Source organism: Primulina eburnea, unplaced genomic scaffold, assembly GCF_022965805.1.
Source record: "Primulina eburnea isolate SZY01 unplaced genomic scaffold, ASM2296580v1 ctg128_ERROPOS700000, whole genome shotgun sequence".
NCBI lineage: Eukaryota > Viridiplantae > Streptophyta > Magnoliopsida > Lamiales > Gesneriaceae > Primulina > Primulina eburnea.
Window position 1 is genome coordinate 4,757 of NW_027330813.1, and position 72,089 is coordinate 76,845.

The 72,089-nt window shown below is 37.6% G+C and overlaps 1 protein-coding gene across 1 annotated transcript; it reads right to left on the reverse strand.

The window, feature by feature from the left end:
* Positions 1–38,585: 38,585 nt before the first annotated feature.
* Positions 38,586–38,984, reverse strand: LOC140820639 (uncharacterized). The gene has a single exon (XM_073180938.1). It carries the CDS (start codon positions 38,982–38,984, stop codon positions 38,586–38,588), a length of 399 nt encoding a protein of 132 aa, XP_073037039.1.
* Between the last annotated feature and the right edge of the window lie 33,105 nt (positions 38,985–72,089).

Below are 72,089 nucleotides of genomic sequence, written 5' to 3' on the forward strand. Positions count from 1 at the left end.
CTAGTGCTAAAATCAAGCACTACAGCTCTCAGCATATCTTCCAGTGTCTGGATAGTCCGCTCTGACTGTCCGTCGGTCTGTGGATGATATGCGGTACTCAGATGTAACTTTGTACCTAGAGCCTGTTGCAAAATCTGCCAGAAGTGTGAAGTAAACTTAGGATCACGATCTGATACAATCGACATCGGCACTCCGTGCAATCTAACTACTTCTCTGACATAAATATCGGCCATCTGATCATGCCTATATGTCATCTTGTATGGAATAAAGCACGCGGATTTGGTTAATCTGTCAATCACAACCTAAATCGCATCACAACCTCGGGAGGAACGCGGTAATTGTGTCACAAAATCCATGGAAATGTGATCTCATTTCCATTCGGGAATCGACAAACTCTGTAACAATCCTCTTGGTTTCTTTCTTTCAGCCTTAACCTGTTGGCAATTCATGCACTTGGATACAAATTCAGTAACATCAGATTTCATCTGTTTCCACCAATATTGTGCCTTCAAATCATTATACATTTTTCTGTCACCAGGATGAATGCTAAAACAACTGTTGTGCGCTTCCGCCAGTTTCTGCTGTCTCAAATCTGAAACATTCGGCACAACAATACGATTATTCACATACAAAACACTATCACAAACCTGATATTCCGATTTATGTCCAGCTCTGACCATAGCAATCGAATTCTGTAGATTCTAATCAATTTTCTTAGCCGCTTTAATTTTCAAAATCAGCTCTGGTTCGACTTGAATATCAAACAATCTCAGAGGCTGACAATCTGTTTCAAAGGCTAATCCAGACAAACAACAATCTTCTATCAAATTTGAAACACCTATCGTCGATAAGGACAAAGAACATACCTTTCGACTCAGTGCATCAGCCACTGCATTAGACTTTCCTGGATAATACTTGATTTCACAAACGAAATCTTTCAGCAAATCAAGCCATCTTCGTTGTCTCATATTCAACTCGGATTGCGAAAACAGATATTTCAAACTTTTATGATCAGAATAGATTTCAAATTTCTTACCATACAGGTAATGTCGTCATATCTTCAATGCAAAGACTATGGCTGCTAATTCAAGATCATGAATTGGATAACGAGATTCATGGGGCTTCAGCTATCCTGAGGCATAGGCAATCACATGTCCCCGCTGCATCAAAACATAACCCAATTCTCGGTGAGATGCATCGCAATATACAACAAAATCACCAGTACCTGAAGGAATAGTCAGTATCGGTGCACTGGTTAATCTCTTCTTTAATTCAAGAAAGCTGGTCTCACATTCTTCAAACCAAACAAATGGAGCATTTTTCTGAGTCAGCTGCGTGATAGGTTTAGCATTCTTCTATATTGAATATATATCCCACGATAATTATTAACACTATAAATTTATATGAAATAGAAAATGCTACTTCACCAAGAAATCAACCTAAAATAGCTGCAAACAGCGAAGTTGACTATTTTCCGCAGAGGATTTTCTAATATACGTACCATTGGTAAAATGAAATGACTTACGAGTAAATCAGTACTAGAGATAAACACGTACGCTATATAATAAAATAAATTAGAACAATTAAAGTTGATTATGTTCAAATGATATAATTTTTCATACAAAAGTTATCAAAATGATAAATTTTTATTCAACATATCTAAAACGATAGTCTAGAAATAGTTCAGCATTTATACCTCAGACATTAATACAAGAATTTGTATCAACGAAAATTTTGTCATATATGTGAGTTTCACGATTTTCAAGTCAATTTGTGTCTAGGCTTTCCAAATACTGACACTTATTTTTTTAGAACGGAAAATATGATTTTTAAAGGCTGGAAAAAATCTTAAATTTTTGTATCTTTAGCTAGAATCTAATTTGCATATATCATGTATATTTTTAGTATTAAAAAATGGATTAAGAGTAATGGGATAATTTTCAAAATTGAATTATCAAAACAAAGCAACTAAGAGAAATAATTAATAACTAATGTTGACCAAAACTTTATAAAAATAATGAAATAAAAAGATTTGAATTAGATATAATTTCATATAGGGCATTATAATTTCACAAACTAGATGGAGTAATAACAGTAATTGTACGTGTACTTGTTGTTTTTTATGCACGTGTACGAGCACAGTCACATAGTTTCTGATAATTGAAAAATTATATTGAAATCCACAAAGCACATTAGTAAGTACATAACTTATCAAAATAAGGGTATTTCTATAAAAATTAATTAAGATTTCACCAAATTGATTGCAAATTAGTTAGTAATATAATATAGGGGAAATAAGATGGAATAACTTTAATCAAATCTTACTTTTAAAAAATAATTTTCTCAAATATATTTGAGTGTATTCAAATACCCATGAGTCGTTTTTTTTTTAAAATAATGTTTGACCAAATTATCAAGTAAATGTGGTAGATCTTTGATTAAAAAACAATATAAGCACATCAGATAATGTAGAAGAAAAAAATCTTTTTCACATAAGCTCATGATGATAAGCATATCAAATATTTGTCCATTAATACAGAAAATATTTACATATAAGTTTTAAAATGGGTTAAAATTTTATTTTGTCCATATTGTTTGTCTTTTGTCCCAATTTATTCCCTAATATTTTTAATGCACCAAAAATGTCCATAATCTTTTAAAATATTGCCCAATTTCGTCCATCAAGCTAAAAAAATATTTAGGGAATTTCAAAATTGACCTTGGTTATAAAATCATATAATGGGCCATGAAAATGGTATTAGAGCCTATGTTTTTTTGTTTTTTTAATTTCATATATGCAATATTATTATGATTAACTTTCTTTGATGAGGAGGAGATTTTCTCTTAAATTATGGACCCGAATACAAATTCGAGATTTTTTATTTTTAGGATTTATTCAAATATTTTGAAATACTTAAAACAAGAAGACCTAACTAAATTTAGTTACCAAAAGAAATTGAAACAAATTAAGTTACTAAGATATTTATGATTCAAAGTCATAAATTCATAGAAATTGTTTCACATTCATCTTAGATCTCAAGAGATCTTAGATAAATACACAAATGGTACAAAATTTGTTTCAAACAAGGATCACGAGCCTAGAATAAAAACCTAGTTCTAGTAAGAGGTTTACGGGGGGAAGGCTAGCGCCACCTTTTGATACTGATTCCTTATTACATCAAAAGGCAAAGGCCAAAGTATTACAGAAACCTTTGATCGACGATGAGAAAATGATCCATCTTATCAAAGTTGTCTCAGGAAATTAATTAAACTGATGACAACTATACAATTTATTGGTCTCGATTATATTCAAGGATCTTCATATCCTTCACAAATCTTAAGGTCATAAATCTAAAAATGAATACAATTGGGTATGAGAGATCCTCAGTTTCTGGTAACATTCCTCAAAGATCAACAAGGGAAGAAAGAGTGGTAACTTATGACTCAAATATAAAAGAAAACCACACCTATTTCCATGTTGGAGGAGAATTACACCCAGCAGGAACAAGGAAAAGAAGAAATCAAATTTTCCTTTATCCAAACACCCTATGGAAAGACCGTTTTAGAACTAATATATCCTTAATAAGCTTATACTTAACCTAGATGTGTTGGAACTAATACATCTTCGGTTAAAGATAATTCAATTCTGGTTAGAAACTGAACATCTTCTCCATTCTTGAACTTAGTCATCCATTTTGATCATTTGGAAGAAAAAAAAAAGGTATTGTAATGGATTATAAAAACTGGAGTAATACTTTATTTGGTGACTAGGAACATCCCAACCATGTATAATAATATATTTTTGATAAGGTATTTTAGGATTATTTCCTTCAACTCGAGTAGCGGTAACTTGATGTACCATTGTAGTGTTATAACAACGTTGATCCAAAACAACATTCTTGCAAATATGTAACATGATGTCCTCGACAGAAGAATATTGTTTAATCCAACATAATAACTTTGCATATGGAATGTTATAAATATATCTATTAATGCTGCAACAATTAACTCGTCTACGATCAGTATTAGTTATAACATCATCCTATTGAGCAATCTATTGTCATTATCTCAAAAATACAGTTGAAAATGAGTTGGACATTGATCCCTAAGTACGATATATAGGCGGCTAACTCGAAAGGTATATATCCTACGAATTGAGGATGCAAGTTCTCTATTAAACCTAACATCGAAAGATGTAAAAGAAAAAAATATTATTATATAATTGAATCTTTCGATGAAACTCAATCGCCATTGGAGAAATGCAATATGTGAACGGAGCTATCAAACTTGACTGTATAACTGGATCAATCAATCTAATTTTACCAAAATCACAACAAAATGAAAGAGGTTCAAATTCGAACTTCTTCACACTATGAAAATGACACAAATATAGAGGGGCTAACAAATGGCAGTCGCGGTCGCATTCAACAATTGAAACATAGAAAGTAAAATAAAACCACAAATCAGGTACTACAAAACTACATTTCCTTAGAACGACAATTAAAAAAATAACAAGAAGGAATGATAAAAAAAAAAAAAAATTATGCTAATAATATCTCACAACAGGGCATGCAAGCTACACGAAACGCTCTAGACCCTTGACCTGCAAAAATTGCAGAAATACTCGATTCAATTCCCAATGTTTATCTTTTTTGATTTGGTTCTAAATGTTTTGACGTTCCAGTTTTAGTCCTAAACATTTTCACATTTTGACCGAGTTGGTTCTTTTATCAATTTAAAGATTAAAAATGACAATAAACATGACATGTGACAGTCAGATCTCTAAAATTTCCAAAACCCAAATCAAATGCACTAATTTTCAGTTCATTTCTAGCAAGGACGAATATTTTCTTTCTTGCTATCATAACACTCGAAATTTGGCTCAACCTTGATAATGAAATCAAGTATGCCGCACACAACTAATATCTAGCAAGTAACTCCGGCTTCCTCACTCGCACGATAACCACATTTTCTTCTTCTTGGATTCCGACATTTGTGTAGAACTTTAGATTTAGGGTTTTGTTTTAAAAAAATCGATTTTCTATATATGTATTATTATTTGGTTGAATTTTGCATTCTTGTTCGTTGATTATGTTCGTTTTTTTTTTACCTTACCTTTGAGATTTTCTTAGAATTAGGGTTTCGATTATGTAGAATTTTTTAAAATTTCTATTTTTATGAAAAAAAATTGAGTAGTAAATGAAATAAAGGTAAGATGATATTGATAAAGGTTTTTTTAGAGGTGTCCGGATTGAAACTTTTACGACAATGCCTAAATTGACCTCGAAATATGAAGATCGAGTACTTTGGGTCTATTGCAACATAGTCCCTGTATCTGAATATGGACTAATGAATTATGTTAGCAAGTTTATTTATGTTTTTACAAGTTTATTATTATACACGCACCAGTATTTTTCGCACATGTCGTAATTCTTATTTTTTTTTACAATCGAAACAAAAATTTAAAAGATTATTAGTAAAAAAATCATGTATATTAGTAAGATATAAAATAAAATTATAACTAATTGCGTTTTTAGCTATATTTTTTCGAAATATAATTACATGCATTGACATCATATCTAAGTAAAACAATATTTATTTTTAGCATACTGATAAAATATTAAATCATAGTTGATATCACATGTTCGATTTACATAGCTTAACCACAATTAGAAATGATAATTGATTTTGGATTTTTAAGAATATCTATAACAGTAACATGGATAAGAATATGATACTTTACTATCTAAAAAACAAGTTATAACACGAAGAGTCACATTTGATGCAATAGCAAACACTTGGTCATATCCCAAAAACTAATTTCGATGTTTAAAACATATATACATATAATAACTGCAAAAAGAATTCCAATTATTCATAGATATAGCATATAGCTAGATAATGATTAGATCAATCTTCTTAGGATGACGTATTTTGCCGGAAATGCTTTCCAAAATTTTTAAAACTAATAAAATATTTTTGCAATCTTTATCCAAATTTTAGAATTTTTAAATGATAATTTCCTTACATAAACAAATCATTATAAGGAAGCCTTAAATTTAAAATAAAAAAAAATCACCACAAAAAATAATATATGAGAAAAGTTATTAGTAGTAATAATATATAAGCACCTTATACTAACCTAATGTGGTCATGATATTATTTTGAGTTTTCTGAAAATATTCTGTCTTCTATTATTTTTGAATTTTGAAAAAAATTAGCATAATCAGTTTCGTGTATAAAACAAATTATTAAGAAAGTTAGATTTAAATTTTTTTTATCGAATTTATATATAGAGTATTGGTTCTCTTTCACCAACAGACACGGAAACCACCCCTTCACTTTCATCGTCTCCTCCTTGCTTCTCAATTCTCCCCTTCACTGCCATAACTCTAACTTTTGAATCCGCAGACGACGAAAAACCGATAATTCTCTCTTTAAGTTTTGATTTTAGGTGGATTTAAACTAGTCTAAGTTTACAGATTCTCTAAACACTTCGGTTTTGTTTTGCTAATTTTGTTTCGGTCGGTTGATTCATCTTTAGGTTAGGCGTGGCGCACCGTATTTATCTTATCTCCCGTCGGAGTTCTTCCATTCAATATCTTTGTTGTACAGACGGGAATCGAGGTTTGTTTTATCTCCCAAAACTCGTTTGGTGATATTTCTTTTAATTTTATAAAGGGATTTTTGACTTGGATATTTACAGTTCCTTTTCTTTTCTTTGGGTTGTTCAGAGTGAGAATGGGGAGGTGGACAAGATTAGCCAGTTATCGGACGATGTTCTTGTGGCCATAATCTCTCGATTGACATGGCGAAGCTATCACCACTAGCATCCTATCTACTCATTGGCACCACCTCTATACTTACATCACTCGGCTCTCGTCAGCACTCGACATCACTCTGAACAATCAAAAGACAAATATTTTGACAATTACAGGAAAAAGAATTCCCCAACCACATGAAGGAGACTTATGATTTCTTGGCTTCAAACAAAGACTCTCGTTTTTTGGAAAAATTAAAATTTCATTCACCCTATCTGAAGGGAGGCAATATTAAGACGTGGCTGCCATTGTTGTTGGAAAAGTTAGTTGAAAGCATCGACATACGCATAATTTATCAAAACAAAGCTGTGCCTGGCTATTACACTTTTTCCCGTAGGACTTTGATTAAGAGCAAAGGTGGCGACTTAGGGTTGTTCCTGGGCCTCAAGTCACTCAGAAAATTGTCTTTATGCTCTCTTCACGTAGATGATCGAGATGTTGGGTTTTTCATTTTGAATTGTACTTTTCTCGAACACTTGTCCATCGTGGATTCTCAATGGTTGAAAAATGTGTCGTTGGTTGGACATTCAAAGTTGAAGAGCTTGGAAGTTTCTTCCTCGGAATCCAAGTGTATGCAACCATGCCGCAAACTCCATCTGCATGCGTGTGTTTACAAACACAGAAGTAGGAGATAACAGAAGCTGTTGGCATCGATGGATCTCAACATCAATTGTCTGCATCTGTTCTATGCCATTAGAGATCTCAGCTTGGAGGGGGAAGATGCATTTAACTGGGAACATGGTTTGGAAAACATTTAAAAAATTTAGGCTCGTCGGACGAGCTACGCTACAGCGAACCAGTTGTCTCGCGCACATATCAACATCCAAATAACATCCAGTACTCAAACTAAACTATAATACCAACTCTTGTTTTAAAAAACGATGATTAGCAAAACATCTCAAGAGATTACCGAAGATCCATATTAATGGACCAGAAAAAAAATACAAGCTAATTATTGACAGAATTCATTCGATTAATTTCTACAAATATACATAGCAGATTTAAAACCTCCTAATCGCAAGAAATTTTGCGTTGTGATCCTGAATGAATTGATTGTAAGAAGCATCTGATACTTTCGTGGAGTCACGCAGAGTTCCCCGCAATCCAAGGGCAGGCAACCTTGCCGCAAACTCCATCTGCCTACTTGTGTTTACAAACACAGAAGTAGGAGCTAATAGAAGTTGTTGGAATCGAATCTCAGCAGCATTTGTCTGCCTTTGTTCTATGCCATCAGAGATCTCAGCTTGGAGGGGGAAGATGCTTTTAACTGGGATCATGATTCGGAAAACAGTGAAAAAAGTTTGGTTCGCTGGACGAGCTACGCTCTGGTGAACTAGTCTGCCCGCGTATACATCAACATCCAAATAACATCCAGTACTCAAACTAAACTATAATACCAACTCTTTTTTTTTTTAACCAACGATGATTAGCAAAACATCTCAAGCGATTACAGAAGATCGATATTCATGGACCAGAAAAAAAATACAAGCTAATTATTGACAGAATTCATTCGATTAATTTCTACAAATATACATAGCAGATTTAAAGACTCCTAATCGCAAGGAATTTTACGCCATGTGTCACGCCCCGAGCCCAGGCCCGAGCCTGCGTGACTGCACAATGGGCCCCTATAGCAACTATTTCGCATTCGTCCTCGCTTTACGAAAACGATTAACCCAAGTTGCTATAGAATTCCATTATAAGATGTTATAAACTAATTTTAAATATTTCATTTTTAAGATGAGGGACATCACAATCACCTCTCCTTCAGAACGCGACGTCCTCGTCGCGGCCTGACCCCTTGATCCACCAGCGCCGAGAATCTAGAAATGGCTCCTACAGGTTCAAGAGGTGGCTCCCGTCATGTAGCAATTTGCCCCGCAGGTTCAAGAGGTGGCTCCCATGCACGTAGCACTTTGCCCCGTATAGCACTTATTTCCCGGTGTTCCATGCCGGTGACCGTCTCTGATACCATTGTCACGCCCCGAGACCGGGATGAGTCGACACCGGCGTTATTCAACAATTACATAATTGCTAAACAACAAGCCTCGTAGTACAGTATAAACCAAAACTAGTTTGTATCATAAATGCCATAAATGAGAATCGTCTTTACCATAGTAACTCTGAAAACGATACAAATATGCGGAAGCGTTTATAACTTGAATTAAAAACTCCCAATACCATCTTCTTAATTAAAATTCTTCATGCGTCAACTATCAGCCCCAAAACTGGTGTCCGATTCTTCTTTCTTTATTTTTTCTTCTGATTTTTTTGGGGAAGATAGAGTAAGGGGTGAGTGATATAGTCGTCACTCAGCAAGTGGAGGCCGTTCGAGCACAATATAAATTTATTTACAAAATTTTCGAAAATGACACATAAAAATATCATGTTTTTACATAATATATCATCATATTCATATCATAACAGCACTGTGATTTTTTCACATTTTATGGTTTACTGATATCAGTCCATAATTTTTAATCCTCTAAGGGGACGAGGCCAAAAAACGGTTCTATCCCACCGCGAAGGGCCATATGTTGGGATTCCCACCCATTTTCAGTGTATCCTCACAGTGTCAACACGTAAACGTACCAAAATCCATCAAAAACGTAGAAACAGGATGACGGTGCTCGACCGAATTTTTCGAAAACGCTAAAACACATATCCAAAATTAAGGATTTAAAACAAGCCCACTTACCTTAGACTTGGAGAAAACATGAAGAATTCAAGAAACATAGAAGAATCATGCAACAGACACTTTGAAAACGCAGCAGCACATCTACCGAAAAATCAGCCGCCTTGTAAAATTCCTTGCGTCTTATTACATCATTGGATCAGTCTCAAACTTGTCCAGTACGTGCACAAGTACGTAAAATAAATTATGAACGGTGGAGATCGGGTTTGGAAGTAATTTTAACTTGCTTATAGACAAAAAAACCGTAGGTATGCTGTTTCTTGCATAAAATCTGAGCAGTTTTCTTACGAAAGCTATAAACGAAAAACTAACCGTTAGATTTGGCCGAAATTTAGATATGCTATTCAAAACATATGGAAGCATATTCTGAACGGTGAAGATCGAAGTCCGAGTAAACGACAGAGAGAAACAAATTTCTGAACTTTGGACAGACTTTTGATGACTCGTGCAGAATTTTGGAGAGCAAAATTTCGAAAATATAGATAGAAAACTCAAAAATTGAGGTGTGAAATTTGAATGGGAGGTCCTCCTATTTATAGAGGAGTGATAAAAATCTTACTATAATTCGATTGATATTATTTCCAAATTTTGGAGATGCTCTTTCCATAAATTTCGTGATAACGAAATCGATAATTTTATTTTTGAAATGAAATCAGTCAATTTTTCGATCCACATTAGTGTAACTAGAATTGTCACGACCCCTGCAACTATGAATGTTTTTAGCCCTGCATTGCACGATGAATGTGAAGAAGTAGGCCATTATCTCGGCAATAATGAGCCAAGCTAGTATTTGCAGTGAATCCTCCTGTTAAGTAGTCATGCATTATGATAGGAACTCCCAATTCTCTAGCAAACTAACTTGAAATCCAATACTAAAAGATAAAAAAAAAAGCGACCCTTTCTTAAGTCCAAGCGATCTTTAATCCTTCCATAATTATTGATATGTTTCCTTGTTGAGAAAATATTTCCTTCCAAATTTGGATATCCAGCCTTATTTATCGTGTATCTTACACTGGATTTTGAATTCCATGTATTATTTATATTTTTGAATTTATTATAACTCGAAAATAAATTCTTATACATGTCTATATTTAATTAATTACGTGCTAAAAAATTTGGGTTCTCACATCCCTCCCTCCTTATTAGAAGTTTCGTCCTCGTAACTTGAGTCGGCTTGACTTTCGAAAAGGTAGGGATATTGCTTGCGCATTTTCTCTTCAAACTCCCAAGTTGTTTTCTCGTTCTATATGTTTTGACCATTGTACCTTGACGTAAGGAATTATATGTTGTCTCAATAATTGGTCCTTGGTGTCCACAATATGAATATAAGCATCTTCAGCTCTTCTCCCATGTTACCTTTGATCATGAGCAGTTCAATTCACATAACATGGCTTGGGTTCGGAATGTATTTCCTTAGTTTGTACTTGTGAAATACATTGTGGATTCTACACATATCTGGTGGCAATACTATTCTGTAAGCCAATGTGACAATCTCTCCAAAATTTCAAATAGTCATACGTACCGAGATTTCACTTTTTCAGCTTTACTGAATTTAATTATTCTTTCATTGGTGAGACCTTTATATAAGCTTTTTCACACAATTTGAATTCCATTGGTATCCTTTTAAGATCAGACTAACTCTTTTGCTGGTCTTATGCAGCCTTGAGTCTGTCTTTGATGATGGCCACTTTTCCATTGTCTCTTGGATTAGTTCTAGCCCAGTTATGACTGTCTCCTCTATTTCTTCCCTGCACATTGATGAATGACACTTTACTTGTTGGCATATTTTTCACTTAGATATAAACTTGATGACATCTCTTTTCATTATGTTTCACTAGAAACTTACTTTCAAATCTCTATACATCTTTGTACTACCTGGGTGGATCGAGAATATTGACTTATGTATCTCTTACATCACTTCTTATCGAAGATTGTTGATGTCTGGCACATTTATCGTCCTCTCATCCCGAGGATTTTGTCTGGGTCCACTTGAAAATCTGACGAATTTATTTCCTTGTCTTGTTTTTTGAACTTCTCTAATGTCTTGTCTCGACTCTGATTTAACTTGACTGCTTCTCGAAGGCATGGTTGCACGGAGAGTGATGTTATGTTATCTTATCCATGTTTGAATCAAAGCATCGACTACCTTATTTGCCATGCTGGCGTGGTAGCTTATTGTCAAGTTACTGTCCTTGGGTAACTCTATCCACCGTCTTTGTCTCATTTTTAATTCATTTTGAATGAACAAATATTTGAGACTTGGTGACCAGTGAGTGAATATTTCACACTTCGCATCTTATAGATAGTGTCTCCAAATTTTCAAAGCAAAGATCACTGCTGCAAACTCGAGATCGTGAGTATGGTAGTTTTGCTCATGCGTCTTCAGTTGACTCCTCTGTCTTGCATGAGTACACCTCTGAAATCTTCCAATGCTAACTTCTACTTTAATGTTTGAAAGCTCTTTTCACATCTTTCTCTTCAGTTGAATTCATAGTTATTTTGTGTGAGTCTCGTCACTGATACGACTGCTGAAGAGAAGCCCTCGACGAATTTCCGCTAATAGCCTGGTAATCCAAAGAAGCTTCTAATTTCGGTTGCATTTTTTTGTCTCGGCTAATCTAGATTTGCCGCTAATTTCTTTAGGTCCACTGATTCTCCTGATTTCGATCTTACTTGACTTTATTCTGAATGTTGACATTAGTGTGTCTTCTGCTCTGACCTTTAGCCGATGATAGCATGTTCTTAGGTCAAGCTTGGAGAAGACTGTAGCTCATTTACGTTGATCGAAAAGACCGTCTATTAACGGAAGATGACACTTATTCTTGATTGTGATATAGAGTTTTCTGTTTTCTATACACAATTTCATACTTTCATAATTATTCTTTACAAATAAGACTGGAGCTCCCGAATGAGATGCACTTGACATAATATGCTTTTTGTCTAACAACTCTTAGAATTGTTCTTTTAGCTCCTTGAGTTCATCTGGGGCCATTCGGTACAGTGCATTGGAGATTGGTGCATCATCAAATACCGAATTTATCTCGAAATCTACTTCACAGTCCGAGACCATTCCAAGAAGCCTTTTTGGAAAAACGTCCGAAAATTTTCATATTACTAGAATATCTTTCAACTTCAGCTCATCTGTTTCTTGCACTTTGTTTATGGTTTTCCAAGTTTGGGAAACAGAAAAAAAGTATTTATGTTCCTTGGCTTTGCCATGGCACCTGATTTCTTCTTGGTTCGGGGTTCAGAGTTTGACATTCTTGCTCTGGCAATCTACTATTACACGGTTTTTAGATAACCAATTCATCCCTAGGATGGCGTCGAAATCTACCGAAGTGAGTTGAATCAAGTCGCTACTAAACATATGCAAATTGATACTAATTTAATCTTATCTTGAAATTATCCCGATTACTAACTCAAAAATTAAAACCCTTATAGAATATTGAAACTTAACTCAATATAGATCTAAAACTTATTTACTTAAATCCCAAAAATTATAATCTCGTCATTACCTCAAATAGTTTTCTTTTACTAAATCTTACTTCATTAAGACCATGAGTCTATCACGCTCTAACACAAAGGAGTTCATTGAATGTCATTTTCTTGAATAATTCTTAGTACCATAAAAGTCAAAAATTATTGTACTATACTTTCCTTGATACCCATCAATACCTCATAAATTATTTTATTTACATAAGGTCGTAGCCTACTTGTTATCCCAAAATAAAATAAATTCCTTAACCTGATGATATTGTCTCACAAGATATTCCAAGGTCCTACATATTTAAAGTTAGCGTTTAACATTCTTAATAACCCAAACATATTGCTCACACAATTTAATATCGAAACAAAATCAACTTCTATAGTGCAATACCCAAAACTTATGATATAATTCTTATATAAACTTTTATCATATTAGTTTTTATAAATAACTTATTATCCTCGAGTCAAATTTTTTTCCTTCTTAAATCAGAAGTTTAAGTCAACTTATCTCTGATAGGTATATTCCAAATAAAATACAAATACTAGTTGTCCCCATAATAAAATTCCGTAAAAAAATCCTCTAACAAGCCAAAAAAAACGCGTTGAACGAGATTTTTCGAGAAAGTTTCCAAAGTAGAAAGTTTGGACATTGACCCATGGATAGAAAGAATACGTCGAGAGGATTCTAGAACAGTCGATGGAATTAAATACTGAGTTTCCTACGAAAAGTTATGAGTTCTACGAAACTTTCCTAAATTAGCAAAAACGCGATTTCGGAAGTCTAAACGAAGGATTTTCACGTTTTCGGACTATGTCTCTCAACGAATTGTGAATATTACTCATTTGGCCGTTTCGGAGGGTACTGCATCGTCGCTTTTCCATAATCCGAACGATTTTTTTCTTCCCAACTAGATTATGAACCTGACGTCTCTGATACCATTCTGTCACGCCCCGAACCCAGGCCCGCTCCTGCATGACTAACAATGGGCCCCTATAGCAACTATTTCGCATTCGTCCTTGCTTTACGAAAATGATTAACCCAAATTGCTATATAAGTCCATTGTAAGCCATTACAAACTCATTTTAAACATTTCATTTTTAAGATGTGGGACATCACAATCACCCCTCCTTCAGAACGCGACGTCCTCGTCGCAGCCTGACCCCTCGATCCACCAGCGCCGAGAATCTAGAAGTGGCTCCTACAGGTTCAAGAGGTGACTCCCGTCATGTAGCACTTTGACCCGCAGGTTCTAGAGGTGGCTCCCATGCACGTAGCACTTTGCCCCGTATAGCACTTATTTCCCGGTGTTCCATGCCCGTGACCGGCTCTGATACAATTGTCACGCCCCGAGACCGGGGTGAGTCGACACCGTCGTTATTCAACAATGACATAATTGCTCAACAACAAGCCTCGTAGTACGGTATAAACCAAAACCAGTTTATATCATAAATGCCACAAAATGAAATCGTCTTTACAATAGTAACTCTGAAAACGACACAAATCTGCGGAAGCGTTTATAACTTGAATTAAAAACTCACAATATCATCTTCTTAATTAAAAGTCTTCATGCGTCAACTATCAAAACCAAAACCAGTGTCCGATTCTTCTTTCTTCATTTCTTCTTCTGATTTTTCTGTGGAGGATAGAGCAAGGGGTGGGTGATATGGTCGTCACTCAGCTAGTGGAGGCCGTTCGAGCACAATATAAATTTATTTACAAAATTTTCGAAAATGACACATAAACATATCATGCTTTTCAATAATATATCATCATATTCATATCATAACAGCACTGCAATTTTTTCAATTTCTATGGTTTATTGATATCAGTCCCTAATTTTTAATCCTCTAAGGGGACGAGGCCATAAAATGGTTCTATCCTACCGCGAAGGGCCATATGTTCGGATTCCCACCCATTTTCAGTGTATCCTCACAGTGCCAACAAGTAAACGTACCAAAACCGATCAAAAACGTAGAAACAGAATGACGGTGCTCGACCGAATTTTTTCGAAAACAAGAAAACACATAACCGAAATTAAGGATTTAAAACAAGCCCACTTACCTTAGACTGGAAGAAAACATGAAGAATTCGGGAAACATAGAAGAATCATGCAACTGACACTTCGAAAATGCAGAAGCACGTCTACCGAAAAATCAGCCGCCTTGTAAAATTCCTTGCGTCTTATTGCACCATTGGATCGGGCTCGAACTTGGCCAGTACGTTCACAATTACTAAAATAAATTATGAACGGTGGAGATCGGGTTTGGAAATTATTTTAACATGCTTATGGACAAAAAACTGTAGGTATGCTGTTTCTCGCCTAAAATGTGAGCAGTTTTCTTACGAAAGCCATAAACGAAAAACTAACCGTTGGATTTTGCCGAAATTTGGATATGTTAATCAAAATATATGGAAGCATATTCTGAAAAGTGGAGATCGGATTCCGAGAATCCTATCGAGGGAATTGAATTTCTGAACTTTGGATAGAATTTTGATGACTCGTGCAGAATTTTGGAGAGCAAAAAATCGAAAATATAAAGAGAAAACTCAAAAATCGAGGTGTGAAATTTGAATGGGAGGTTCTCTTATTTATAGAGGGGTGGTAAAATCTTATCATAATTCGATTGATTTTTTTTTTCAAAAATTTTGAGATAATCCTTCCATAAATTTCGAGATAATCCTTCCATAATTATTGATATGCTTCCTTGTTGAGAAAATATACCTTGTATGTAATATTTTCTTCCAACTTTGGATATCCAGCCTTATTTATCATGTATCTTACACTAGATTTTGAATTCCATATATTATTTCTATTTTTGAATTTATTATAACTCGAAAATAAATTCTTATATATGTCTATATGCCAAAAATTTGGTTTCTCACACCGTGATCTTGAATGAATTGATTGTAAGAATTATCTGATACTTTTGTGAAGTCACGCAGAGTTCCTCGCAATCAAAATGCCGGCAACCTTGTCGCAAACTCCATTTGCTTGAGCGTGTTTACAAACACAGAAGTATGAGCTAACAGAAGCTCTTGGAATCGATGGATCTCAGTAGCATTTTTTCTGCATCTGTTCTATGCCATCAGAGATCTCAACTTGGAGGGGGAAGATACGTTTAACTGGGATAACGGTTTGGAAAACAGTGAAGAAAGTTTGGCTCGCCGGACGAGCTACGCTCCGGCGAACCAGTCTGCTCAAGCACACATCAACATTTGAATAACATACAGTACTCAAACTAAACTATAATACCAACTCTTGTTTTAACCAACGATGATTAGCAAAATATTTCAAGCGATTACAGAAAATCGAAGATCATAGACCAGGAAAAAAAATACAAGTTAATTATTTATAGAATTCTTTCGATAAATTTCTACAAGTATCTATAGAAGATTTAAAACCTCCTAATCGCAAGGAATTTTGCACCGTGATCCTGAATGAATTGATTGTAAGAAGCATCTGATACTTTCGTGGAGACACACAGAGTTCCTCGGAATCCAAGTGCAGGCAACCTTGCCGCAAACTTCATCTGTTTGCATGTGTTTACAAACACAGAAGTAGGAGCTAATAGAAGTTGTTGGAATCGAATCTCAGCAGCATTTGTCTGCATCTGTTATATGCCATAAGATATCTCAGCTTGGAGGGGGAAAATGCGTTTAACTGGGATCATGGTTTGGAAAACAGTGAAGAAACTTTGGCTCGCCGGACGAGCTACGCTCCGGCGAACCAGTCTGCTCATGCACACATAAAAATCCAAATAACATCCACTACTCTAACTAAGCTATAATACCAAAACTTGTTTTAACCAACGATGATTAGCAAAACATCTCAATCGATTACAGAAGATCGATATTCGTAGACCAGGAAAAAAAAGATAATTATTGTCAAAATTTATTCGATTAATTTCTACAAGTATACATAGCAGATTTAAAACCTCCTAATCACAAGGAATTTTTCACCGTGATCCTGAATGAATTGATTGTACGAAGCATTTGATGCTTTCGTGGAGTCACACAAAGTTCCTCGGAATCCAAATGCAGGCAACCTTGTCGCAAACTCCATCTGCCTGCGCGTGTTTACAAACATAGAAGTAGATGCTAACAGAAGCTCTTGGAATCGATGGATCTCTGCAGCATTTTTCTGCATCTGTTCTATACCATCAGAGAACTCAACTTGGAAGGGGAAGGTACGTTTAACTGGGATCATGGTTTGGAAAATAGTGAAGAAAATTTGGCTCGCCGAACGAGCTACGCGCCGGCGAACCAGTATGTTCGCGCACACATCAAAATCCAAATAACATCCACTTCAAAAACTAAACTATAATACCAACTCTTGTTTTAACCAACGATGATTAGCAAAACCTCTCAAGCGATTACAGAAGATCGATCTTCATGGACCAGAAAAAAATACAAGCTAATTATTGACAGAATTCATTCAATTAATTTCTACAAGTATAAATAGCATATTTAAAACCTCCTAATCGCAAGGAATTTTGTGCCATGTGTCACACCCTGAGCCCGGGCCCGAGCCTGCGTGACTGCACAATGGGCCCATATATCAACTATTTCGTATTCGTCCCCGTTTTACGAAAATGATTAACCCAAGTTGCTATAGAAGTTCATTGTAAGCTGTTAGAAACTCATTTTAAACATTTCATTTTTAAGATGAGGGACATCACAATCACCCCTCCTTCAGAACACGACGTCTTCGTCGCGGCCTGACCCCTCGATCCACCAGTGCCGAGAATCTAGAAGTGGATCCTACAGGTTCAAGAGGTGGCTCCCGTCATGTAGCACTTTGCCCCGCAGGTTCAAGAGGTGGCTCCCATGCACGTAGCACTTTGCCCTGTATAGCACTTATTTCCCGGTGTTCCATGCCCGTGACCGGCTCTGATACAATTGTCACGCCCCGAGACCGGGGTGAGTCGACACCGGCGTTATTCAACAATCACATAATTGCTCAACAACAAGCCTCGTAGTACGGTATAACCAAAACCAGTTTATATCATAAATGCCACAAAATGAAATCGTCTTTACAATAGTAACTCTGAAAACGATACAAATCTGCGGAAGCGTTTATAACTTGAATTAAAAACTCACAATATCATCTTCTTAATTAAAATTCTTCATGCGTCAACTATCAGCCCCAAAACCAGTGTCCGATTCTTCTTTCTTCATTTCTTCTTCTGATTTTTCTTGGGAGGACAGAGCAAGGGGTGAGTGATATGGTCGTCACTCAGAAAGTGGAGGCCGTTCGAGCACAATATAAATTTATTTACAAAATTTTCCAAAATGACACATAAACATATCATGCTTTTCAATAATATATCATCATATTCATATCATAACAGTACTGCGATTTTTCCACTTTCTATGGTTTATTGATATCAGTCCCTAATTTTTAATCCTCTAAGGGGACGAGGCCATAAAATGGTTCTATCCTACCGCGAAGGGCCATATGTTCGGATTCCCACCCATTTTCAGTGTATCCTCACAGTGCCAACAAGTAAACGTACCAAAATCGATCAAAAACGTAAAAACAGAATGACGGTGCTCGACCGAATTTTTTCGAAAACAAGAAAACACATAACCGAAATTAAGGATTTAAAACAAGCCCACTTACCTTAGACTGGAAGAAAACATGAAGAATTCGGGAAACATAGAAGAATCATGTAACTGACACTTCGAAAACGCAGAAGCACGTCTACCGAAAAATCAGCCGCCTTGTAAAATTCCTTGCGTCTTATTGCACCATTGGATCGGGCTCAAACTTGGCCAGTACGTTCACAATTACGTAAAATAAATTATGAAAGGTGGAGATCGGGTTTGGAAGTTATTTTAACATGCTTGTAGACAAAAAGCCGTAGGTATGCTGTTTCTCGTCTAAAATGTGAGCAGTTTTCTTACGAATGCAATAAACGAAAAACTAACCGTTGGATTTTGCCGAAATTAGAAGATCGGATTCCGAGTACCCCACCGAGGGAATTGAATTTCTGAACTTTGGACAGAATTTAATCAAAAAAATGGTAAATTCTCTCGCGAATCCTCTTGAAAGAGAGGGGTGCCTTCGGGAACGCGGACACAGGCACTGGGCAGGCGTCAGCCCCCATACATGGTCTTGAGAATTATTAGTACCAATCGGAGTATCTTGATTTATATTAATATCGACCGCGGGCAGAATTTTGGAGAGCAAAATTTCGAAAATATAGAGAGAGAACTCGAAAATTGAGGTGTGAAATTTGAATGGGAGGTTCTCCTATTTATAGAGGGGTGGTAAAAATCTTATCATAATTCGATTGATATTCTTTCTCAAATTTGGAGATGCTACCCTTCCATAATTATTGATATGCTTCCTTGTTGAGAAAATATACCTTTTATGTAATATTTTCTTCCAAATTTGGATATCCAGCCTTATTTATCGTGTATCTTACACTAGATTTTGAATTCCATGTATTATTTATATTTTTGAATTTATTATAACTCGAAAATAAATTCTTATATATGTCTATATTTAATTAATTATGTGCTCAAAAATTTGGATTCTCACACCGTGATCCTGAATGAATTGATTGTAAGAAATATCTGATACTTTCGTGGAGTCACGCAGAGTTCCTCGGAATCCAAATGCAGGTAACCTTGTCGCAAACTCCGTCTACTTGAGCGTGTTTACAAACACAGAAGTACGAGCTAACAGAAGCTCTTGGAATCGATGGATCTCAACAGCATTTTTCTGCATCTGTTCTATGCCATAAGAGATCTCAACTTGGAGGGGGAAGATACGTTTAACTGAGATAATGGTTTGGATAACAGTGAAGAAAGTTTGGCTTGCCGGACGAGCTACGCTCCGGCGAACCAGTCTGTTCAAGCACACTTCAACATCTAAATAACATACAGTACTTAAACTAAACTATTATACCAACTCTTGTTTTAACCAACGATGATTAGCAAAACATTTCAAGCGATTACTGAAGATCGATATTCCTGGACCAGGAAAAAATATACAAGCTAATTATTTATATAATTCTTTCGATAAATTTCTACAAGTATCCATAGCAGATTTAAAACCTCCTAATCGCAAGGAATTTTTCGCCGTGATCATGAAATGAATTGATTGTAAGAAGCATCTGATACTTTCGTGGAGACACACACAGTGTTCCTCGGAATCCAAGTGCAGGCAACCTTGCCTCAAACTCCATCTGCCTGCATGTGTTTACAAACACAGAGGTAGGAGCTAATATAAGTTTTTGGAATCGAATCTCAGCAGCATTTGTCTTATGCCATCAGAGATCTCAGCTTGGAGGGGAAAGATGCGTTTAACTGGGATCATGGTTTGGAAAACAGTGAAGAAACTTTGGCTCGCCGGACGAGCTACGCTCCGGCGAACCAGTCTGCTCGCGCACACATAAACATCCAAATAACATACAGTACTCAAACTAAGCTATAATCCCAAATCTTTTTTAACCAACGATGATTAGCAAAACATCTCAAATGATTACAGAAGATCGATATTCATGGACCAGAAAAAAAATACAAGCTAAATATTGTCAGAATTCATTCGATTAATTTCTACAATTATACATAGTAGATTTAAAACCTCCTAATCGCAAGGAATTATTCTTCGTGATCCTGAATGAATTGATCATACGAAGAATGTGATGCTTTCGTGTAGTCACGCAGAGTTCCTCGGAATCCAAATGCAGGCAACCTTGTCGCAAACTCCATCTGCCTGGGCGTGTTTAAAAACATAGAAGTAGATGCTAAGAGAATCTATTGGAATCGATGGATCTCAGCAGCATTTTTCTGCATCTGTTCTATGCCATCAGAGATCTCAACTTGGAAGGGGAAGATACGTTTAACTGGGATCATGGTTTGAAAAACAATGAATAAAATTTGGCTCGTCGGACAAGCTACGCGCCGACGAACCAGTCCGCTCGCGCACACATAAACATCCAAATAACATATAGTTCTCAAACTAAGCTATAATACCAAATCTTGTTTTAACCAACGACGATTAGCAAACCATCTCAAGCGATTACAGAAGATCGATATTAATGGACCAGAAAAAAAATACAAGCTAAATATTGTCAGAATTCATTCAATTAATTTCTACAAGTATACATAGCAGATTTAAAACCTCCTAATCGCAAGGAATTTTTCGCCGTGATCCTGAATGAATTGATTGTACTAAGCATGTGATGCTTTCGTGTAGTCACGCAGAGTTCCACGGAATCCAAATGCAGGCAACTTTGTCGCAAACTCCATCTGCTTGCGCGTGTTTACAAACACAGAAGTAGGAGCTAACAGAAGCTGTTGGAATTGATGGATCTCCGCAGCATTTGTCTTATGCCATCAGAGATCTCAGCTTGGAGGGGGAAGATGCGTTTAACTAGGATCATGGTTTGGAAAACAGTGAAGAAAGTTTGGCTCGCCGGACGAGCTACGCTCCGACGAACCAGTCTGCTCGCGCACACATGAACATCCAAATAACATACAATACTCAAACTAAGCTATAATACCAAATCTTTTTTAACCAACGATGATTAGCAAAACATCTCAAGCGATTACAGAAGATCGATATTCATGGACCAGAAAAAAAATACAAGCTAAATATTTTCAGAATTCATTCGATTAATTTCTACAATTATACATAGTAGATTTAAAACCTCCTAATCGCAAGGAATTTTTCGTCGTGTTCTTGAATGAATTGATTGTACGAAGAATGTGATGCTTTCGTGTAGTCACGCAGAGTTCTTCGGAATCCAAATTAAGGCAACCTTGTCGCTAACTCCATCTACTTGGGCATGTTTACAAACACAGAAGTAGATGCTAACAGAAGCTATTGGAATCGATTGATCTCAGCAGCATTTTTCTGCATCTGTTCTATACCATCAGAGATCTCAACTTGGAGGGGGAAGGTACGTTTAACTGGGATCATGGTTTGGAAAACAATGAATAAAATTTGGCTCGCCAGACGAGCTACGCGCCGGCGAACCAGTCTGCTCGCGCACACATAAACATCCAAATAACATACAGTACTCAAACTAAGCTATAATACCAAATCTTGTTTTAACCAACGAAGATTAGCAAAACATCTCAAGCGATTACAGAAGATCGATATTCATGGACCAAAAAAAAATACAAGCTAAATATTGTCAGAATTCATTCGATTAATTTCTACAAGTATACATAGCAGATTTAAAACCTCCGAATCGCAAGGAATTTTTCGCCATGATCCTGAATAAATTGATTGTACTAAGCATGTGATGCTTTCGTGTGGTCACGCAGAGTTCTTCGGAATCCAAATGCAGGCAACTTTGTCGCAAACTCCATCTGCTTGCGTGTGTTTACAAACACAGAAGTAGGAGCTAACAGAAGCAGTTGGAATTGTTGGATTTCAGCAGCATTTGTCTTATGCCATCAGAGATCTCAGCTTGGAGGGGGAAGATGCGTTTAACTGGGATCATGGTTTGGAAAACAGTGAAGAAAGTTTGGCTCGCCGGACGAGCTACGCTCCAGCGAACGAGTCTGCTCGCGCACACATAAACATCCAAATAACATACGATACTCAAACTAAGCTATAATAATTTTTTTTTACCAACGATGATTAGCAAAACATCTCAAGCGATTACAGAAGATCGATATTCATGGGCCAGAAAAAAAATACAAGCTAAATATTGTCAGAATTCATTCGATTAATTTCTACAATTATACATAACAGATTTAAAACCTCCTAATCGCAAGGAATTTTTCGCCGTGATACTGAATGAATTGATTGTACGAAGAATGTGATGCTTTCGTGTAGTCACGCAGAGTTCCTCGGAATCCAAATGCAGGCAACCTTGTCGCAAACTTCATCTGCCTGGGCGTGTTTACAAACACAGAAGTAGATGCTAACAGAAGCTATTGGAATCGATGGATCTCAACAGCATTTTTTTGCATCTGTTCTATGCCATCAGAGATCTCAACTTGGAGGGTGAAGATACGTGTAACTGGGATCATGGTTTGGAAAACAGTGAATAAATTTGGCTCTCCGGACGAGCTATGCGTCGGCGAACCAATCTGCTCGCGCACACATAAATATCCAAATAACATACAGTACTCAAACTAAGCTATAATACCAAATCATGTTTTAACCAACGACGATTAGCAAAACATCTCAAGCGATTACAGAAGATTGATATTCATGGATAAGAAAAAAATACAAGCTAAATATTGTAAGAATTCATTCGATTAATTTCTACAAGTATACATAGCAGATTTAAAACCTCCTAATCACAAGGAATTTTTTGCCGTGATCCTGAATGAATTGATTGTACGAAGCATGTGATGCTTTCGTGTAGTCACACAGAGTTCCTCGAAATCCAAATACAGGCAACTTTGTCGCAAACTTCATCTGCTTGCGCGTGTTTACAAACACAGAAGTAGGAGCTAACAGAAGCTGTTGGAATTGATGGAACTCAGCAGCATTTTTCTGCATCTGTTCTATGCCATCAGAGATCTCAACTTGGAGGGGGAAGATGCGTTTAAATGGGACCATGGTTCGGAAAACAAGGAAGAAAGTTTGGCTAGCCGGATAAGCTACGCTCCGGCGAAATAGTCTGCTCGCGCACACATCAACAACCAAATAACATCCAGTACTCAAACTAAACTATAATATAAACTCTTGTTTTAACCAAGATGATTAGCAAAACCTTTCAAGCGATTACAGAAGATCGATATTCATGAACCAGAAAAAAACAACCTAATTATTTATAGAATTCATTCGATAAATTTCTACAAGTATACATAGCAGATTTAAAACCTCCTAATCGCAAGGAATTTTGCGCCATGATCCAGAATGAATTGATTGTAAGAAGAATCTGATACTTTTGTGGAGACACGCAGAGTTCCTCGTAATCCAAGTGCAGGCAACCTTGCCGCAAACTCCTTGTGCCTGCATGTGTTTACAAACACAGAAGTAGGAGCTAAGATGGATCTCACCAGCATTTGTCTGCATCTGTTCTATGCCATTAGAGATCTCATCTTGGAGGGTGAAGATGAGTTTAACTGGGATCATGGTTTGGAAAACAGTGAAGAAAGTTTGGCTCGTCGGACGAGCTACGCTCTGGCGAACTAGTTTTCTCGCGCACACATCAACATCCAAATAACATCCAGTACTCAAACTAAACTATAATACAAACTCTTGTTTTAACCAATGATGATTAGAAATCAAGCGATTACAGAAGATCGATATTCATTGACCAGAAAAAAACAACCTAATTATTTATAGAATTCATTCGATAAATTTTCTACAAGCATACATAGCAGATTTAAAACCTCCTAATCGCAAGGAATTTTGCGCCGTGATCCTGAATGAATTGATTGTAAGAAGCATCTGATACTTTCATGGAGACACGCAGAGTTCCCCGGAATCCAAGGGCAGGCAACCTTGCCGCAAACTCCATGTGCCTGCATGTGTTTACAAACAAAGCACTAGGAGCTAATAGAAGCTGTTGGAATCGATCGATCTCAGCAGCATTTGTCTGCATCTGTTCAATGCCATTAGAGATCTCATCTTGGAGGAGGAAGATGCATTTAACTGGGATCATGGTTTGGAAAACAGTGAATAAAATTTGGCTCACCGGACGAGCTACGCGCCGGCGAACTAGTCTGCTCGCGCACACATAAACATCCAAATAACATACAGTACTCAAACTAAGCTATAATACCAAATCTTGTTTTAACCAACGATGATTAGCAAAACATCTCAAGCGATTACAGAAGATCGATATTCATTGACCAGAAAAAAATACGAGTTAAATGTTGTCAGAATTCATTCGATTAATTTCTACAAGTATACATAGCAGATTTAAAACATCCTAATCGCAAGGAATTTTTCGTCGTGATCCTGAATGAATTGATTGTACGAAGCATCTGATGCTTTCTTGTAGTCACGTAGAGTTCCTCGGAATCCAAATGCAGGAAACCTTGTCGCAAACTCCATCTGCTTGCGCGTGTTTACAAACACAGAAGTAGGAGCTAACAGAAGCTGTTGGAATTGATGGATCTCAGCAGCATTTCTCTGCATCTGTTCTATGCCATCAGAGATCTCAACTTGGAGGGGGAAGATGCGTTTAAATGGGATCATGGTTTGGAAAACAGTGAAGAAAGTTTGGCTCGCCGGATGAGCTACGCTCCGGCGAACTAGTCTGCTCGCGCACACATCAACATCCAAATAACATCCAGTACTCAAACTAAACTATAATACAAATTCTTGTTTTAACCAAGATGATTAGCAAAACCTTTCAAGCGATTACAGATGATCGATATTCATGGACCAGAAAAAAACAACCTAATTATTTATAGAATTCATTCGATTAATTTCTACAATTATACATAGTAGATTTAAAACCTCCTAATCGCAAGGAATTTTGCGCCGTGATCCTAAATGAATTGATTGTAAGAAGAATCTGATACTTTTGTGGAGACACGCAGAGTTCCTCGGAATCCAAGTGCAGGCAACCTTGCCGCAAACTCCTTGTGCCTGCATGTGTTTACAGACACAGAAGTAGGAGCTAACAGAAGCTGTTGGAATCGATGGATCTCACCAACATTTGTCTGCATCTGTTCTATGCCATTAGAGATCTCATCTTGGAGGGGGAAGATTAGTTTAACTGGGATCATGGTTTGGAAAACAGTGAAGAAAGTTTGGCTAAACGGACGAACTACGCTCCGACGAACTAGTCTGCTCGCGCACCCATCAACATCAAAATAACATCCAGTACTCAAACTAAACTATAATACAAACTCTTGTTTTAACCAATGATGATTAGCAAAACATTTCAAGCGATTACAGAAGATCGATATTCATGGACCAGAAAAAAAAACAACCTAATTATTTATAGAATTTATTCGATAAATTTCTACAAGTATACATAGCAGATTTAAAACCTCCTAGTCGCAAGGAATTATGCTCCGTGATCCTGAATGAATTGATTGTAATAAGCATCTGATACTTTCTTGGAGACACACAGAGTTCCTCGGAATCCAAGGGCAGGCAACCTTGCCGCAAACTCCATCTGCCTGCGTGTGTTTACAAACACAGAACTAGGAGCTAACAGAAGATGTTGGAATCGATGGATCTCAGCAGCATTTGTCTGCATCTGTTCTATGCCATTAGAGATCTCAACTTGGAGGGGGAAGATGCATTTAACTGGGAACATAGTTTGGAAAAAAGTGAAAAAAATTTTGCTCGCCGGACGAGCTATGCCTCGGTGACCCAGTCTGCTCGTGCACACATCAACATCCAAATAACATCCAGTACTAACTATAATATAAACACTTGTTTTAACAAATGATGATTAGCAAAACATTTCAAGCGATTACAGAAGATCCATATTTGTGGACCAGAAAAAAATACAAGCTAATTATTTACAGAACTCATTCGATTAATTTCTACAAGTATACATAGCAGATTTAAAACCTCTTAATCGCAAGGAATTTTGCACCGTGATATTGAATGAATTAATTTTAAGAAGCAGCTGATAATTTCATGGAGACACGTAGAGTTCCCCGGAATCCAAGGGCAGGCAACCTTGCCGCAAACTCCATCTGCCTGCGTGTGTTTGCAAACACAGAACTAGGAGCTAACAGAAGCTGTTGGAATCGATGGATCTCAGCATCATTTGTCTGCATCTGTTCTAAGCCATCAGAGATCTCAGATTGGAGGGGGAAGATGCGTTTAACTGGGGTCATGGTTTGGAAAACAATTAAGAAAGTTTGTCTCTCGGTGGAGCTACGCTGCCCACACACCAGGGACTTAGATCAGATGTAACGCCCCAGATGCGACTGTCCTCACTGTACCAAGACGAGTCTTTCCAGCGTGCTTATGTCCTCACTCACACGCACCCTAAGAAACTTCCCAAGGGGTCACCCATCCCAAAATTACCCCAAGTCAAGCACGCTTAACTGTGGAGTTCTTCTGTGATGAGCTACCGAAAAGAAAATGCACCTTCTTGATATGAGTAGTACATATCAAATCTTTTAAGCCCTCTTCAACTGTACAGTCCATTACATTGAATAGTCTAGAAATCCCTCTCATTCCGGTGTGGGATCGGTTCATTCATGTTCCCTCCACCTAGAATCCTGCCAAGAGCCGCTCATTGTCCGTGCAACCTCATTGCACCGGCGATCACCCCCCGCCCTCTTCGGCCCCGGGCCTCACAAGCCCACCAGCTTCCGCTTGGTTCATCCCCGAACCACACCGTACTAAGAGAGGTCGGCTCTGATACCTACTGTAACGCCCCAGATTCGACGACTGTCCTCACAGTACTATGACGAGTCTTTCCAGCGTGCTTATGTACTCACCCACACGCACCCTAGGAAACTTCCCAGGGGGTCACCCATCCCAAAATTGCCCCAAGTCAAGCACGCTTAACTTTGGAGTTCTTATGTGATGAGCTACCGAAAAGAAGATGCACCTTCTTGATATGAGTAGTACATATCAAATCTTTTAAGCCCTCTTCAACTGTACAGTCCATTACATTGAACAGTCTCGAAATCTCTCTCATTCCGGTGTGGGATCGGTTCATTCATTGCACCGGCGATCACCCCCCGCTCTCTTCGGCCCCGGGCCTCACATCAGAACCTAAGGTACCCAACCGACTCAAACGACCACCCCCATGCACAATCCTACCAGCCACGAACCGAGAATCAATAACATGCCTCCTACCGAGACCAAATGCATCACTACCTGTCCTGACCGATTTCCCATCACTCCAGCATGGTTTGAGCCGCTCCAGACCCCAACTCAGACCCAACAGGGCCTGGCCCAGGGCTGGGGAGGGCCCTCGCACAGTTGGTGTAGCAGGAAACTATGGATCGAAGCTTCTTCCTTTCACACCCGATCGGCTCTCAAACTTCACCATTAAAACCTGAACGACTGCACACCAACACCTAAAACTCTACCACCATGGACTGTCCAGACCCTTGACAACCTTACGCAACAGCCCCTTGCACCACATATCAGAAAAACCGTGAGTCACGCTCTTAGAAATAAAGCACGCCGAAAAACCGAAAGGATCTTACATGGAAATGCTTAGATCGAAACATTTTATGCATGAACAATATCATCAGTAAATTACACGGTTATTATGCAAAAAAAATGGTGCAAAACGTGCCTGATGATGCTAGAGAAACACAACGAGATGATAGAACCGCAGCCGAGGATAAAGCTTTTTTCTAAAAGTGAAAAATGGCATAACCGACAACTTGCAGCAGCAATTCACTAGAGGAATTTTTAGTGGGGGAGGTGGGCGGCTACTGAAACCTAATTAGGTTTAGTGGGGAGCTTAGGGAGGTAATTAGGTGTTAAATATAAGGTTTAGGATTAATTAAATGGACCCTAAATGCTAATCAAAAGTTTACAAAGTATTTTAAGCACAAAAAGCTTAAACGTAGGCCCATTAAATCAAAACACACTCCCGAAAAATATTTCTTGTTGAAAAGATTTTGAAAATATTAGCCGAACCCTTAAAAAGTCCACCGAATCGATAAGATTTGCGAATCGTTAAAAATAAAATCTTGATTGTAAAAATACCCAAATAAAATCCCATTTTTGAAAATACCCTTAAAAACGTTTTAAATTAATTTATAAAAATTGATCGTATATAAAATAATTTTTCTGAAAAATATCCGGTCTCCGTTCCTCGTTCGAGCGTGAAATGCATATAGAAACCCTAATGCATGAACTTTTAAAATTTCATGAACTAAATCCTATCATGCAATAATTATGCTTAAAATGCATAAAATAATTAAACACAAATTAATAAAATAAACATGCATTTAATGCTTTAAAACAAATTAATAAAATACCAAAGATATTTAATAACTTGCATCCATGTTGTTCTCGTGGACCTTCAGATTTTCGGGACGTTACAGATCAAGAATACTTTCACCATGACTCCGTACGCAGAGCTATACATCAGAGAGATAGTCAGATTGCATGGGATTCCACTGTCCATTGTGTTAGACAGGGACCCAAGATTAACATCTGCATTCTGGAAGAGCCTACATGAGGCATTGGGCACCAAGTTGCTATTCAATACGGCTTTCCTTTGTCAGACCGATGGTCAGTCTGAGAGAGTGATTCAAATCTTGAAGATATACTCAAGGCTTGCATTCAACTTCTAGGGAAGTTGGTAGCCAAAGTTACCCCTCTTGGAGTTCACATACAACAACTGTTATCAAGCTTCTTTTGGTATGACTCCATACGAGGCTCTTTATGGGAGAAAGTGTAGATCACCGATTTATTAGGATGAGGTAGGTGAACAAGAAGATTTGGGTCCAGAAATTGTCAGACAGACTGTAGAGCTAGTAGTCAAGATCAGAGATATGATGAAGAGTGTTCAGAGCCGACAAAAGAGTTATACAAATAAGTGGGGCAGAGATCTAGATTTTCAGTGGGTGACCACGTCCTTATGAAAGTTCCACCTATGAAGGGTGTAATGAGATTTGGCAAGAAAGGCAAACTTAGTACTAGATATATAGGACCATTTGAGACTCTGGAGAGAGTTGGGACACTAGCTTACAGTGTTGAATTACCGTCGAATATGTCGGGAGTTCATAATGTGTTCCACGTCTCGATGCTGCAGAGGTACATGTCGAATCCTTCGCATGTTCTGAATTATGAGCCTCTGCAGTTGACGCCAAACCTGTCTATCGAGGAAAGTCTTACCTAGATTTTGGACAGACAGGAGAGGAGACTCCGGAACAAGGTAATCCAAATGGTCAAATTCAAGTGGCTGAATCATTTCGAGTAGGAGGCTACATGGGAGATCGAGACTGAGATGAGGAGTAGATACCCAGAGCTTTTCGGTAATTTTTAAATTTTGAGAACGAAATTCAATTTAAGGTCTACGAATTCGAATGACGTAACCTAAATGCATGCAAATCTAGGATTTTATTAAAATGCCTGAGTAATTTTTTTAATTCATCAAATATGATTTGGACATGATTATATGCTTTTATTCCATGAGTTACTATATTTCATATATACGAGTTTTTAGTCGTATTTCACGCGCGAACGAGGAACGGAGACCGGGACAGTTAAGGAAAATGTTTTATTTAAATAATTACCTTCAATTATTTAATATATGGTGTATTTAATTAGAATTTTTGAAAATGAGCCTTTTAAATATAATATTACGCATTGAGCCATATTCTAAATCGGTAGGCAATTTTTAGCTAGGCGGAGAACGTTTTGAGAGTTCGGGTAATATTTTCGAAAACGTACTGAAATGAAATATTTTAGGTACGTGTCATTGGTCCTAATTGACTTGTTATTGGGATTTTGGGCCTAGATCCGTACACTTAATATTTAAACCTAGGCCCATTATCCTAATTAATTATTATGCAAAATTTTCATTCCCAAAACCATACCCCCACCTCCTCTCTCTCGACCGCCCAACTCTAAAAAAAGCAGCAGCTTTGGTTCTCTTTTTGCAAAAACATTTCAGTAGAAGCTTGTCCCGTCTCTTCGGTGCTCGTCCCTGGCTTCGTCGGTTTGAATTTTTGAGTGTTTTTATATTAGGGCACACCCGATTTGTAACGTACCGTACTTTTGACCGCTTAAAATTTGCGGAAAAATAAAAATTTTCTTAAATACCAATAAACTTTCAAACTGTGATCATAAATGAACTGTCCAACCAAAAGTATTTGCAAAAGAGTGAACACAATTAAAGTTGCTAAGGAAACATATTTGTTTAAACATTGTAATCAAAACGTGAAATCAGAGTATTTTGATCACTTCATAAAAAGAAACTTAAAATATGACGGTCCTCGGATTTAGCCTCCCGCTCAGTCCAAGCCATCTCACTGGTCCTCACCTCTCGTCTCATCAAACTCATCATCACCTGCATCGATCAATTCTAGTGAGTCTAAAGACTCAAAATGTATAAACTGGAAGTAACGAGTACTACGTAATAAAATCACATGCAACTTTGAGATAGAGCGTACATAATTTGAATTTGAACATGCATACATAAGATTGAACATCAACACAAAACGTTTCGTAAACATGCTTGATTCATACATACTTGAGCATACATAACATCATTTTGCGTAGAGGTGTATTTCAAAGCAAGTGACCCATACATAAATACGTCTGATCAGACTAAACCACAGTACCGGGCTAACAAGGAAGATCCACTGCCACATACATGAGATCCCCGTTCATAATTTAACGGGTGGATCGGTCCTTGATCATACTTTATCGCTTTCCAATCCTGATCTAAACCCGTACATAATTTAACGGGGTGGATTGGTCCCTGGTCATACTTTACCGCTTTCCAATCCCATACATAATTTGGTCACAAGACATTTAGAATACCTCAAAAACTTAAAATATTTTCTTTTGCACGTCGAACATACTTACTTGGCGTTGAGGGATTCGTTGGATCTCGTTTGGGGTCACTGCTGCACATACTAACATGAGTTCCAATTCTTATCTTGCATATCTTAGACGTATAGTCATGCTCTCACCCAAAAATGACAAATTTCTTTATGACATTCTAAATCTCTTGGGACTCGACCTCGTTTAATCATCGTACTAAATCATAACATCAAACCCCAAAACAATCACTAAAAGAAAGGAAAAAAAAAATTTATAACGGACACGGACCCCGTATAAGGTTCCGTGTTGGGGTCCGTGTAGGTGCTGGAGAAGCGAATTTTGAAGAAAAAAGTGCACAGACCCCGTTCCAGGGTCCGTCTACAGGTCCGTGCAGGTGCTGGAATCGCGAACCAACGAAGAAACACTACACTTAAGGCTTATTCCTCCTAACTTGATCATACGGACCATGAACCAATGCCTCGAGACCCATCCTAGGATGCTATGACACTTATTCAAACTCAAAAAAACTCCCCAAAACACTACGCATCACAAACAGCGCAACCAAATCCGTGAACACGACCTTTGACACCAAAACAATTCCTACGACTTCTAATTCAACCAAGTGTCTAAACGAAACAACAACATCATCCCAAAATCATTCTCGATATACTTAAATGCGGCAGCGATCACCCGTCGATCCCCAACGAAGCCTGCAATGATAAAACTCAAGAACACATCAAGAATGCATTTTCAGAAAAACGCAGTTCGAGCAGTCTAACGAAAACGATCATAACTCACTCATTTATTATCCAAATATTTAGAATTTACTATCAAATCGAAGGTATCAAAAAGTCTACGTGGTTACGTGTTGAAAGTTTTTCCATAAAATCGACCGGAAAGTCGCAATAATTAAAATGACAACAAATTTCGAGTTTTCAGATCTAAAATCGTTTCAAAACCGATCCAACAAATTTTTGCTCAGACGTTTTACAACATACATGGAATTTAACGCATAATAAACATAAAAACAATTACTATGACAAGATTGATGCATAAACGAAAGAATATACATTCCTTTTGATGTTTAAAACTCACGATACGGCGATACCGAAGAGGAAACGGAGCGAGGCTTGATCCATGACGAACGTGGCACTATTTTTCTTGCAATAAAATCCACGAAAACTGCTGGCAAATGAAGGGAAGAGGCGGCTGCTCTTTCTTTTAGAACCCTAGGTTTTGCTCTGAAGAATAAAAAAAATTCTGAATTGAAATATGTGTGTGTGTGTTGCACAGTTTTGATTGTGCGAAAAGTGTGGGTGTGTGTGCATGAGTTTTAAGTTTAATTAGGGAACTAAATGGCTTAATTATACCATTAACATCATTAATTAAAAATGCTAATTAAAAATGTTAATTTTCACTACTAATCCAAGTCCCCTAAGTTAAAATAAAAATGCACACTTGCTAAGCCTTAAATGTTTTAAAATCCTAAAATCATTAAATAAATAAATTAGGCTTTCAAAATACTAAAAACTTATAAATCATTTAAAATGCCCTATTGTGGGGACCCGGACGCTAATCATCTTCTTAATCGTCAATTGGGACTAATATAATCAATTGTAATAAATAGGGTCTAAATTTTTTTTTTTTTAATATGCGGAAGGTAATGGAATCATTCTATTATACAAACCAGTATAAAAATACAAATCTTTTGCAACATGTAACTAGTTCAAACTAAGGTTCAACTACTACAATCAAGTAATGAAACCTATCTACATTCAAGTCCGGAATCACCACTATAATCTCGATCTCTCAACATCATCTTGACCCTGATCCTGTCCCACCTGTTGTCATGCACACATACAAACAAGACAACAGCCGGATAACTCCGGAGAGAATTATATTCCCAGTATAAACAATGTATCATGCAATCATATCAACACATATATAAAAGCACAAATAAACATTAAAACATGTATTCAAACTGATTACATGAATCAATATCAAACTGTAAATAAAATATGAATCGTAATCTACGAAACATAATCACTGCAAGTCTATACATCAAACTCTAAACTCATTATCTCTGACTCGACTCATTTCTAATATAATCTAGGGATCCCGATCTAAGTTAGACTTGGGCATGCTATATCGAATGTCTACAATAGAAGTCGATCTACATCTAAGCTCATCGATATACCACAAGTCTAGGGTCTTCGCTGTTCTATCAAAGACTTGGCGGTTCTGCCCTAGCTAGGCTGATCTGTCCTAGACTCCGAACTCTGGCTCTGCTATAATTCAATAGACTAAACATATCAATTTGATAATTTGAAAATATCAATGCAATGAAATAAAGTATGTGATTTTGGGAAACTCAAGTCGAACCTAACTCAAGTTGTGCAATCCCAAATCAACATTTATTTATACCTTTATCTTCTCGGTCTGACGAAGTCGAAGTCTCGAATCCAAATCTGTCCATACCCAAATCAGGAAATGACAATATCAAATATACTGTATCAATGTATAATTCAATTCAAGACCTGTTCTGATCAATACTCAAATCAACATACAATCTGATCAATGTCAATGATATAACAATGAAATCTTAATCAGTATCAAATACAATCTGAATAACCTCGTCAATCTGAACATCACAGATATAATACCACAACTCATAATCGATATCAGTACTAATCATAGCCTTCAATAATAACAGATCGTGACACCAAATCTGTACAATTATACGATGTATACTATATCAAAAACACCATATATATTTCCTATTTAGTTCTGACAATATCATAATTTCAAATCGAGTCTAAACGTAACAAAACTTACGTCCAGTTGTAGCTGTCGTCGCTATGAACTCAGTATTGTACTCAGATTCAAGTTCGGACAGACGGATATCAAAATCTTCCATCACAAATCAAAATATTTCCTCAGAGCCTTTTTCTTGATTTTTTGCTGAAAATCTCGTTTGCATATATATATATATATATATACACGGTGCATGATGAAGACAAATGGCTTGTTTTCGTTTTGCATGCCGCGCGCATATGCACGCCCAAGCCCCGACATATGCGTCGAAAGTTCTGTCCAGATGTTCAACTGAACATCTCCTTGGCAACTCGCGCATATGCGCGCCTCTCCTCGGCGAATATGCGCAAGGTCCTTTGAAAATTATCCTAGGCTACTGGACACCTCGCGCATATGCGCGCCCTCACGCCGCGCATATGCGTGGGGTCTTCTGCCCAATTCGCGCATGTGTGCGCACTAGGTCGCGCACGTGCGCGAATGGCACCTCCCTCGCACATATTTCGCGTCTTTTCTCGTCTTTTCCGGTCTAATACTTTCCGTCTATAGTCATATCAATTCATCCATAATTTATTGCAGATTAATTCCAGATTACAGTAATCAAATTCTCGGGCATTACATTTCTCCCCCCCTAAAATCTGATTTCGTCCCCGAAATCATAGGCAATAAATTCAGATATATCAGAAGAAATGTATAACAGAGTTGAAATCAGAAAACTCATCTCAATGAATCCATTCTGAATCAATCTCATATCAAATTCTATCTTCCAAGTATAATGTCATAATACCCCTCGAAATAACTCTGACAGAATCAATTTCGTAACATTGGTTATACAACTTCCGTATATACCAATCAACACCATCAGCTGTTATCAAACCTGTTTGTCTCATTCAAGGATATATTCAATCTTAAACCCCAAATACCACGATCATCATCTGATGTTGGCATTTCCAGTCTATTTATGTTGAGCTATCTTCATTTGTTTCTGAATTAGTTTCATTTTCTGTATCAGATTTTTGCTCCTATCAAATTCAATCCAAAGTATCACCGCAATATCATTCCCATACGAAGAAAATCTGCAGTACTCGCTGTACAATGTCTCGTCTGCAGCTATCTCCTTACTCACCGCAATATCATTCCCATACATCATGTCACCTAATGCTAACATCCAGCACTACAGCTCCATAAATATCTTCCAATATCTGTATAGTCTGCTCTGGATATCTATCAGTCTATGCATAATATGTGGAAAAGCTCAGGATATTTTCTGCCACAAGCACAAAATCAATAAAAATCATAATTGGTATAGTCTACTTTAACATTCTGTTCAATCTACTTTAACATTCTGTTCAATTTGACCATTTCTCTGACATTGGTCTTCATCATCTGGTCATGTTTGTACGTCATCTTGTACAAACTAATATAGATATATATATATAGATTGAACAATTTGTCAATCACAATCATATCATATCACAATCTTGAAAGTATTGCAGTGGTTTCACTACGAAATTCATAGAAATGTACTCCCCATTTCTATTCAAGATTAAACAATTATGTAATAGATCTTCTGATTTCTATCTTTCTGTCTTCATCTGTTGGCGATTCAGATATATCAATACAAATTCTGCCACACTGATTTAATCTATTTATATCAAAACTGTCTGTTCAAATTACTATATACTCTCTGTTACCAGAATAAACAATGCATTCACTACTGTGCGCTTCTGACCTTATCTGTCATTTCAGATTCGAAATATTCGGCACAACCAGTCAATTAATTATATAAAATAAGATATTACCTACCTGGTATTCTGATTGACACTCTGTTCTGACTATCAACATCAAGTTCTGAACATTCTGATCACATTCTGAACTGCTGTAATTCTCGAATTCAGCTCTGATTCGGTTTGAACTGTATATAATCCCAATTGCTCACAATAATCTGTATCAAACACTGATTCAGAACAATAACAATATCGGATCAGATCTGAAACATCGGTCATCAATACTGATCTAGTAAACTCATATAATTGCAATTTCTGGCAATACTGTCGATTCTGACTAACTGATTACATCTTCACATTACCCAGATTAACAGCTATATTATCTTCGAATGTAATATCCCCCAAACAATATAATCTGTCTCAAATACTGTTTTAGAACAATAAAATTACTCAAGCAATTCAAAACAACAGTTATATAAGATAGTCTACTTATAACGCCCCAGATTCGACGACTGTTCTCACTGTACCAAGACGTGTCTTTCCAGCATGCTTATGTCCTCACTCACACGCACCCTGGGAAACTTTCCAGGAGGTCACCCATCCCAAATTGCCCCAAGTCAAGCACGCTTAACTTTAGAGTTCTTATGTGATGAGCTACCGAAAAGAAGATGCACCTTCGTGGTATGAGTAGTACATATCAAATCTTTTTAAGCCATCTTCAAATGTACAGTCCATTACATTGAACAGTCTCGGAATCCCTCTCCTTCCAGTGTAATATCGGTTCATCCATGTTCCCTCCGCCTAGAAGCCTGCCAGGAGCCGCTTATTGTCCGTGCAACCTCATGGCACCGGCGATCACCCCCCGCCCTCTTCGGCCCCGGACCTCACATGCCCACCAGCTTCCGCTTGGTTCGTCCCCGAACCACATCGTACTTGGATAGATCGGCTCTGATACCAACTATAACGCCCCAAATTCGACGACTGTCCTCACTGTACCAAGACGTGTCTTTCCAGCGTGCTTATGTCCTCATTCACACGCACCCTGAGAAACTTTCCAGGAGGTCAACCATCCCAAAATTGCCCTAACTCAAGCACACTTAACTTTAGAGTTCTTATGTGATGAGCTACCGAAAAGAAGATGCACCTTCGTGGTATGAGTAGTACATATCAAATCTTTTTAAGCCATCTTCAACTGTACAGTCCATTACATTGAACAGTCTCGGAATCCCTCTCCTTCCGGTGTAAGATCGGTTCATCCATGTTCCCTCCGCCTAGAATCCTGCCAGGAGCCGCTCATTGTCCGTGCAACCTCATGGCACCGGCGATCACGCCCCGCCCTCTTCGGCCCCGGACCTCACACTACTAAACTCAGACAACAACGAATTTCTGACATTTTAGACATTTATGACATCTTTGAAATTTCTAATAATTCTGATATCAGTGTCGTTCTCAATCACTGATCACTGTCTTAACTATACTAATTTCATTCGGTATACTATCTTCAGATATCACCTACTCTGAATACAATCTCTGAACACAAGATTCATCAATCTATAGATAGAACTGAAGCATTTCCAAGAGAAGCACTAAATCAGATGTAACTCCTGGCCAATACTCTTCTACTGATCTTTCATTTCTTTCAATTTACTCTGTATCATGCTGTACATTCAATGTCATTCTGTACTAAATTCTAAAACAAAACAGTACCTTATCTCAATTCAATTCTGAAGTCTTTCTTTCAAAACAGCGGCAAATTCGAAATCTCATCTGAAAAAGATCAACAATTCGTACATCATTGGCAAATCTGCCAATGCTTGACTTAATTTCAGTACATCTACTGAATACATAAGAATGCCATCAAATCCTTTCTGTAACTATTGAGTCATAAATAATACACATATCAAAGGAATTCTGGATCTAGAATCCTTACCATGAAATCTTTACTTATCAGCCATATCTGGTCTGAATCTTATACTCTCCTAAAAGGAGTTTACAATAGTTCTGTACTTGGTCAGTATATTAATCGCAATATTAGACAACACCAGTACCTCACAATCTAACTCAATCTCATTCTCATCTTACTGTAGTATACGATATTTCACAGAAATCTCTGATATCAACTTTCTCCCCAACGGATAAAATAATACACAGTAAATACAGACTCAACAGGTACAATATATATCAATGCGACTCAGTCAAAGATAATCGTATGGAATGCCTTAATATATCTCATTACATATGCAACATAATCATAAAAAAAACAGTACCTGCCACTATGTCATCACGGGTGTCCTGGGTCTGTCTCTTGGTCCTTACAACCAAATGATTGTGCTCCATGAGATCTCCGAGAGCCTTTCTGTGGACAAACTCTAGCAAAATGTCCTCGCTGTTTACAGAAATTGCATCTACTAGTCACTCCATGACATTGCTCCGTGGGATGTCTCCCTCCGCAAGTTCTGCAATGAATTCCAGTATAACTCGGGCTAGAACCGTTGGAGCTAGATGAACCGCTCCCTAACTTCTTGAACCGCTTCTTTTGAACTTTCAACTGCTCTTTCTTTCCACCAATAGTGCTGCCAATCTCAATTCTGGAAGGCAGTTGTTGTGATGTCGATGTTGGAAAAACATATGAAGCTTCCTTTTGTCTCATCAGAACGGTTTCTGCTCTTCTGGATCAGTTCAGAGTATCAGCAAAGTTACTCGGTTGTTTTACATTCACCAAGGTACGAATTTCCGGATTCAATCTCTGGATAAATTGATCAAATACAGCTGCATCATTCTTAGCCACTTGAGGGGCAAAACGTAGCAAAGTGAAAAACTGGGCCAAATACTCATCAATGTTTAGCTGACCCTGTCTCAGACTTGCAAACTCTGCACTTTTATCCTTTCTGTATGCTAAAGGTATAAATCTTTGATAAAATTCAACTTTAGAAATTTTCCATGTAATCACTGAACCACGATGTGCTTTGGCTTCCCTGGTTACCAGCCACCAACTCTTAGCGACTTCCCGCAGTTGGTTTCCAACCAGTTTAACTCTACAATCATCTGTAAAACCAAGAAATTCAAACAGCATTTCTATGTCATCTAGCCAATTCTCACAATCGTCTGGTGCCTCAATACCCCTCAAAATCGGCGGTTGAAATGACTGAAACCTCATCATCTGTGTTTCCATCAGAGTTTCTGACACATCCATCTGATCAGTTGAAGTACTACCTCTTTCTGGAATTCCTCTAGGAGGAATATCTAATAATCACAAGAGTTATCAATCACACGAGACAAGTCTGCCTCAGTCCCTTTCTGATAAGCTTACCTCTGATCAAGAATCGGTTCTGATTCATTTTTAAACAATACATATTACCAATCAAAATAAGATAAATCACGTAACATGTATGTTAAAGCAGTAAAACATAATAGATTGCTATGATGCAAAAGCAAGGAAGAAAACACAATCTACCCCGCTCACTGGCTCCTATCTCAGTCTCAAGAACCTACAGTTCTAGACCTAATGCTCTGATACCACCTGTTGTGGGGACCCGGACGCTAATCATCTTCTTAATCATCAATTGGGACTAATATAATCAATCGTAATAAAGAGGGCCTAATTTTTTTTTTAATATGCGGAAGGTAATGGAATAATTCTATTATACAAACCAGTATAAAAATACAAATCTTGTACAACATGTATCTAGTTCAAACTAAGGTTCAACTACTACAATCAAGTAATGAAACCTATCTACATCCAAGTACAGAATCACCACTCTAATCTCGATCTCTCAACATCATCTTGACCCTGATCCTGTCTCACCTGTTGTCATGCACACATACAAACAAGACAACAGCCGGATAACTCCGGTGAGAATTATATTCCTAGTATAAACAATGTATCATGCAATCATATCAACACATATATAAAAGCACAAATAAACATTAAAACATGTATTCAAACTGATTACAAGAATCAATATCAAACTGTAAATAAAATATGAATCGTAATCTACGAAACATAATCACTGCAAGTCTGTACATCAAACTCTAAACGCATTATCTCAGACTCGACTAATTTCTAATCTGATCTAGGGATCCCGATCTAAGTTAGAATTGGGCATGCTATATCGAATGTCTACAATAGAAGTCGATCTACATCTAAGCTCATCGATATACCACAAGTCTAGGGTCTTCCCTGTTCTGTCAAAGACTTGGCGGTTCTGCCCTAGCTAGGCTGATCTGTCCTAGACTCCAAACTCTGGCTCTGCTATAATTCAATAGACTAAGCATATCAATTTGATAATTTGCAAATATCAATGCAATGAAATAAAATATGTGATTTTGGGAAACTCAAGTCGAACCTAACTCAAGTTGTGCAATCCCGAATCAACATTTATTTATACCTTTATCTTCTCGGTCTGACGAAGTCGAAGTCTCGAATCCAAATCTGTCCATACCCAAATCTGGCAATGACAATATCAAATATACTGTATCAATGTATAATTCAATTCAAGACATGTTCTGATCAATACTCAAATCAACATACAATCTGATCAATGTCAATGATATAACAATGAAATCTCAATCAGTATCAAATCTGATCAAATGTCAATCAGCTGATGTTTCGACGCCATAAAAATACAATCTGAATAACCTCGTCAATCTGAACATCACCGATATAATACCACAACTCATAATCGATATCGGTACTAATCATAACCTTCAATAATAACAGATCGTGATACCAAATCTGTACAATCTCAGTCATATTACTTCAGAAAATCATAACAATTACATACACAATCTGTTCTTCGATCTGACTTCAATTATACGATGTATACTATATCAGAAACACCATATCTTTCCAATTCAATTTTTACAATATCATAATTTCAAATCGAGTCTAAACGTAACAAAACTGTAATGACCCGATTTAATTATATGTTATTTGGCGATAATTAAGATTAATTATTTTAAATTGAGGAATTTAAAATAATTAAGCCAAATAATAAAATTGTGTGTTTATACATATTTAAATTTTATAGCACACAAGAGTTGAAATAAAATAGACCGGGTCAAGTTTCGAACCTAAAAGAATAAAAGATAAACTCACATATATAATATATATATATATATATATATATTAATATAAGATAATCATCATCATCATCACCGATTTTCACCTTCTTTGCCGTAACTTTTGTTCAAAAGCTTCAAAACCATTTTCGCCACTTTGACCGTCGATTGTGGACGCACCGGTCGCCGAAAAATTAAAGTAAATATATGGTTGGAAAGCTCTTGATGAGAGCTACGTTGTGATACCCATATTGAAGTGTTTCTCGACATTTTTTAAAAACTCGTCGGAAACCCGTCGCCCGTTTCTTCGTTAAATCGTTGTCGTACATCGCCAGAGTTCGGAAATTGATTGAGGGCTTTTGTTCTCTGGTTCATAAGCTTCGTTTTGGTATATATATTGAGGTTTAAACTATGATTACAAAAATTGTCTAAGGATTTCTCCATTTTTTGGTTAAATTTGATATCAATATTGATATTGGTTATATTTTTGGATGTAGGTTCAAACTTTGAATTGATTCGACGTATTGAACAAATTTCAGAATATTTTACAAGAGATTTTTGAATTAGTGAGATGAATAAATCGAGTATCAGCTAGTTCGATGTTTTGCGACTAATTAAAATAGAAATAATTGATTTAGGCATTTTAGTCAAATATTGGAATTTTAAGAATTTAAAATGTCTAAATAGTTGAAATTGGATTTTTAGACAATTTAAATGGTTATGAAATTGTTATATGATAATAAGACCATTTAAATTAATATTCAGGTGATTTGTCTGAGTTGGAAATTCCAGGACTTTCTTGAGGATTTAAGTTACTGGTAAATTAGTTGAGGTACGTAGAGATCACTTATTTTTCACGATGTCTGACAGAGGCATCTGATGATCCTGTGTATGATTTATTTGCTATTTGTTGATTTATGTGATATTATATGCTGACTCGCATATTATCAGTTGGTAAATGATGTGCAAAATAAAATAAAATATTTCTTTGGTTCACACACATTTTATTTTCGTTAGACACATCAATACCACTGAACATATCATATTGAGCCTATCTGTTATTGAGATCCAGTTATATTTCGGTTGAGATCCGTTATAAATGTATGATGTGTTATGGTGTTCTGGAGATGTTTGGCTACCTTGATTCGGTCCGGCTTAGGTAGTTGCTGGCTTCGAGGCTGGGCCATATCACAGGCACGGTCCGCTGCCTTCGTGGACCAGCTCGAACATATATGTATGATTGTTGATATCGATCATTTGACTCCTGATATCCTGATATGTTGCACCTATTCATGCATTGCATACATGCATGGCATCATTGCATTTCTATGTCATATATCGTGGTTTCTTGATGTCTCGTACTGGGGTTACTGACCCCCGAGAGGGGGCTGTCGTGTCTTTTGTGTGTGGACATGACAGGTGGTACAGGTGGTTCGACCTCAGGCACTCGAGAGGAAGCCTCGGGAAGTACCAGAGCTCCATGAGAGTAGGCTCAGTTGTATTTAGGTACTGCGTGGTGTTGCTGTCTCCCAGATAATATATGTATATATTTGGAGGATTGTATTATGGTATTATCGAGCCTTGTCGGCTCTATGATATTTTGATTTGTATATGTCATGATCGTGTCTGGCTGGCACGTGTGTATGCTGTTGTGTTTATTGAGGGCGGCACATGTTGTTTATTTTGAGTATTTGATTTTCTGGTATGTCCTATTTACAGGAGGGTCATGCCGAAATTTTATAGGCCCAAACGCAAATTTTTAACTCACTTTTCCGCTGTCTACTGAATAATCATGATTGCATGCTAATAAATCGTTATTAGGATAACGGGCCCTCACAAAAACTTACGTCCAGTTGTAGCTGTCATCGCTATGTACTCGGTACTGTACTCAGATTCAAGTTCGGACGGACGGATCTCAAAATCTTCCATCACAAATCAAAATCATTCCTCGGAGCCTTTTTCTTGATTTTTTGCTGAAAATCTCGTTTGTATATATATATATATATATATATATATATATATATATATATATATATACACACGGTGCAGGCTGAAGACAAATGGCTTGTTTTCGTTTTGCATGCCGCGCGCATATCCGCGCCCAAGCCCCGCGCATATGCGCCGAAAGTTCTGTCCAGATGTCCAACTGAACATCTCCTTGGCAACTCGCGCATATGCGCGCCTCTCCTCGGCGCATATGCGCGAGGTCCTTTGAAAATTATCCTAGGCTACTAGACACCTCGCGCATATGCACGCCCTCATGCCACGCATATGCGCGGGGTCTTCTGCCCAATTCGTGCATGTGTGCGCACTAGGTCGCGCATGTGCGCGAATGGCACCTCCCTCGCACATATTTCGCGTCTTTTCTCGTCTTTTCCGGTCTAATACTTTCCGTCTACAGTCATATCAATTAATCCATAATTTATTGTAGATTAATTCCAGATTACAGTAATCAAATTCTCGGGCCTTACACCCATTCTAGACTTAAAATAAAATACCACGCTTTAAAATTACCAAAATCGTGGTCGGTCTCTTTTCCTCGATCCCGCATCGAATAATCGCCTGAAACATGAAACTCAAGAAAACATTTTAACGTGCATCACATAAACATAAAAAATTTAAAAAATGTATTTCATAAAACATGCATCACAAAAAAAATCATTTTAAACTTAAATAAATGATTTAACAATTAAATAAATGCATGAAATTTACGTGTACTGATTTTTGGGCTATACATTTCTTCCCCCACTTATATAAATTTCTTCCTCGAAGTTAAATCTTACCGAACAACTCCGGGTAGCAAATTCTCATATCCGTTTCTGTCGCCCAAGAGGCTTATTCCACTGATTGATTCAACCACTAAACCACTGACTGATTTCCTCATATGACAGATCTGGAGCAAGCTGCAACGGTTCATAACTCAAAATGTGCAAAGGATTAGCTAGGTACTTCCTCAGCATCGAGACGTTGAACACATTGTGTACCCTGGCCAGATTCGACGGTAAGGCTACACGATAAGCTAGTGTCCCAACTCTATCAAGAATCTCGAACGGCCCAATAAATCTCGGACTGAGCTTGCCTCTCTTCCCAAATCTCATAACACCCTTCATGGGTGCTAACTTCACGAAAACGTGATCACCTACAGCAAACTCAAGATCCCTTATCCTCTTATCAGCATAACTCTTTTGACGACTCTGTGCGGTCTTCATCCTGTCTCGGATCTTGACCACCACATCTGCAGTCTGCTGAACAATCTCTTGACCAAGTTCTGATCGCTCTCCGACTTCATCCCAATGAATCGGCGATCTGCACTTCCTCCCATACAATGTGTAATATCCAAGCTTGGTGAATGGTAAGGTTTAAGATTTCATATGTTTATTGACTACTTGGTCAAGTTTAAGTATAGTTTTGATGTTAAGAATTGCGATAAATGATTTATGGTATTGTTGATTATAAATGATGTGTATTTATATTGTAGCGACGTTACGATTAAATTCATGATAATCTATATGTTGAGCCAATTGGTATGTGGCCAATTGGAGTGGTTAGATAATACATAGAGGTGCAACTTTCATGTTGAGAGCGTTGCCAAAATATGAGGAGAAGAGACGTTGCGATTCGATTCTAGTTGCAAAGTATATTGTTGGCTTCAGGCTACACCGCACCCGCGCCAGAAAATATACCGCACCTGCGCTGATTGAATAGTATGGCTTTCGCACACGCGGTAGAAAACTCAGCGCACCCGGGGCCGTTTCTTTTGGATTTTTGGATGTAGTTCAGCATACGTAGCGCACCTGCGGTGCATGAACAGTAAAGTCGTGTTTTGAAGTTTTAAGTGATTAAATACAAGTGTTTGCTCTCATTTCCCTCATTCTTCTCCATTCTTCTCGGTTCTTCAATTCAAGGGAGTGCTAGGATTCTCATTTCTTTCTTTTGTCCCTTTGATTCAAGCTTCTAGTTGGGTTATTGAAGTGAGAGCAAGATCATTTTGGATTTAAGGAGCTAAGGTAATCTTGTGGTTTAGTTACTTTTGGATTGTGGTGTTGAGGGAAATTATTCAATTTATGATTGTGTTGGTTTAATGGGTTTTATGGCATTGTTATTTGTTATTATGTTGTTGATGGTTCAATACATGGTTTATTGTTGTAGGATTTATACCAAGAGATTAGAATCAAGCTTTCCATTGGTTGTAAGTGGAATTCATCTCTTGTGCTCACATGAAGTATATGTATTGTATTTCAATTGTTTTAACATGTTATTCCCTTCCACTTGATTCATGTTATCTATGGATACACCTTGTTGTATATGGGGATCCGGTCTCTAACTCAATTATCTTTGGAATTAATTGGATTTTTGCTAGAAAATGTGGGTCAAAATTTTGCTTTTAATATAAAAAACAATTGTATATAAATCATACACAAACGACATCTTTATTTTATTTCAACAAAAGTAGGTACATGTCTTGTTCCATTTCAATCATACAAACTAGAGTTTATTACACACTATCTATCAAATGTAAACACTACTAGTTCATTTGCTACGACCATAATCTCCACGCTATCTCGATCTCTCATCTTTGTCTTGAGCCTGATCCTGTCCCACCTGTTGTCATGCACACATACAGACACAAAAACAGCCGGATACTCCGGTGAGAACAAATCCCAGTATAAAACATGTATACATGCATGTCATGCGAGTGAATACAAAATCATAATACATGAATCAGTAATTATGCCACATTAGTGAAGACAGATAAAACTCTTTGACTTTTATTCTTGACTCGACTCATATCTAAGTCTAGGGATCCCGGTGTGAATAAGACGTAACAAATCTCCCACCTACTCTCCCAATCGTGGTGGCTGTACATCTTATTCCTTGACTTCGGCCCTGTCTGTATCGAATATCTACAATCGGAGTCGATATTCTCCTATACCTCGATACCACCGAACGTCTAGAACTTGGCATATCAGCCAATGACTCTCCTATCTCAGTACAAGTATATAAATCAATATAGAGTACAAACATAACAAGTATGTGGTTTTGGGAAACTCAAACCGAATCTGATTCGAGTTATTCTTCCTGAATCAACATTGAATTATACCTTTCGTTGTTCAGTGTTTATCGAGGTCGAGGTCTCGATGTCGAAGCTTGTCAAGACCAATCTGAAATGACATATTCAAGATGCATTCTATCAATCTCTAACTCAAATCAATACATGTACTTGTCAATATTCCAGTTCGGTACATTTTGACGGCATAACGGTGAAATCTCGATAATCCCGTCAACTCAACAATGCATAACCAATACCATATCGTCACAATTCTACTTCTAGCATGTTAACATTTATACAATTCAACTCAAGATATGCTGAAATTCATAACAAAGGCATACAGTATAATTTCTTCGATCTGATTTCAAATATACAGTCACCGCTATGATAAGAACGCATAATCTCCATCATATCAGAATTTCCGCAACAAATGAATTTCAAACCATACTGGAATTAAAGAAAACTTACATTCTTTTGAAGCTAGTAACAAGAGGAGCACAAAACCGAAGTCGGATCGAAATTCGGGTGGTTAGATCTTGTACAAGCTAATTTCTAAGCTAGAAACTTTCTTGAGGCATTCATGGAGGTTTTGTCTCGTTTCTGTATGTGCAAGGGTGAAGAAATGAAGACTCAACACTTATATTGCATGGCAAGGAACACATGGCTTATTTTTCATTCTGCAGTCTCACCGCGGGTGCACTAGCCATTGGACCGCGGGTGCGCTGAGCGTACTGGATCACATCCAAAATTCAGAAGACACGACCGCTGGTGCGCTATGTCTTGTACCGCGGGTGCGCTAACTCTATTGTAACGCTTCCACAAATTCAGAAGGAACAACCGCGGGTGTGCTGGCTCTTGTACCGCGGGTGCACTGCCCTCACAATCCCAACACCGCGGGTGCGGTCATGTCTCTGGTGCGGGTGCGGTGTCTCTTTGTCACCAACACTCGAATTGCAACGTCGCTTCTCCATGTCTGTTCTTCCATTCCATTATTTATAATACAGGATAACTCAAAAGTATCAAACTAACATCTCGGGGATTACATTGTATATTAGAGGCTTTGATATGTCTCAATTATATAAAAGAGAATGCAAAAGAAAAGAGCATTCAAAGTGTTGTTTTAATGTCTAAGAAAGAGTTCAAATGATTTATTGGATTGATAAATAGATAGTCAGAGATGGCATGAAATTAGTTGATCAACGGCCATAGACTTATATCCCTACAGAGTAATCGATTTATATCGATGGGATATAAATCAATATAATTAAATGCTAATTAAAAATACAAATTAAAAATGTTAATTCTCACTACTAAGCGAAGTCCCCTAAGTTAAAATAAAAATGTACACTTGCTAAGCCTTAAAAGTTTTAAAATCCTAAAATCATTAAATAAATAAATTAGGCTTTCAAAATACTAAAAACTTATAAATCATTTAAAATGCCCCATTCTAGACTTAAAATAAAATACCACGCTTTAAAATTGCCAAAATCGTGGCCGGTCTCTTTTCCTCGATCCCGCATCGTTTAATCGCCTGAAACATGAAACTCAAGAAAACATTTTAACATGCATCACAAAAAAATTCATTTTAAACTTAAATAAATGATTTAACAATTAAAAAAATGCATGAAATTTACGTGTACTGATTTTTGTGCTCTACATTTCCTCACCCACTTATATAAATTTCTTCCTCAAAATTAAATCTTACCGAACAAATCCGGGTAGCTAATTCTCATATCCGCTTCTGTCTCCCAAGTGGCTTATTCCACTGATTGATTCAACCACTGAACCTTGACCAACTTGGTCACCTTGTTCCGAAGTCTGCGCTCCTGTCTGTCTAGGATTTGGATGGGTCTTTCCTCATATGATAGATCTGAGCAAGCTGCAACGGTTCATAACTCAAAATGTGCGAAGGATTAGCTAGGTACTTCTTCAACATCGAGACATGGAACACATTGTATACCCCGACCAGATTCGGCGGTAAGGCTACACGATAAGCTAGTGTCCCAACTCTGTCAAGAATCTCGAACGGTCCAATAAATCTCGGACTGAGCTTGCCTCTCTTCCAAAATCTCATAACACCCTTCATGGGTGCTAACTTCACGAAAACGTTATCACCTACGGCAAACTCAAGATCCCTTATCCTCTTATCAGCATAACTCTTTTGATGACTCTGTGTGGTCTTCATCCTGTCTCGGATGTTGACCACCACATCTGCAGTCTGCTAAACAATCTCTGGACCAAGTTTTGATCGCTCGCCGACTTCATTCCAATTAATCGGCGATCTGCACTTTCTCCCATACAATGTGTAATATCCATGCTTGATGAATGGTAAGGTTTAAGATTTCATATGTTTATTGACTACTTGGTCAAGTTTAAGTATAGTTTTGATGTTAGAATTGCGATCTATGATTTATGGTATCGTTGATTATAGATGATGTGTAGTTATATTGTAGCGACTTTACGATTAAATTCTTGATAATCTGTATGTCGAGCCAGTAGGTATGAGACCAATTGGAGTGGTTAGATAAGACATAGAGGTACAACTTTCATGTTGAGAGTGTTGCCAAAATATGAGGAGAAGCGACGTTGCGATTCGATTCTAGTTGCAAAGTATATTGTTGGCTTCAAGGGACACCGCACCCGCGCCAGAAAAGATACCACACCCGCGGTGATTGGACAGTATGGCTATCACACCCGCGGTAGAAAACTCAGCGCACCCGCGGTCGTTTCTTTCGGATTTTTGGATGTGGTTCAGCATACGTAGCACACCCGTGGTGCAAGGGCTAGCTCACCCGCGGTGCGTGAACAGTGAAGTCGTGTTTTGAAGTTTTAAGCGATTAAATACAAGTTTTTGCTCTTATTTCCCTCATTCTTCTAGGTTCTTCAGTTCAAGGGAGAGCTAGGGTTCTCATTTCTTTCTTTTGTCCCTTTGGTTCAAGCTTCTAGTTGGGTTATTGAAGTGAGAGCAAGATCATTTTGGATTTAAGGAGCTAAGGTAATATTGTGGTTTAGTTATTTTTGGATTGTGGTGTTGAGGAAAATTATGGAATTTATGATTGTGTTGGTTTTATGGGTTTTATGGTATAGTTATTTGATTATTAAGTTGTTGATGGTTCAATACATGGTTTATTGTCGTAGGATTTATACCAAGAGATTAGAATCAAGCTTTCCATTGGTTGTAAGTGGAATTCATCTCTTGTGCTCACATGAAGTATATGTATTGTATTTCAATGGTTTTAAAATGCTATTGCCTTCCACTTGATTCATGTTATCTATGGATACACCTTGTTGTATATTAGAGGCTTTGATATGTCTCTATTATATAAAAGAGAATGCAAAAGAAAAGAGTATTCAAAGTGTTTGTTTTAATGTCCAAGAGGGAATTCAAATGATTTATTGGATTGATAAATAGATAGTTAGAGATTACATGCAATTAGTTGATCAACGACCATTGGCTTATATCCCGATAGAGCAATCGATTTATATCGATGGGATATAGGTACAGAGACAGAGATACTATTTAGATGTCAATCCACCAGAGAAAAGAGAAATACCATCGTTATGGTTATGATATACTATGTTATTCCATTTGTCAAGAGTTAGATGGTATTTAATGATTTCAAAGTCATGTTTTACAGAGTATGATATATGTAGATTGTTATGTAAGAGTTCCACTTGCTGAGTTTTATACTCATTTCAGTTATTTTATGTGATGCAGATAAGAGTGACAAGCCGGAACGTTGATTGGAGCCGAAGTCATATGTACAAAAGATGGAAGGAAGAAAAATATTTTGTTAGCATTTTGACATGATCAAAATGATATTTTTTATTTTGATACAACACTTTATTGATCATGTATATATTTTGATTATATATTGAAAATGTAATTATGTCAAGTAAATTTTAAATTCCGCTATTATTTTATGAAATCAGTCAAGGGCGTTACATTTAGTGCTATCAGAGCAACGTTTTCGGACCAATGCATATGACTTCGTCTACTTTCAACAGCCTGAGTATGTCTTCTTCTACATCTATTTATTGTTATTGGTTTATATGTATTATGTGAGCACATTGTAGGATTTAATGCCTCCCAAGAGAAAAGCTTCAGAGGGTGAGGATAGCTCTTCATCGAGAGTTGTCGACGAGTTCGGAAAATTACGGAAAGAGCAAGCCAAGGTTCACAGTGAACAGATTCAACAGTTGCTTCGTTTGACAGGTTCAAGGTAGAGGCCAAGGGAGATACCAAGTGGTTCAATAAGTTGGGACTGATGGGATCTTTACTGTTTTTAAGAGGATGGATCCGCCTGTGTTTGCAGGAAGCACTGATCCATTGGTGGCTATAGAGTGGATTAAAGCACTTGAAGCGATATTTGATCATCTCAAGTATGAATATAAGGACAAATTTTGTTGTGCAGTATTCATGCTAGTCAAAGCTGCACGTATTTGGTGGAATTCCACCAAGGTAAGTGTTGATGTTTCGGCATTAAAGTGGCAAGATTTCACGGATCTTTTCTACGACAAGTATTTCCCGGATGCACTTCGAGATCGGAAGGTTGACTGAGTTTTTAGAGCTTCGACAGGGAAGTATGAATTTTGGTGAGTACATCTTGAAGTTTGAGGAGGGCTGTCTGTTTGCCTCATATATTGCCTCAAATGACAAAGAAAGGGTGCTCATTTTATTAGAGGACTTCGAGCAGAGATCAGGAGGGACATCAATATATCTAAGGTGGTGACATTTAAAGAGATTGTGTCTAAAGCATTGTTAGCCGAGCAAGATGAGAAGGATATTGCTAGAGAGAGACAGATGAGGCAGCAGGCTATTGCTCAAAGAGGTCAGTGTTCAAGCCAAAGAGGAAAAGGCAGTTACAAGGGGAAAGGAAAGATAGAGCCGAGTTCTAAAGCACCGACAGTCCCATTTGATCCAGAGAAGCCGTTGTGTCTCAAGTGCAGTAGGCCTCATAGGAGTGAGTGCAGGTTTGGTACTCACACATGCTACCGATGTGGTACTGCAGGCCATATCGCCAAGGAATGTCTGCGAGGATCGAGTAAAGAGAAAGTGCAAGGTCCCATCTTCACTATGACGAAGGAAGGTATAAACCATGATTCTTATGTGATATCTAACACTATCTTAATTTCAGGCAGAGTAGCTACGAAATTGATTGATACAGGTGCTACTCATTCTATTATGTCTGAACTATTTTTGAGATCTTTGGGTTTAGTTCCTTCTGTTCTTCCCCTCCAGTTTAATGTTTATTGCCTTCTGGGGATGTGTTATGCCCGACGTCTATTATGTATGCGTGTTCTGTTCAAATTGATGAGCGAGTTGTTTATGCCGATTTGATTGTTATTCCGATGGTTGCGTTTGATATTATACTTGGCATGGATTGGCTATCAACTTACCGTGCGGTGATTGATTGTGTTGCAAAGACGGCGAAATTTGCAGATGATAAAAATAAGGAAGGTGTGCTCGCCAGTGCAAGTAATTCGCTGGTCCTTCCTTTTATTTCATGTCTTGAGGCTAAGAAGTTGTTTTTTAGAGGTTGTGATGAGTTTCTGGCTTCGATTGTTGATACGGATAGAATTGTGAAGTTGAATATTGATGATATTAATGTTGTGAGAGAGTTCCTTGATGTATTTGAGGATGATGTGCCAGGTTTACCGTCGGACAGAGATGTAGAGTTTGTGATTGATCTAGTTCCGGGAACGTTTCCTATTTCCAAAGCTTCGTACAGAATGGACCCGAGAGAGATGAATGAATTGAAGACGCAGTTGCAGGATCTATTAGATAAAATGTTTTATACGACCGAGTTCTTCGCCTTGGGGAGCTCCGGTTCTTTTCGTCAAAAAGAAAGACGGTTTTTTGCGGCTGTTCATTGATTACAGAGAAATCAATAAAGTGACGATCAAGAATAAATATCCGTTGCCACAGATAGACGGCCTTTTTGACCAACTGCAGGGGGCTACAGTGTTTTCGAAGATTGATCTGCGATTTGGCTATTATCAGTTGAAAGTTAGGGAGTCTGATATCCTTAAGACGGCATTCCGGACCAGGTATGGTCATTACGAATTCTTGTTATGTTGTTCGGTCTGACTAATGCTCCTTCAGTCTTCATGGATCTTATGAACCCGGTGTTCAAGCCGTATTTGGATAGCTTTGTCATTGTTTTCATCGATGATATATTGATCTATTCCAAGACCAGAGAGATTCATGCAGAGAAACTCAGAGCCGTTCTTCGGTTGTTGAGAGAGAAAAGGCTGTATGCTAAGTTGAAGAAATGTTAGTTCTGGTTGGAGCAGATTTCTTTCTTGGGCCATATTGTCTCGAAGGATGGTTTAGATGTTGATCCAACAAAAATCGAGGCGATACAGAAGTGGCCTATCCTTACTACTATATCAGAGGTACGCAATTTTCTTAGTTTGGCGGGTTATTATCGTCGTTTTATTTCAGACTTTTCCGTAATTTCCCTGCCGTTAACCAATTTGACGAGGAAGACTGTGAAGTTTGAGTGGTCCAATGAATACCAAAGTGGATTCTAGGAGTTCAAAGATAGGTTGACGACAGCTCCGGTACTTGCACTACCCAGTGGTACAGAAGACTTTGTTGTTTATACCGATGCGTCATAGAAGGGCCTTGGTGCAGTGCTGATGCAACGTGGAAAGGTTATAGCTTATGCTTCTCATCAGTTGAAAGACTACGAGAAAAATTATCCTACGCATGATCTGGAACAAGCAACTGTGGTATTCGCCCTGAAAATCTGGAGACACTATTTATATGGCGAAAAGTGTGAAATTTTCACGGACCACAAGAGTTTAAGATATTTGTTTTCCCAGAAAGAACTCAATACGCGACACAGACGATGGTCAGAGCTTGTTAAAGATTATGATGTGACGATTAGTTACCATCCTGGGAAGGAGAATGTTGTAGCTGATGCATTGAGCCGTAAGTCAAGTTCCTCTTTGAGTTCCAGAAGACGTTGTTGTTAGATTTGCAACGAGAAGAGATAGCTTTGGTAGTACTGGAAACCATCGCTCGCTTTCAGCGTTGATCATTGGGGCTACATTGAAGGACAGGATCCGTAGAGAGCTGGCCAATGATGCACAGTTGACAGAGATGAGAGTTAGAGCAGAAAAGAGAGGTAATTCAGAGTTTGGGATGAATAGAGATGGTTTGATGACATTCAGAGGCCGTATATTCATTCTTACTGGTGATTATATTCGGCGAGTCGTCTTTACAGAGGCACATACCGTGCCATACTCGATACATCCAGATAGTACCAAGATGTATCAAGATCTTCGAAGACTCTATTGGTGGCCACGTATGAAGAAGGATATTTCCATGTTTATTTCTCAGTGTCTAACTTGGCAGCAGGTGAAAATCGAACACCGAAACCTGCTGGGACATTGCAGTCATTGTCGATTCCTCAATGGAAATCGGAGCACATTACAATGGACTTCGTGATTGGTCTTCCCAGAACGCAGAAAGGCTATAACTCTATTTGGGTTATCGTTGATCGGTTGACCAATTCAGCGCATTTTATCTTAGTCAAGGCGACGTATTCCAAGAATCAGTATGCCGAAGAGTACATAACTGAGATTGTTAGACTTCATGGTGTTCCTGTGTCGATCGTGCTTGATCGTGACCCTATATTTACTTCAGACTTTTGGAAGAGTTTATACAGAGCCTTGGGTACACGGTTAGCATTCATTTCAGCATATCATCCCCAGAGCGACGGTCAATCAGAGAGAGTTATTTAGATTTTTGAGGATATGCTCAGAGCTTGTACTATCGGCTATCTTGGTAGCTGGGATTCCAAATTACCTCTTGTTGAGTTCACTTACAATAACAGCTACCAGGAGACGATTGGCATGGCACCGTATGAAGCACTTTATGGCAGAAAATGTAGATCCCCCTTGTATTGAGACGAGATTGGTGGGAGAAAGATGTTGGGTCCAGAGTTGGTCCAACAGACAACTGATGTTGTTGCTGTTATTCAAGAAAGGATGAAGACAACACAGTCAAGACAGAAGAGTTATGCTGATATAAGACGAAGGCCGTTGCAGTTTGAGGTTGGAGATCACGTGTTCTTGAAGATTGCACCTCTTAAAGGTGTGATGCGGTTTGGCAAAAAAGGAAAGTTGAGTCCAAGATTCATTGGCTCATTTGAGATCTAAGACAGAGTCGGTGATCGAGCTTACATGTTAGCCTTACCACCAGATCTTGATAGAGTTCATAATGTTTTTCATGTCTTCATGCTCAAAAAGTCCTTCCCATGTTCTTCGTCACGATCCATTGGATTTGACGCCTAATTTGACGTATCAAGAGATTCCAATCCAGATTCTGGACCACAAAGTAAAAGTATTGAGAAAAAAATAAATCGGCATTGTTAAAGTCCTTTGGAGGAATCAATTGATTGAAGAAGCCACGTGGGAACCAGAGGATTAGATGAAAGAAAAGTATCCCGAGCTTTTTGTGTAGTGACGTCAATTTCGGGGACGAAATTTCTTTAAGGAGGGGAGATTGTAATATCCAAGCTTGGTGAATGGTAAGGTTTAAGATTTCATATGTTTATTGACTACTTAGTCGAGTTTAAGTATAGTTTAGATGTTAAGAATTGCGATCTATGATTTATGGTATTGTTGATTATATATGATGTGTAGTTATATTGTAGCGACGTTACGATTAAATTTATGATAATCTGTATGATGAGCCAATTGGTATGAGGCCAATTTGAGTGGTTAGATAAGACATAGAGGTGCAACTTTCATGTTGTAAGCGTTGCCAAAATATGAGGAGAAGCGACGTTGCGATTCAATTCTAGTTTCAAAGTATATTTTTGGCATGGGATACCGCACCCGCACCAGAAAAGATACCGCACCCGCGGTGATTGGACATTATGGCTATCGCACCCGCGGTAGAAAACTCAGCGCACCCGCGGTCGTTTCTTTCGGATTTTTGGATGTGGTTCAACATACGTAGCGCACACACGGTGCAAGGGCTAGCGCACCCGGGTTGCGTGAACAGTGAAGTCGTGTTTTGAAGTTTTAAGTGATTAAATACAAGTGTTTAGTCTTATTTCCCTCATTCTTCTCCATTTTTCTCGGTTCTTCAGTTCAAGGGAGAGCTAGGGTTCTCATTTCTTTCTTTTGTCCCTTTGATTCAAGCTTCTAGTTGGGTTATTGAAGTGAGAGAAAGATCATTTTGGATTTAAGGAGCTAAGGTAATCTTGTGGTTTAGTTATTTTTGGATTGTGGTGTTGTTATAGAATTTATGATTGTGTTGGTTTTGTGGGTTTTATGGTATGGTTATTTGATTATTAAGTTGTTGATGGTTCAACACATGGTTTATTGTTGTAGGATTTATACCAAAAGATTAGAATCAAACTTTCCATTGGTTGTAAGTGGAATTCATCTCTTGTGCTCGCATGAAGTATATATATTGTATTTCAATGGTTTTAACATGCTATTCCCTTCCACTTGATTCATGTTATCTATGGATACACCTTGTTGTAAATTAGAGGCTTTGATATGTCTCAATTTTATAAAAGGAAATGCAAAAGAAAAGAGTATTGAAAGTGTTTGTTTTAATGTCCAAGAGGGAGTTCAAATGATTTATTGGATTGATAAATAGATAGTCAGATATCGCATTCAATTAGTTGATCAATGACCATAGGCTTATATCCCGACAGAGTAATCAATTTATATCGATGGGATATAGGTACAGAGACATAGATACTATTTAGATGTCAATCCACCAGAGAAAAGAGAAATACCATCGTTATGATTACTATATATTATGTTATTCCATGTGTCAAGAGTTAGATGGTATTTAATGATTTCAAATTCATTTTTACAGAGTATGATATATGTAGATTGTTATATAAGAGTTCCTCTTGCTGAGTTTTATACTCATTCCAGTTATTTCATGTGATGCAGATAAGAGTGACAAGCCGGAATGTTGATTGGAGCCGAAGTCATATGTACAAAAGATGGAAGGAAGAAAAATATTTTGTTAGCATTTTGATATGATCATAATGATATTTTGTATTTTGATACAACACTTTATTGATCATGTATATATATTTGGATTATAAATATTGAAAATGTAATTATGTCAAGTAATTTTTAAATTCCGTTATTATTTTATGAAATCAGTCAAAGGCGTTACACAATGCCTCGTAGGGAGCCATACCAATAGATGTTTGAAAATGTTGTTGTAGGTAAACTCCACTAGAGGTTGCTCGAGGCATTGATTAGAAATTGGTCCTGAGATTTTTCAGATTACTGCAGATGTGGTGGTCAAGATCGGAGACGGGATGAAAAACGCACAGAGTCGTCAAAAGAGTTTTGCTGATAAGAGGATAAGGGATCTAGAGTTTGCCGTAGGTGATCACGTTTTCGTGAAGATAGAACCCATGAAGGGTGTTATGAGATTTGGGAAGAGAGGCAAGCTCAGTTCGAGATTTATTGGACCGTTCGAGATTCTTGACAGAGTTGGGACACTAGCTTATCGTGTAGCCTTACCGCAGAATCTTGTCGGGGTACACAATGTGTTCCACGTCTCGATATTGAGGAAGTACCTAGCTAATCCTTCGCACATTTTGAGTTATGAGCCGTTGCAGCTAGATCCAGATCTATCATATGAGGAAAGACCCATCCAAATCATAGACAGACAGTAGCGCAGACTTTGGAACAAGGTGACCAAGTTGGTCAAGGTTCAGTGGTTGAATCAATCAGTGGAATAACCCATTTGGGAGACAGAAGCGGGTATGAGAATTCGCTGCCCGGAGTTGTTCGGTGAGATTTAATTTCGAGGACAAAATTTATATAAGTTGGGGAGGAACTGTAGAGCCCAAAAATCAGTACACGTAAATTCCATGCATTTATTTAATTGTTAAATCATTTATTTAAGTTTAAAATGATTTTTTTTTGTGATGCATGTTTTATGAAATTAAATTATTTTATTTTATTTATGTTTATGTGATGCACGTTAAAATGTTTTCTTAAGTTTCATGTTTCAGGCGATTATTCGATGCGGGATCGAGGAAAAGAGACCGGCGACGATTTTGGCAATTTTAAAGCATGTTATTTTATTTTATTTCTAGAATGAGGCATTTTAAATGATTTATAACTTTTTAGTATTTTGAAATCCTAATTTATTTATTTAATGATTTAAGGATTTTAAAATTTTTAAGGCTTAGCAAGTGTGCATTTTTATTTTAAATTAGTGGACATGGCTTAGTAGTGAGAATCAACATTTTTAATTAGCATTTTTAATTAATATTTTTGATGTTATAATTAAGCCATTTAATTCCCTAATAAAACCTAAAACTCACGCGCACACAAACATTTTTCACACACTCAAAACCGTTCAACACACACACATATTTCAATTCAGATTTTTTTTATTCTTGAGAGCAAAACCTAGGGTTCTAAAAGAAAGAGCAGCTGCCCCTTTCCCTTCATTTTCCAGCAAGTTTTCATGGATTTTATTGGAAGAAAAATAGTGCCATGTTCGTCTCGGATCAAGGCTCGCACCGTTTTCGCTTCGGTATCGCCGTATCGTGAGTTTTAAACATCAAAAGGAAGGCATATTTTTTCGTTTATGCATCGATCTCGTCATAGTAATTGTTTTTATGTTTATTATTCGTAAAAATCCATGTTGTAAAACGTTTGAGCAAAAATTTGTTGGATCGGTTTTGAAACGATTTCAGATCTGAAAACTAGAAATTTGCTGTCATTTTAATTACTGCGACTTTTCGGTCGATTTTCTGAAAACTTTCAACATGTGAAACGTAGAACTATTTGATACCTTCGGTTGCACAGTAAATTCGAAATATTTGTATAAGAAATGAGTGAGTTATGATCGTTTTTGTGGGACTGCTCAAACTGCGTTTTTCTGAAAATGCGTTCTTGAAGTTTTATTGTTGCAGGCTTTGTTGGGGATCGACGGGTGATCGCTACTGCATTTAGGTATATCGAGAATGATTTTGGGATGATTGTTGGTATTTTGTTTAGACACTTGGTTGAATTAGAAGTCGTAGGAATTGTTTTGGTGTCAAAGGTCGTGTTCACGGATTTGGTTGCGCTGTTTGTGATGCGTAGTGTTTTGGGGAGTTTGTTTGAGTTAGAATAAGTGTCATAGCATCCTATGATTGGTCTCGAGGCATTGGTTCATGTTCCGTATGATCGAGTTAGGAGGAATAAGCCTTAAGTGCACTGTTTCTTCGCTGGTTCGCGATTCCAGCACCTACAAGGACCTGTAGACGAACCCTGGCACGGGGTCCGTGCACTTTTTTCTTAAAAATTCGAGTTTCTAGAACATACACGGACCCCGACACGGACCCTTACACGAGGTCCGTGTCCTTTATTAAAAAATAATTTTTTTTCCTTTCTTTTAGTGATTTTTTGGAGTTTGATGTTATGATTTAGTACGATGATTAAACGAGGTCGAGTCCCGAGAGATTTAGAATGTCATAAGGAAATTTGTCATTTTTGGGTGTGAGCATGACTATACGTCTAAGCTATGCAAGATAAGTATTGGAACTCATGTTAGTATATGCAGCAGTGCCCCAAGCGAGATCCAACGAATCCCTCAATGCCAAGTAAGTATGTTCGACGTGCAAAAGAAAATATTTTATGTTTTTGAGGTATGCTAAATGTCTTGTGACCAAATTATGTATGGGATTGGAAAGCGGTAAGTATGATCAAGGACCAATCCACCCCGTTAAATTATGAACGATTTTAGATCAGGATTGGAAAGCGGTAAAGTATGACCAGGGACCAATCCACCCGTTAAATTATGAACGAGGATCTCATGTATGTGGCAGTGGATCTTCCTTGTCAGCCTAGTACTGTGGTTTAGTCTGATCATACGTATTTATGTATGGGTCACTTGCTTTGAAACATGCCTCTACGCAAAATGATGTTATGTATGCTCAAGTATGTATGAAGCAAGCATGTTTACAAAAAGTTTTGTGTTGATGGCATGTCTAAGTATGTATGTACGTATGTTCAATCTTATGTATGCATGTTCAAGTTCAAATTATATACGCTCTATCTTAAAGTTGCATGTGATTTTATTACGTAGGACTCGTTACTTCTAGTTTATACATGTTGAGTCTTCAGACTCACAAGACTTGATCGATGCAGGTGAGGATGAGTTTGATGAGACGAGAGGTGAGGACCAGTTAACTGGCTTGGACTCAGCGAAAGGCTAAACCCGAGGACCGCCATATTTTAAGTTTCTTTTTATGAAGTGTTCAAAATACTCTGATTTCACGGTTTGATTACAATGTTTAAACAAGTATTTTTTCATAGAAACTTTAATTTTGTTCACTCTTTTGCAAATACTTTTGGTTGGACAGTTTATTTATGATCACAGTATGAAAGTTTATTGGTATTTAAGAAAAAATTTATTTTTCCGTAAATTTTAAGTAGTCAAAAGTACGGTATGTTACAGTTGGTATTAGAGCGGTGTTCTTGTAAAGTATTACGCCTACTGCCAGTTGCGAGAAGCTCACGAAGCCACACCTCAAGTCTGTAAGTTTTAAAGTTTTGAATTATGTTATGTAGTAAGCATTAAGTCATGATTTAAGCATGTCCATGTTTTATGTTTAATTTGCGTGCATCTTATGCTATTGATATTATGTTCATACATATTGGGTTTAAGTGTTGGGTAAATTGTTGGAACAGTATGCCTCCCAGATGCTTGATTAACTTTGAAGTAAGGGATGAGGATAGAGAGGCTCGAGTTCAAGGGAGAGACGCTCCTCCTCCTCCAACGCCAGATATGTAGGCACATATGCTTGCAGGTATGACCCAATTCTTCGCACAGTTTGCGGAGAACCAGGCGCCAGTGGACTCAGGGGCGGGGCATAGACCAGAGGCGGTGTACGAGAGGTTCAGGAGGATGAACCCAGTGGAGTTTGTGGGGACCATCGACCCGATGATAGCTGAAGGATGGATTAAGTCCATCGAAGTAATTTTTGATTTTATGGAGCTGATAGACGCAGAACGGGTCAGGTGCGCCATGTTCCTTCTATAAGGGGATGCCAAACTATGGTGAGAGAGTGCGTTAGTATCAGTTAATTTGCAGACATTGACTTGGAATGGTTTCAAAGAGGTTTTCTACTCCAAGTACTTCACTGAAGAAGTACGGTCCCGCCTGACCAGGGAGTTCATGTCGCTACGACAGGGACATAGCAGCGTGGAAGAGTTCGTCAGGAAGTTTGAGAGGGGGTGTCACTTTGTGCCCCTAATAGTTTATGATGCTCGGGAGAAGCTGAGGCATTTCATTAATGGGTTGTGGCCGATCTTGCGCCGTGACGTCAGAGTTGCTGGTCCTGCTACCTACACAGTTGCCGTGTCTAGAGCCTTAGCGGCAGAGCAAGACCAGAGAGACATCGAGGTTGATAGACAGGGCAAGAGGCCCTACCAGGCACTGCCGCAACAACAACAGCGACCTTAGTTTAAGAGGCCCTTCCAGGGTCAGCAGGGGAAGAGGCCAATTCAGGAACCACCGAAAGGCAAGGGTCATGTTCCACACGAAAATCCCCAAACCCCATAAACCACACGCCTCTTCCCTTAAATTTTACAAGGACTCTTTCATCAGCCTCTACACGAAAACACACACACACACACAACACACCAGCCCTCACGTGGGTTTTGAAGGAGAATTCAGCAAGGTCCTCCGTTCGTCAACGTTCTACGCATCTCAACTATTTTGCATACGTAAAATACGCAAAGGCATGCCTTAATCTCTTTTTCTCATCCATCACACCATATTATATTTTTGAAGAATGTTTGCATGAAAAATATGTTTACCTTGGAATTATTTTTGTTTTTATGCCATGACAAGTCAATTACTCAAGTTTTTGTGGCCAAAACCTATATATTATTGCACAGAAGGGCTGCCATGGTAGGGTAACTTGGAAAGATGATTTTCCATCGTGCTAGTGGTCACATGACTAACAGCTAAGGGCTGGACAAGGGCTAGGGAAGTGTTGAAAAAAAAATTGCATGTTTTGTGCACTAGGGGTTCGGCTAGGTGGAAGCAAGGCATGCGGCTCAACTAGGGCTTGACCAGGGCTCGGGCTGGACGTGGTTGGGTGTGAGGAATATTCCTAGCATGGCTAGGACTCATGTGCAGCGGCTAGGGAAGATTCCATGAGAGATAGGATTCTTCCATGCAACCCGAGGGCTGCTACTGTACAGAGAGAGTCACGGCTGGCTAGGATGGTCTAGGCTAGGTCTAAGTGTGGTCCAATGAGGGTCAGGAGGGTTCGGTTGTGGTGGTGGTTCGAGTAAAGAGTCCTAGTCGAGAAAGGAGTCCTAGCGCGCAAGTCTTCGGCCACGGCTCTTGTCTTATGCAGGAGGCTGCAGCGTGGGCTAGGGGATAGTTAAATGGGTTAGGGCTGGTCAGTAGGGTCCGTAAGTGGTCTGGTCATGGGTTGGTTCAAGGTGGCTCAGGTGTGGTTCGAGAAAGACGAACGATTATTCGATGGAATTAGCTTAGGTTCGAGTTAGGGCTAGGAAAAAGGAAAAGGGACGAGCCATGGTCCACGGGGGGTCGATTCATGGTTCACGAGGGTGGTTTAGGTAATAAAAGTCTATGTTTAAAATTTGAGAACGAAATATTAAGGTTTGAATTAATTCGAAAATTTAAATGCTTAACCAATTAGTAAATAGGAAAATAAACCGAAAGCCTCGAATTTAAGCTAAATATAATTATTAAAAATTAAATTTAAGCTTAAATAATTATTTGGCATAATCTCGGGTCAATAAAAGTGAGAAAAAATCAAAGTCGAGAAATTTTATGTCCAAAGGCAAAACAGTCATTTTATACCTGAAAAATGTTAGACGTCCTAGCAGTGCCCTGAATGCTGTAAATAATGTTACTATGTTTATTTTAAATTTTATGTGATTATGACTAATACGATGATACGATGATTATGATGATATGTAAGGCCAATGCTCAGTTGATGGGTGAGAGTGTCGCTGATGTTCCCGCCACCCAGTACTGTGGTTACACGTAGATGGATCCATCGACCTTCAGCTGATAGGAAAGTTACAATTAACGATCTGAATTCAATAAAAAGAAAATATATACGTATATGATGAAAGGAAAAATGTTTGAGTTTATGCATGTTCATGAAAAGCTATTTTAAGTAAAAATATTTTCACTGTTGCATGTGGATGTATATGTATTACTTGTTATCATGGTTAAGGCTTTCTTAGTCAATAAACTCACTAGATGTGATCGATGCAGTTGAGCATGCTGTTGATGTTAATGGAGGAATTGATGGTTGAACTAGCTAAGCAGAAAGTGCACATAACACGAGGAAAGTGGTTAGGTTTCCGCAAAATAAAGATAAAGTTTAAGATTTATGATTACTAAAATATTATACAACTTATTTATACTTTTGAGAGGATGTTAGTGTTAAGTTTATTTTTGAAACAATGTTAGGTAAGATTGGTCGACGTTTTATGATTTTACTTTGGATTTTTTTTTTGGATTTTAAATAATAGTTGGTTGGTTTATTTTTAAATAATGCAAAATATTCATATTTTAAAAAGCTTAGTATTTCAGCCGAATGAATTAGAAAGTAGTATAGAATGGGGAAAAAAAATTCTAGTATTTTTTAAAGAAAAACGAGTAGTGGACGTTTCATGTAGATTGCCATCACACCTTATTCCCCCTTCATCCTTATCTAATTTAATTGATGAACTCATGGGTGTTGATGCACCTGAACATGTTTCCATGCCCAATTTCTTTAGCAATTCCTTTGTGAATTTAGTATGACTGATATAAATACCAGTTTCCAGTTGCGTCACTGGAAAGCCGAGAAAGAATGTCAGTTCACCCATCATGCTCATCTCGAACTTATCCTGCATCAGCTTACCAAACTTATCGCATAGTTTGGGGTTAGTTGACCCAAATATAATATCATCAACATAAATTTGAACAAAATGAATGATCATCCTTTGTAAATTTGAGCAGAGTTTTATCAATTGTTCCCGCTGTAAAATCATGATCAATCAAAAACTTTGATAAAGTCTCATACCAAGCTCTAGGTTCTTGTTTTAGGCGATATAAAGCTTTATTAAGATGATAAATGTGATCAGGGAGTAGGTGATGCACAAAACCTAGATGTTGCTCTACATACACCTTTTCTTGTAATTGATCGTTCAGAAATGCGGTTTTCACATCCATTTGATACACTTTGAATTTTTGAATGATGTGTAGACTAGGAATATCCTGATTGCTTCCAGTCGAGCAACTAGAGCATATGCATCATCGTAATCTATTATTTCTGTGGGGACCCTGACGTTAATCAAGTTCTTAATCATCATTTGGACAACTTAATCAATTATAATAAACATGGTCTATTTTTTTTAATATACAGAATTAAATGCGGAACGTAATGGAATACATCTAATGTACATGTCAGTAGTAAAGTACAAGTCATGTACTATATACAATCATTTAAAACTAAGGTTCAACGACTACATATCAAGTGTTCAAACCCTATCTCTAATCAAAATCCGTGGTCTCCACTCTAATCACGATCTTCTTTCATCTCCTCAACCGAGAACCTGTCCCACCTGTTGTCATGCACACATACAAACACGACAACAGCCGGATAATTCCGGTGAGAAATACATTCCCAGTATAAATCATGTATACATGCATTTCATATAAACAAATAAAACAACATGAAACAAATATTCATACCATGTATCAAAATCAGAAATATGAATCCATATAAACTCTGAATCACACTCCGTGATTCTTAGACTCTGACTCGACTCATCCTAATCTAGGGATCCCGATCGGAATAAGAACATGCACCCACCTACAATCCCGATCGTGGTTGTGGTATGTTCTTATTCACGGACTTTGGCCCTTTCCATATCGAATATCAGTAATAGAAGAAACTCCAATTCTGTTCACTTCGATATGACCAAACATCCGGTGTCTTGACCTATCCGTCACAGAATTTGGCATTTTCACCAAATCACTATCTTGTGACAATGTGCAATGTGCCCGTGACGATTTTATCACTATCAGGCACCCCTGTCACAAGATCAATCATTTACGACTAGGCGGTATCTGCCTATGACTCAATACAGAAATCACTAGATCAAAGAGATCAATATCATTCAATTGCAAATATCAATGCAATAAAGTAATTTATGTCATTTATGGAAACTCAAGTCCTCCAAACTCGAGTTGTGCAATCCCGCATCAACATCAATTTATACCTTCCTCTTCTCGGTCTGACGAAGTCGAAGTCTCGGAGTCAAATCTGTCCCTACCCAATCTGGCAATGACAATATCGAATAGAAAAAATATTAATATACATATTCAAATCAATATTGAATATACAGTGTCAACGTAGAACTCAATTCAAGACCTGTTCTGATCAATACTCAAGTCCAAATACAATCTGATCAATGTCAAGGACATACGATACAATCTCAATCAACATTGAATCTGATCAATATTAATTTACTGATGTTTCGACAGAATAACAACACAATCTCAATAACCCCGTCAATCTCAATATCACATATATAATAACACGACTCATAATGAATATCAGTACAACCCATAATCTCAACAATAACATATCATAATTTCAAATCTGTACAAGCACGCAATACAGGCAATACAATATCAGTATATACGAATCAATAACTTATCTGATCCAAATCTGAATAATATCAATATATCCAGCGATACAGTATCAATCAAATATCAATCCCAACACCTCATAATCGATAACAACACAAGTTTGATATCAATTCGATCTAATCACAATCAAATCAATTCTGAAAATTCATAACAATTTCATATGGTATATGTTCTTCGATCCGGTCTCGATTATACGATGTCTGATGTCGGAAGAACACTATATATGAATCCTATTCAATTCTGACAATACCATAATTTCAAAGCATGTCAAAACGTAACAAAACTTACGTCCAGTTGTAGCCTGCGTCGATAGGAACACAGTACTATATTCGGATTGGAATTCTGGCGGGCGGATCTTTCACAAAAGGCGTAAGGATTTTCAACACATTTACAGAAACTTTTCTCGACTCCTATCTCTTTTTCCTTCTTCTGAAATGCAAACTTATTTCTTATATATATATATATATATATATATATATATATATATATATATATATATATATATATATATAAATATATATATATATAGATATATATATATATATATATATACACACGTTGCAAGGTTATGGCAAGTGGCTTGTTCTTGTTTTGCATGCCGCGTGCATATACACCTGGCTTTCTGCCCGGCACTTCTGAATTTATCAACTCGTGCATATGCGCCACTCAACTCGTGCATATGCGCGAGACCTACTGACTCGGCGTCCCATTCTCGCGCATATGTGCGCCCGCACTCGGCGCATATGCGCCAACTTCTCTGGACTTCCCTTTGGCTTCTCGCGCATATGCGCGCACCCTTCTCGCGCATATGCGCGAGGTCTTCTGCCACTCACGCGCATATGCGCGAGGTCTTCTGCCCTCGCACATCCCGTCTTTTCTAATCTAATCATTTCCTTCTATTATAACCTTAATTATCACCAAATCATTTCATATTAACAGGATAAAATTTCCAGGCATTACACTTTCCTCTTGTCTGTAGCCTTGTGCAACTAGTCTCGCCTTGTTGCACATAACTGAACCATCTTCGTTCAGTTTGTTCATTTATACCCATTTGGTACCTACGATAGATTTTGAAGTAGGTCTTGGAACTAACATCCAGACATTGTTATATGTAAACTGATTTAGCTCTTCTTGCATAGCAATGACCCATCTAGGATTAGTTAGAGTTTATTCGATTTTCTTTGGTTCTAATTGTGATATAAAATCAGAATGTATAAATAAATTCAACATCTTATTGTTGGTTTTTACCGGATCAGATGGGTTACCTAATACCAAGTTCTGATGATGATTTATGCTCCATCTGTAGTTTGGATCTGTTAGACATCTTTCTGTTTATAGTTTAGTTTGTAACTGACTAGTTTCTTCTTCTTCTTCAGTTGGAATACTATCAGTTTGTGTTTGAATTTGATCTTGATGCTCAACAAACTAATCATTAGGAATTGTATAAAGTCCAACTATTTGCTCTACCACTTCTGGCTCTAGTGTTTGAAGGAAGTTTTTAATAGCATGATTTTCATCTTCACTTTCATCCTCCAAACTTATATCTGTTAAGAGATCAGTCAGCTAAACTGAATCAGTTGGCTTATTAGTTAGCACAGTTTCATCAAATACGACATGCATAGTGTGGGGACCTGGAAGCTAATTCATTTCTTAATCATCTTTGGGAATAATTGGATCAATTAACTAAACGGGGTCTAATTTTTTTTTTAAAATACAAGTGCGGAACATATTATAATCAATCTGATATAAACATTCAAAAGTAAAAGTACAAGTCTCGTAAAAATTACATTAATGTCAAACTATAGCTCAATCACTATACATCAAGTACTGAAACCTATTCTACTTCTGGGTCCGAATCTCCACGCTAAACTATGATCTCTCATCCTCTTCTCGACCCTCATCCTGTCCCACCTGTCGTCATACATACATACATACAAACACAACAAAAGCCGGATAACTCCGGTGAGAATAATATTCCTAGTATAGACAATTTATACATGCAATCATATAAAAACATATATAAAAGCATATAACAGTTATCAACAACATGTATCAAATCTGAAAGCATGAAATGAAATAAAACTGTAAATAAAACTCATATCTCTGACTCGACTCTGATCTAGTCTAGTCTAGGGATCCCGGTTCCCGGACGTTGGCACTCTATATCGAATCTCTGCAATAGAAGTCGATCTACTCCTAAGCAACATCGATTAACCAAACATCCAATGTCTAGGCACCTCTGCCCAAGACTTGGCACCTCTGCCAATGACTCGTTCTCAATATCTATCTTCTATTCTCTGCTTTCTATAAGTCAATAGAATAAGCATATACATTCAAGTAACACAAAGGTATTAACACAATAACAAACAAGTATGTGGTTTGGGAAACTCAAGTCAAATCTAACTCGAGTCGTATCTCCCGTTTAACATTGATTTATACCTTTCTTTTGTCGGGTTTCGGCTCTGTTCTGTCTTTGAAATCTTCAATACCAGTCTGGCATAACATATTCGAGGAATACAATATCAACTTATACTACAATCAATACCATATATAATCAGAACTCAATCTAATTCTGTTTCGACGGCATAACATCAAAATCTTGAAATACCCGTAATACAAAATCAGTATATACCAATCCCAATAACTCATAATCAATCAAAAAACACAATCTGATACCAAATCTGTATAATATCAATCAAATCAATCTGAAAAATCATTAAAATTCCATACGGTATCCGTTCTTCAATCTGGTTTCGATTAAACAATGTCTAATATATCAAAAACATTATATATTAATCATATCTGATTCCTTCAATACCATATTTTCAAACCATAAAAAAACATAAGAAAACTTACTTCCTTTCGAAGCCTGTAACGAGAGGAACACGGTACTGAACTCGGATTCAAATTCTAACGGTCGGATTTTACACAAGATTCAAATCTAAAATATATAATCTTGAAGCTTTCTCCTGAAGCGTTCCTCGGATTGTTGCTGCTGAATCTCAAGGGAAATGAAGGAATTTACATTTAACTTGCAAGGTGAAGATACGTGGCACAACTCTTTGAGCTGCACGTCTCACGCATATGCGTGACCTCCCTTGGCGCATATGCGCGAGACCTACCGTCTCATCGCATCACTCTTCAAGTAGAATCTCAAGGGAAATGAAGGAATTTACATTTAACTTGCATGGTGAAGATACGTGGCACAAATCTTGGAGCTGCACGTCTCGCGCATATGCGTGACCTCCCTTGGCGCATATGCGCGAGACCTACTGTCTCATCGCATCATTCTTCCAGTACTAGCGCATATGCGCGCCCTCTCCTCGCGCATATGCGCGAGGTTCTCTGTCTGTCTCGCGCATATGCGTTCATCGGTGTCGCGCATATGCACGAGGTATTCTGTCCTCCCACATCACATATCACACACTATCTCGAATCCTGCCTTGTAATGATCCTTCAATAATCACATCATTTCATAATCAATAATCTCGGTTTAACTGAATATAAAATCTCGGGCATTACATTTCTCCCCCCCTAAGATACTATTTCATCCCCAAAATCACAGGCAATCAAATCATATACAATAAGAATTGTATAACAGAAGCTAAACAGAAAATTCACATCAATGAAATAACTATGGGAATTTCTGCCTCATGTCTGCTTCAGTTTCCCAAGTAGCTTCTTCAATGCCATGATGACTCCACTGAACTTTTACAAGCGGAATAGTCTTCGTTATGAATTGCTTTTCTTTACGATCAATAATCTGGATCGACTTTTCAAAATAACTCAGAGTCTCATCTAGTTCTGTCTCGTCTGGCTGAAGAATACGTGAAGCATCAGGAAGATACTTCCGTAATAATGATACATGAAAGACATCATGTATTCCAGATAAATAATGCTGTAATGCGAGTCGATAAGCACGATCACCTATCTTCTACAGAATCTCATACAGCCTAATATATCGAGGGGACAATTTCTCTTTCTTGCCAAATCTGACAACGCCTCTGAAAGGGGAAATCTTCATAAATACTTTGTCTCCTGCTTCAAATACTAGTGGTCGTCGACGAACATTGGCGTATTTGGCCTGTCTGTCTTGAGCTGTCTTCATTCTCCTTTGAATCAACTTCACTTTCTCTGTCATCTCTTGAATCATATCAGGTCCAATCTCAGGTACCTCAAAAATATCATCCCAGTAAAGAGGGGATCTGTACTTCTTGCCATACAACGCTTCAAATGGAGCCATCTCTATACTCATTTGATAGTTGTTGTTGTACGAAAACTCATAAAGTGGCAAAGAATCTTTCCATTAGTGCCAAAATCTAGCACTACAGCTCTAAGAAAATCCTCTAGTGTTTGGATAGTCCATTCTGAATGTCCGTCTGTTTGAGGATGATATGCGGTACTCAGATGTAACTTCGTACCTAGAGCCTGCTGTAAAATGTGCCAAAAGTGCGAAGTAAACTGAGGATCACAGTCTGTTACAATGGACTTTGGCACTCCGTGCAATCTGTCCACTTATCTGACATAAATATCTGCCATCTGGTCATGTCTGTACTTCATCTTGTACGGAATAAAACATGCTGATTTGGTCAATCTATCAATAACGACCCAAATCGTATCACAATCTCGGGAGGAACGTGGTAGCTTCGTCACAAAATCCATAGAAATGTGATCTCATTTCCACTCTGGAATGGATAAGCTCTGCAACAGACCTCTTGGTTTTTTTCTTTCGGCTTTCACGTGTTGGCAATTCAGAAATTTGGATACAAATTCGGAAATGTCTGCTTTCATTTGTTTCCACCAGAACTGTTTCTTCAAATCATTATACAATTTTCTGCCACCAGGTTGAATACTGAATCGACTACTATGCGCTTCTTACAATATCTGTCGTTTCAAATCTGAAACATCTGGCACAACAAGACGATTATTCACATATAATACACTGTCACGAACCTGATACTCTAATTGATGTCTTGCTCTGACCATCAGAATCGAGTTCTGAACGTTTTGATCAACTTTCTGAGCCGCTTTAATTCTCAAAATCAGCTCTGGTTCGACTTGAACAGCACAAATTCGCACCGGTTTACAATCTGCTTCAAATAATAATCCAGAAAAACAGCAATCCTCAATCAAATTTGAAACACCAATCGTCGATAAGTATAAAGAACATACCTTTCGACTCAGTGCATCAGCTGCTGCATTCGACTTTCCCGGATAGTACTTGATTTCACAATCAAAATCTTTTAACAAATCAAGCCATCTTCGCTGCCTCATATTCAATTCAGACTGTGAAAACAGATATTTCAGAATCTTGTGATCTGAATAAATCTCAAATTTCTCACCGTATAGATAGTGTCGCCAAATCATTAAAGCAAATACAATGGCTGCCAATTCAAGATCATGAATTGGGTAGCGAGTCTCATGTGACTTCAATTGTCTCGAGGCATAGGCAATGACATGTCCCCGCTGCATCAAAACACAACCTAGTCCTCTGTGAGAAGCATAACAATAAACAAAAAAATCACCAGTACCTGATGGAATAGTCAACACCAGAGCACTGGTTAACCTCTTCTTCAATTCTAAGAAACTGGACTCACACTCCTCTGACAAAACAAACGGAGTATTCTTCTGAGTCAGGTGCGTATTCGGCTTAGCAATACTGGAAAAATCTTTAATAAATCGTCGATAATAGCCTGCTAAACCCATAAAACTGCGTATCTCTGGCACTGATATTGGTCTAGGCCAACTGATCACGGCCTCAACTTTGCTAGGATCGACAAAAATATTGTCTCCAGATGTAATGTGACTCAGAAATACAACCTGTCTCAGCAAAACTCACATTTCGATAATTTGGCAAACAGTTTCTCAGCCCTCAGAGTTCTCATTACAATCCTCAAATCTTCAGCATGATCAATCATATTCTTCGAATAAATCAAAATATCATCGATAAAAATAACCACAAAATCATCAAGGTACTTCTGAAATACATGGTTTATCAGACCCATAAATAAAGCTGGAGCGTTTGTTAAACCAAACGGCATGACTATAAACTCATAATGGCCATACCTGGTTCTTAATGTTGTCTTCGATATATCAGAATCTTTGACTCTCAGCTGATGATATCCAGATCTCAGATCGATCTTGGAATACACAGAAGAACCCTGCAACTGATCAAATAAATCATCGATACGAGGCAAAGGGTATTTTTTCTTTACCGTAGCCTTGTTCAGTTGCTGGTAGTCAATACAGAGTCTCATTGAACCGTCCTTGTGGGGACCCGGGCGCTAATCATCTTCTTAATCATTTTTTGGATTTAATTATCAGTTAAGATAAACAGGGCCTAAAAATTTTTCTTTTTAACATGCAAATGCGGAGAGTAATAGAATCAATCTATTATACAAATCAGTATAAAAATACAAATCTCGTACAACATGCATCTAGTTCAAACTAAGCTTCAACTACTACAATCGAGTAATGAAACCTATCTACATCAAAGTCCGGAATCACCACTCTAAACTCGATCTCTCTTCATCTTCTTGACCCTGATCATGTCCCATCTGTTGTCATGCATACATACAAACAAAACAACAGCCGGATAACTCCGGTGAGAATAAATCCCAGTATAAATTATGTATACATGCGATTGTATAAAAGCATATAAAGCATAAAACGAATGTCATTACATGCATCACAATCTGAAACATGCATCTATATCATTGTAATTAAGAACATGCATTGTACTCTATGAAGCATAATTCATATAAAACAAAAACCATGAATCGTAATCTACGAAACATGAATCAATAGAAATCTCTAAATCAACTCTTGACTTGACTCATATCTAATCTAGTCTAGTCTAGGGATCCCGTCTAAATAAGAACGTAACAAGTCTCCCACCTACTAACCACGTTCATGGTGGCGGTACGTTCTTATTTCTAGACTTTGGTCTAGTCTGTATCGAATAATCTGTGCTAAGAGCTGCTCTGTCTCTTAAGCATATCGATAGACCAAACGTCCAGTGTCTTGACATCTCTGCTAAAGACTACCTAATCCTATTCTGACAATGAGCAATGGGCCAGTGACTGCTCTGTCATGATCCAACCCCCTTGTCAGTGGCTCAATGCTGCACTATCTGCTACTCTCTGCATTCTAAGAAAATCAATAAAAGACACATACTATTTCATATAACACAAATGTACGAAAACAATAACATACAAGTATGTGATTTAGGGAAACTCGAGTTAAATCTAACTCAAGTCGATCTCCCAGTTCACATTGATTTATACCTTTCTCTTCTCGATCTGACAAAGTCGAAGTGTCGGATTCACGTCTGTCCATCCCCAATCTGGCAATGAAAATATCGAATATAC

Excerpts from the sequence above, each read along its gene's own strand:
- LOC140820639 (XM_073180938.1), bottom strand. The coding sequence starts at position 38,984 with ATGCTGTTTGAATTTCTTGGTTTTACAGATGATTGTAGAGTTAAACTG.